Source organism: Hibiscus syriacus, unplaced genomic scaffold (genome assembly GCF_006381635.1).
Source record: "Hibiscus syriacus cultivar Baekdansim isolate YM2019G1 unplaced genomic scaffold, ASM638163v2 tig00110457_pilon, whole genome shotgun sequence".
Lineage (NCBI taxonomy): Eukaryota > Viridiplantae > Streptophyta > Magnoliopsida > Malvales > Malvaceae > Hibiscus > Hibiscus syriacus.
The window spans coordinates 1,535,122-1,607,210 of NW_024062744.1; the positions used below are offsets into that span (position 1 = coordinate 1,535,122).

Consider the following 72,089-nt stretch of genomic DNA (forward strand, 5'->3'; position numbering starts at 1 on the left):
TGAGAAAAGATGGAAAACAAATTCAAACAAAATGCCTCAAATGATGAAATGATCTGCCTCACTTGGATGCCCCTGAGTTGTTGAAGTCGATTCAATTCTTGTTATGTATTTTCTGTACAATTCTCTTGAATGTGGAGTAGTTCTTGATAGTGCACCCTAGGACACCGCTATGATATTCGCAATGAGCGCTCTCATCATACTACCTGGGGTACGGGGCTTCATCGATTTCTCTGGATATGGTGACACCACATGCGCGTCAAACAATTGTTGGTAAAGCTCCTTATATGTCATAGGATCAAAATGTTCTCATTTTTATTAGACATGTGAATGTAATAAAAAAGAGAAAAGTAATGCGAAATATGCAGGAATGCATGATGCATGTAATGCTCGAGGCATTGATCCAAAAATTATGTCTGTTATTAGAAATAATCCTTATTGGGGACAAAAATGTTTTATCTTTTAAGAGACAAAAATATCCTGACAGCTTCTGACATGTTTGACTAGTCTTCTGCCTTCGTCTGTCACCGGTTGAATAACTTGTCGAACCGCTCTGACTTCTCTGGATGAACCGTGCAAATGTTGAGTTGTTTTTTGTACTGGCCCAAGAAGTCTCGAATGACTGCATCTCTTGCATTTATCTTTTGTTGAACCTGTTTTCAACGAATACGTCATTGGAGCCCTCAATTGATAGGAACTATGTAAAGTTCATTTGTCTGTTTCTTGAATTCTTCAGCAATGATCTCCAATTTCAGCTATCGTTCTGCCTTTGAAGGGACTCCCAAGATCAGTAACCTTTATCTTGCCCCTACAACCTCTGCCAGTCAGTTCTTCAGAGATAGACTTTCATTGTGCTTGATGTTGACCTAGTTCATTATGAGTCCTTTATAATGCAGCAGAGTAATATACTCTTCAATTGTGGGCACCACGACTTCTGGATTAAATGTGACACATAGTCGCCTTGTAGACTGTCCTCTGTATTTTTATCTCTTGTATTACAACCCCTTTGTCCATTAATGCAAATTGTTTATGTCTAACAAACACGTTTTTGGTGGATCAACACCTATTTTGAATGATGCAAATGATGAAAATAAAAAAAAATAACAAAAATGAAAAGAGTTAGTGAGGCAAAAAATAATTAAATCAGTCATGAAAATAAAAGTTCTACCCCACACGATATATACCCAACATGCTTATGATTCCTACCCAGACATGATCTTTATCCCGCAAGTTGATTTTGAGCAAGTCCTAACCGCATAAATTTCTAGTTCACATGTTTTGAATAAAAAACAAAGCAACCTAGGGTTTGGAATGAGGTCTTGGGGTGGGCTCTAATTCCCTGTACTCTCCCGGTTTAGGTTCTAAAATGGTACTCGAGTTCTCCTTGCTGGTGCCCCCTTGGACTTGCCAGACCCTTAGTCCTAAACCCATCACAGGCTTGTGTGGACTAAGTTAAACTTGAGAGGACACATTCCCTTATGTCTATGCGCTGAATAAATTCATACGAAGACATAAGGTATATGAATCTCGAAGGCTACTTGCTAGGCCTGTGCGGTGAATAAATTCACACGAAGGTGTCGCTTTCACCCCCACTTAAATATGGTTCGGAGCTCGGGTATAGAGCCTTAGATGGAAACTTTGAAAAATCTGAAATCATTGAAGAAAAAGTCAGTACAACTATTTATTTGAAAAATAATCAAAGATAAATAATTGAAATCGAACAAATAAATTTAAATTTAAATTTACCATTTTCGCATAAGAAGACAACCGAAAATTAATTTCGGCCTGACTCACTTACATGTCCCCAGCGGAGTCGCCAAGCTATCAAAACCATCTTTCGGTTGGGCCCGGAATTGAGATTCGACTTAGGAAAATTAGGTTAGAGTCGCCACCGATCAATTAAAAACATTTAGGTGGATCAGACACCATCTTACCTGATCTGTACTTTACCAGAAAAATGTCGGGTTCGGGAGTCGGTTATAGTCAAGGAAGGATTAGCACCATTGAACTGCCCTTTCGGTATCAATTAATTTGTCGGTTGTCTTAATTGTAAAAATTTAAATTTAAAGTTTCGATTCAAATTAATCACCTTTAATTAGTTAAAGTTGTCCTTAAAAAGTCAAGATAAATATTAAATGGTGCAATATGTAAATATAAAAAAGAATAAAATAAAAAAAAAATTAAGAATATTAAAAAACCTTAAGGTCTTAGGCACTCAATTGTCGCTTCTTGGATTACACTTTTATATCAACTTGAATGTGATGTGGTCCCATGGAAATCAGGCCTTGAAAATCAACCTTTCCTGCGTAGCTATAGTGTGAACATGACCCATTGTTGTTTATTTATTCCAACTTTTGGAAAGTGAACATTAACCCTACTTTCACTATCATCACTGGCTGGCTCTGGCTCTGGCTCATCACACAAGTTTACGTGTGCTATTGAGGCCTTTATCAACGCCTTGCTCTTCTTCATGGCTTTCATCCCGAAATCTTCTTACCGAAACCACGCTAGCCAATTGCCAGACCAAGGAAACATAGACCAGTCCCGCCAAGTAGGGGATGAAGAGAAGAACGAAAGCAGACATCCCCAACCCGCCGAATCCCAGAACAGCAAGAGGCATCAACAACACCACGCCGGAAGCGATGCCGTAGACAAAAACGATGGCGAAACTCCACAGGAACGTCATGAAAAGCCGCTTCCAAACCTTGGGTACGACGCTGATGACTTTCTTGAATGAGGTTTCCTTGCCTGTGTAAATGCATGCGATCATGTAAACCACGACCGACGTCGAGAGGAGTGAAAGGATGAGAAGGAAAGTGAAATAGGCAGTTTTGAAGAGCCAAAACGAAACCCATTCGAATGATATTACATCAGACAATTTATCGTACCCAGGCGTCCCTGCTTGTGTATAATTCAAGGCATCTTGGTTGTTCAAAATATTAGCAAAAATGAGCTGTGAGATTTGGATGTGAGCTAGGAAGATGAAGGAGAGAGGCAAAATGAATGAAAGAGTAATCTGGGTGAAGATTTTAAGATTTTTTCCATGAACATACGATCTTCAATGATTCTTTCAATATGCCAAAGAAACCCAGGAATTGAAGCTCTTCCTGCTCTCTATCCATGATAATTACACGACTTTGTGTGTGTGCCTTTCTTTCCCCTCTTTCATTCTTAAATAGATTGAGTGGTGAGGGTGGGAAGCTTCGATTCATCACCTGCGGCTACGACCTCCCCTCTTCACTCCTCCATCTTTTTGTCCTGTTTATTGGCAGCAAACGTTTTCTTTGACTCCCCCTGGTGTCTATCAAAAAATAAATAAATAAATAAATAGAAAGGAAAGCCCCCACGTAGTGTCCCCCGGTGAACGTATTCCTCGTCCCCATTTTAAATGAAAAAAATATGGGAAGTGCTCCCTGCGTTTTCGGCGTTTGTTGTACGTGGAAGAGAGCGTTTGGAATGTGGGAAGCTAACCATCAGGTGATGTGGTGTTGTTGGGGTAGTTGGGGTTAAACATGGTTCCTGAAAAAAGAAGAAATAATAATAATAATAATAATAATAATAATAAATAAATAATATTTTAAAAAACCCGAACAAAAACGAGTGTGTACAACTGGCAAACAAGACAATCGCCTTATTACTAGAGTAACTCGGGTGTCCTGACTGTTTCTCGAGTATCACACAAAAGTTAATTTTATAACATTCATAACTGTTACTATTTTAGTTGTTACTATTATTGATTCTGTTTTTGTTACTGAGTTATTACTGATTATCTATATTGATCTGGTTATACACTAATATAAGATATTTTAGTTATTCTTTGACTCTAGGGAAATCTCTACACGATTCGAGACTTCAAGACAATTACTGTTTTTACTACTTACTGTCTGGGTTTTGATTGGCTCGGTATATGACTCGGGTTTATTTTTGGGTAGCGATGCTCTAATTGTTAATCCTATGTTTCCCCTTAATTCGCCGTCGAGGCTCGTCGGGGAAGCCTCATCGGTCGTGTGACCCATCATTAGGGTTGCTTGGGTACTGCTACCATCATTTGGCAGCATTGGTTTTTGTGACCGACCTTTTTTATCGAGGTTGACTGTGCCCTTTTCGGCCTCGAGAGCTGCTTCTGGTGCATTCTCATCGCTGATAGACTCGTTTAACTGTTCTGGCAACCCTTATTCGATCTGAACCTACTATTGGTCCCCCAAACCGAATATGGAATTATTTTGTTTAGTCGTCGATAATTATTGCTTTAATTCAAACATTGGTTTATTGGGGTTTGATTTGTGCGTCGTAATTATTGTAGGAAATTTCAAACCGGAAATCGAGTTATCGTCTCCTCCACTGTCACTCAAGAACTTCAACTCGAGTTGCAACTCGAGTTGCTTGTGTTGATCGTAAGCGTATATTTATAAATTTTAGTAGGTATATTTTTATCGTTAATTTTAGAATAATATAATAATTATATTATTATTCTGTAGGAACTAATTCGGGTGGAATCCCTACTCGAGTTGATCGTAATAGGCGTTACGATCGACATTAGCTATTTTGTTGAGAAGTGTCTCTATCCGGTGTTAAATATTATCTGTGATAATTGTTTGGTTGTCTGAATTTGAGTGGAAGCATGAATTTTTATGGTAATGTTGAATTAATTATATTTATGATAATATGTTAATTGAAAGTTGATTTCGAGCATGATGGTTATGTGACTTTGATGTATCATTTGAAACTCAAAAGTATGATATGTGATATGTGTTATTTATCGGACTCAGATTATTTGTATATGTAATTATTATATTCGGATCAGATCAGAATTCAGATATATGATATTCAAGTATTTGTTATTTAGATATGTGTTATTCCGATCAAATCAGATATTGGATATGTGTGCCATTTGTATGTCATGATGGGATGAATATGATAGGGGAAGTTCAGTGCGTTCACTCGACAGGGTAAATGTCACTTTTCGGATTTAGTGGCCTCTGCCTTTATGGTGGACCCCACTCTTCGAATATGGTGTGTTTGTAGTTTTAGTGGTTCTGGGGAACCCACTCATTGATGATATGTTTGGGGTATGGGTGGGTGCACAATCATCTGCATAACATTTAATGTGATTGTTTTAGTTAGCTTATACCATGAATATTATTGATTGAATTGGACTATCATTATTATTGATTGAATTTAACTATGATTATTATTGATTGAAATGAGTTATGTTATGACTTGTGTGTCATGTTATGACTTGTGTTATTTGTTGAAAGTCAAATTAAGTGGCAGTCGACAAATAATGGGGCGGTTGATTTTGGTTCAAAGTTTGCAGCAATTGTTGAAAATTATCAAGGGATAATTACCCAATTTAGTCCTTATACTTTAGAGTATTTACAATATTAGCCTTTAAGCTTAAACTATAAATACCCTAATCTATTTAGCTTCAAAACCATCCCAAATCATTCTAGCTTTCTCCCAATACTAGAGAATTTAGAGAATTTTCTTAAGAGTTGTTTTCTCATTTTTATCAAGAGAGAATTGTTATTGTTTTCTCCTTGTAGATCGAGAGAAGTTGTAATTCCTATTTTCTCATAGTGAATTTCTTCTGCCGTTACTCGTGGTTTTTACCTTATATTATTTAAGATTTTTCACGTAAAATTTATGTCTTCTTTATCTTCATTTTTATTTTATCAAATTATCAATTGCGATTTTGCTCAATTCGATAGCTGTATTCCGCAACAATTGGTATCAGAGCCAGATTTGAGTGTGTAATATCTACTTATTGTCTTTGTGGTTGCCACTAAAATGTGGATTCTCCAACATAAGAAAGTAAGAAGGTATTACCCATTCTTTGAAGGTTCTAGAGAACTATTCACGATAGTGAAATAGTGGGAGCTATCCGTAATAGAAGCTATAGCAACGAAATTTGATATTGAAAAGTTCAATGGGAGAAATTTCTCATTGTGAAAATTGAAGATGAAGGTCATCCTGAGGAAAGACAGTTGTCTAGCAGCTATCAGTGAAAGACTAGTAGATTTCACAGATAACAACAAATGGATCGAAATGGACAAGAATGCTATGGAAAACTTTCATCTAGCATTAGCAGATGAAGTATTGTCAAGCATCGAGGAGAATAAGACAACTAAGAAGATATAGGATAATCTCACCAAACTGTACGAGGCCACATAGTTGCACAATAAAATTTTCCTTAAGAGGAAATTGTACACTCTCCGGATGCCAAAATCTACTTCAGTGACGGAGTACTTAAATACATTGAACACTTTATTTTCTCAGCTTACATCCTTAAGTTGTACAATAGGAGAACAAGAACGTGATGAAATTCTACTTCAAAGTCGACCTAATTCGTATGATCAACTCATCGTCAACTTGACAAACAATAATGTCACCAGTCTAGCCTTCGATGATGTTGCAGCTGCTGTTCTAAAAGAAGAAAATCGGCTCAAGAACAAGGAAGACAGACAAGTAAGTCTGCAACAAGTATAAGCGTTGACAACGATGAGAGGGAGATCAATAGAACGTAGCCAAAGAAGAAGTCACAAATATGGTAGATCAAAGTCAAGAAGCAAAAAATAATTTAAAGTGCTACAACTGTGGAAAGAAGGGTCACTTGAAGAAAGATTGTTGGAGTCTAGGTAAAAACTTCAATCCACAAGGCAATATCGCAAACATTTCAGATGATGAAGATGCTCTATGTTATGAAGCATCAACCACCGTGGAAGGCAGAAAGAGATTTGTAGATATATGGCTCATTGATTCGGGAGCAACATATCACATTACCTCAAGAAGAGAATGGTTCCATCATTATGAACCTGTCTCAAGATGATCTATGTATAGATGCAATGATCATGCCTTAGAGATCCTTGGCGTATGAACCATCAAATTAAAAATGTATGATGGAACAATTGAAGTTATTAAAGATCTATGGCACATGAAAGGCCTGAAGAAAAATTTATTATCCTATAGATTGTTGGATAATAATGCAAGCAAGATTGAAACACGGAAATGAATCATTAAGGTGTTTCGTGGTGAACTTGTGGTGATGAAAGGTGAAAAGATAGCAACAAACTTGTACATGCTGAATGGAGAAACTTTTCTAGAAGCAGAATTGTAACACCCCCAACCCGTACCCGACCCCGATACGAGTCTGAGGTGTCACATTGACTTTTCAAAACGTTTACTTGTATAAAATAGTGAGTAATTTAAAACTTTTATACATGTAACTTATTCAAAAGATTTCCAGAACTATTCAGAGCTTAAATGTTTTTGCAAAACCAATCAGAGTATATACAATTCAAAACATTAATTACATGCCAACTATTTTCAATATACAAAATACATCTAATTCAAGACATCTTTTCTGATCTGAACTTCGGTAAGAAGTAACTGGCCGGTCTTGCTCCTCTTCACTTTTCTTTTAGCTTTCCGGAACCTACGTGTGAAACACTCACACGCTAAGTCGATGACTTAGTGAGGCATAAAGAAAACACATCTAATGGAATTCATACCCACTAATCATGCATGACTGTTTTATGGTATCAAATTATACAACTCATTTACATATACATCAACATATATTCATGTGTATTATGTAACAGATACCATAACCCCTATCACACATATATCATATCATGCAATTCATATCACACATCATATACATATATCACATACATTGTTCTCATATCACCAACCTATTTATCCTTACTAATTCCCTTGTCATTACTTCAATTCTGTCATATGAGCATATAATGAATATAAACATATTATATATATATTTTAATATGCCACAATACGTTACTAATTTATATAATCGTATAATATATAAATGCATAACATCTCATATCACCATGACATATATGCTCTTCTACCATGTCAAGAGAAATACACATATCATTATATCAAATTATGTTCTCTTTTCAAAGCTCATGTACACATATGAGAACTATAGATATGTGAGTCTATAGAGGTTGTGCACTATGCTGTCACCACAGCTCGTATAATTGCACCGAAGTGCCACGTAGAATTGCACCGGAGTGCCGTGTAGAATTGCACCGTGGTGCCATATAATAATGTCCATAAGGACCACATATCATTCCTTAAGAATCATATACATATACTAGAGATCAAGTATGTGTCTCACTAGACTTCATACATGTTCCAAAGAATACATATATGTCCCGAATGACCACATATCATACCTTAAGAATCATATACATATGCCAAGGATCAAGTATGTGTCTCACCAGACTTCACACATATTCCAAAGAATACATATATGTCCCGAAGGACCGCGTAGACCCTCGACTCTTGGCATGCCAACTATACCCCTAGCTCTCATGACACATAACATGGGCATTAATATTTATGTTAACATACATTCACATATACACATAGTCATGTAGTTCTTTCACATATCTCATCGTCATATAAATCACATGGTTCACTTACGCGTAGAACATTTCCATATAATCGCATAGTCATATACTATTTCATATAACATATATTTTCTCTTTCATATATCTCATATCATGTATCATATCTTGTGATCATATAATCATGTTACTTATAATCACATAACTTCTACTCATAGAGTTCAACATCATTAAACTTAGTTCCCTTTTTCATATCATCATACATTTATATATATTTTTATATGTCCTATCAATAACCTATAAACTTACTCATATTCTCATATATCATATTTTAATATAATTTGTATAGTAATATTCTATAATTGTATCATATAATGATTTTTCCCAAGTACTCCTTTATAAAGTTTATATTACAGGATCAATTAGTCTCATTCTATCTTATAAATAATTTCCACTTATTTTATATCATTTTCCTTTTCCACTCACATAAACCATCTATTTATTTAGTTCAATTTCTCATGACTTCCACAATACTCTTTAATAAAACTTTGTAGCTCTTCACTATAATACATAAACCATAGTTTTCTTTAATTTATCAATCTTCCCTATATAACTTATGTATCCTTATTTATGCCCTCGAATTAATACTATTCTCTTAGAGTCTCCTAACATTTCTCGTATAATCACTTATACCATATCATATGATTTATACTTGATTATCTTATTCTCTCGTGTTCATTTCATTTCTTATGACTCTATCATATAACTTATTCCATGTTTTTCCATTATTACATAATAAAGTTTTACATAAATCATATAGCATATACAAAGCATATCATTATCTTTAGTCATGCATACATACAATCAATGTAATACAGATAATCACATATAATTATAACAACACGTAATCATGTCCATGACTTCATGCATATTACTCTAGGAAATAGACTCATCGCAAGTCTTATTTCCATTAAACACTACATATCACTAGTATGCACTCCCTTGGCCTCACTAGTCAATTCCAATCTCTTATCTTTCCCTTGATCGATCTTACTTGCCAAATGTTCCAGAATTTCTTTACGTGCAGAATCTACATAAATGTACATTTTGAGGCAATCATTAGATACCTACACCTTGTAATTGGATACTAGCAACTTAAACGAACTTATTAAACCAATATTCACATTTTTCCTTTAGGGGGAACCGATTCCCTAGGAGGGAATCGGTTCCCCTATGAGATTCTGGAATTTCTGGTTCGCTTGAGGGGTATCGATTCCCCATGAATGGGTACCGATTCCCTTGAATGGGTACCGATTCCCCTTGCCCATAAATCATATTTTCAGCATGAAATTTACTTCATTTCATCTTAAACACTTCATATTTCAACCTCTTCTATATACTAAACTCAAACACACATACTTAAACCCATTTGTACTCATTTAATCCATCTTAATTCTCAAAATCCTCTCCTCTTAATGAAATTCAAGAATTATACTCAATTTTCAACATGTTCTAAATTCCTTTCTATCACTCCAAATCTCTTAATTCAACTATTGACAAGTCAAATTCAACTTATCAACTTTATTTCAAGATTTCATTCAAAAACTCAAAATCTTTAATCTCTCCTATACCTTTCATCTTGTTGTTTTAGAACCAATTAAGCTTTCCTTAAGCTTAATTACCATCCAATGATCAAAACCCAACCTTTAGTTGAACAAATAATCAACTAATGAAGAAACTTACCTTTGCCCTTGAGCTCTTACGGGAGGAGAAAGAAGAAAGGAAGAAGAGATGAAATGTTTTCATCTTCCACGTTTCAATCTCCTATTAAAGGGGATAAAAAAATATCTTTATTGTCAAATGACCATTTTTCCCTTTACTACCTTGGATAATTACTAAAAACTTCCTCGGATTATCTCCACATAAATCATTGAACTTTTCAACTTTTCCATTTTAATCACCAAATTCTGAAATTTTACAATTTAGTCACTAACCCATAATTTGGGATATTACAAATCTCCCCTCCTTTAAAGAAAATTCGTCCTCGAATTTTCACTGCACACCTTGATAAGAACATGTCTGTTAATGTTCTCATGTTGTTTCCTTTACTTAATCTTTCTTTCCCTTAGTTCTTCAACTACCCATTTTTTTTTACATCCTTATCATGTCACTTATCATATAACCAATAGCATCAGTTCTTATCACTCAAAATCATTAATCAATCAAATTCCTTATCAATCTTTAATTACCTTGCAATAATAACCAACCTTTATTCCATCATCACTTAATTACCTCTTAAACTTCCTGAATTCTTTATTCCTCTGACTAAATCTGCTTGACCAAGAAACATAACCTTTATTTATTCAAAATCAAAATTTCCTTATACATAAATCATATATTTTCTTTCATGCTCACATACTCTTTTCCTCTCAGTTGTGCTCATCTCTGATTACTACTCTTTATCATCTCTTCATCACTTTGATAATCAACACTCCTTGCACATACCTTATTCTTCGTAAAGTCCTTATTCAAATCATAATACACATATACTTAACTTCCTTCAAACATATTAATCCTTTACTCTTTCCGATCAAAACTAACTTAGCATTAATTTATTTGACTCATTCAACTCACATTCTTACTCATTCACAATGCAATTTTACTGGGTTCAAACTCAGGCATTACAATTTCCTTTATCTTATAAATCAATCATCAATGCACCTATTGTTAAACCCTTGCAAAACAGTACCTATATCACTTGATCCTTTTAAAATAATTTTACTTTACCTATTTTCTAGTATAACTTTTAATCCAATCCATTACTTTCCCTTCTAACTTAAATTCATATTCATTCTTAACTCCTTATTTAATCTTCCAGTACCAGACTCTACTATTCAAGCGTATCTGTCTTTCATCATGTTTTGATCCTTTGCTATGGAATACAACTAATTCAAATCGAGTCTGTAATTGACAATCATAATCTATGTCTCTCTTCGATAATGTCAATTTTAATGAGATACGAATTCTCTTAATTCTTCTGAGATCTCTCTAGATCTTTAATACAATTTATCACTTCTTGAAAAGAACAAATTTATTTTATTCTTTTTTTAGCATCAATAATATTCTTTTCATCTAGGAACAAACCCTCCATACCTCACTTACATACATCATTTTTCCTTCAAATAACTTAACAACAATTTCTTCAACTTATCAAACTATATTCATATCCCTACACGTTACGATTCCTCTGTTTTCAAAATCAAGCATTCTAACTTTCTCTGTCTTATAAACTGATAGTTGATATATTGATGCTTAAACTTTTCTATTACTTTATAACTTTCCTTAACCATATGAATCCTTATCTCCTTCACTACATCACATTTACATGGTCGAGATACACAACTATATCCATATCCGTTTCATATTCGGTTAACTTATCCTAATAATATCTTCAAATCCTTTAATTTCAATACACTTTTCGTCACATAAACTGGTTAGCCAACGCTAACTCTTTTCATCTAGAAAGCAAACCCTTATAATATCCACATTTTGCTTATACCCAGTACTATCTTTTTGTTTCAAAATCATCACACTAATTGCATTTATCTTATAAACCGGTCACTGATTCACTTATTCTTGAACTCTTCTACAATTCTAGCCACATCCTTAGATCTTTTAACTTTCTTATGGTGACACTTGTTCACCATACTCGATCATATCCATGAAATAATAAGAATACTTCATATCACTTTTCCGATTCAGACCTGTGAAAACTTTCTAACACTATTCTAATATGATTTCAACTTTCTGAAATCAGTATTTGATCTTATGAGGCACTTTCTGAAGTGTCCGCTCTTCCCCCTGCCTGGCCAGGGCAGGTGAATTGCTATCACAATCAGAAATATCGCCTCTTACTTCACTTCGAAATTACTATAATCATACTTCTATTATAACTTAGCAATCTAATTCTATTAGCAAGACAACACACTCCTTACACTATCACATCAGAATTTTTCACCTTATGTTGGCATGTACACATTTTATGACACTTTGGACTTCGGTTTATGCCGAGAATCGGCTAAACCTTAGCTTTGATACCATTAAATATAACACCCCCAACCCGTACCTAACCCGGATACGAGTCTGAGGTGTCACATTGACTTTTCAAAATGTTTACTTGTATAAAATAGTGAGTAATTTAAAACTTTTATACATGTAACTTATTCAAAAGATTTCCAGAACTATTCAGAGCTTAAATGTTTTGGCAAAACCAATCATAGTATATACAATTCAAAATATTAATTACATGCCAACTATTTTCAATATACAAAATACATCTAATTCAAGACATCTTTTCTAATCTGATCTTCGGTAAGAAGTAACTGACCGGTCTTGCTCCTCTTTACTTTTCTTCTAGCTTTCTGTAACCTACTTGTGAAACACTAACACACTAAGTCGATGACTTAGTGAGGCATAAAGAAAACACATCTAATGGAATTCATACCCACTAATCATGCATGACTGTTTTATGCTATCAAATTATACAACTCATTTACATATACATCAACATATATTCATGTGTATTATGTAACAGATAGCATAACCCCTATCACACATATATCAAATCATGCAATTCATATCACACATCATATACATATATCACATACATTGTTCTCATATCACCAACCTATTTATCCTTACTAATTCCCTTGTCATTACTTCAATTCCGTCATATGAGTATATAATGAATTGAACATATTATATATATATATATTTTAATATGCCACAATACGTTACTAATTTCTATAATCGTATAATACATAAACGCATAACATCTCATATCACCATGACATATATGCACTTCTACCATGTCAAGAGAAATACACATATCATTATATCAAATTATGTTCTCTTTTCAAAGCCTATGTACACATGTGAGAACTATAGATATGTGAGTCTATAGAGGTTGTGCACTATGCTGTCACCACAGCTCGTATAATTGCACCGAAGTGCCACGTAGAATTGCACCGGAGTACCGCGTAGAATTGCACCGTGGTGCCATATAATAATGTCCATAAGGACCACATATCATTCCTTAAGAATCATATAAATATACTAGGGATCAAGTATGTGTCTCACCAGACTTCATACATGTTCCAAAGAATACATATATGTCCCGAAAGACTACATATCATTCCTTAAGAATCATATACATATGCCAAGGATCAAGTATGTGTCTCACCAGACTTCACACATGTTCCAAAGAATACATATATGTCCCGAAGGACCGCGTAGACCCTCGACTCTTGGCATGCCAACTATACCCCTAGCTCTCATGACACATAACATGGGCATTAATATTTATGTTAACATACATTCACATATACCCATAGTCATGTAGTTCTTTCACATATCTCATCGTCATATAAATCACATGGTTCACTTACGCGTAGAACATTTCCATATAATCGCATAGTCATATACTATTTCATATAACATATATTTTCTCTTTCATATATCTCATATCATGTATCATATCTTGTGATCATATAATCATGTTACTTATAATCACATAACTTCTACTCATAGAGTTCAACATCATTAAACTTAGTTCCCTTTTTCATATCATCATACATTTATATATATTCTTATATGTCCTATCAATAACCTATAAACTTACTCATATTCTCATATATCATATTTTAATATAATTTGTATAGTAATATTCTATAATTGTATCATATAATGATTTTACCCAAGTACTTCTTTATAAAGTTTATATTACAAGTTCAATTAGTCTCATTCTATCTTATAAATAATTTCCACTTATTTTATATCATTTTCCTTTTCCACTCACATAAACCATCTATTTATTTAGTTCAATTTCTCATGACTTCCACAATACTCTTTAATAAAACTTTGTAGCTCTTCACTATAATACATAAACCATAGTTTCCTTTAATTTATCAATCTTCCCTATATAACTTATATATCCTTATTTATGCCCTCGAATTTATACTATTCTCTTAGAGTCTCCTAACATTTCTCGTATAATCACTTATACCATATCATATGACTTATACTTGATTATCTTATTCTCTCGTGTTCATTTCATTTCTTATGACTCTATCATATAACTTATTCCATTTTTTTCTATTATTACATAATAAAGTTTTACATAAATCATATAGCATATGCAAAGCATATCATTATCTTTAGTCATGTATACATACAATCAATGTAATACAGATAATCACATATAATTATAACAACATGTAATCATGTCCATGACTTCATGCATATTACTCTAGGAAATAAACTCATCGCAAGTCTTATTTCCATTAAACACTACATATCACTAGTATGCACTCACCTTGGCCTCACTAGTCAATTCTAATCTCTTATCTTTCCCTTGATCGATCTTACTTGCCAAATGTTCCGGAATTGCTTTACGCTCAGAATCTACATAAATGTACATTTTGAGGCAATCATTAGATACCTACACCTTGTAATTGGATACTAGCAACTTAAACGAATTTATTAAACCAATATTCATATTTTTCCTTTAGGGGGAATCGATTCCCTCCAGTGGGGGAATCGGTTCCCCTATGAGATTTTGGAATTTCTGGTTCGCTTGAGGGGTATCGATTCCCTTGAATGGGTATCGATTACCCTTGCCTAGAAATCATATTTTCAGCACGAAATTTACTTCATTTCATCTTAAACACTTCATATTTCAACCTCTTCTATATACTAAACTCAAACACACATACTTAAGCCCATTTGTACTCATTTAATCCATCTTAATTCTCAAAATCCTCTCATCTTAATGAAATTCAAGAATTATACTCAATTTTCAACATGTTCTAAATTCCTTTCTATCACTCCAAATCTCTTAATTCAACTATTGACAAGTCAAATTCAACTTAAAATTCAACTTAAAATTCAACTTATCAACTTTATTTCAAGATTTCATTCAAAAACTCAAAATCTTTAATCTCTCATATACCTTTCATCTTGTTGTTTTAGAACCAATTAAGCTTTCCTTAAGCTTAATTACCATCCAATGATCAAAACCCAACCTTTAGTTGAACAAATAATCAACTAATGAAGAAACTTACCTTTTCCCTTGAGCTCTTACAGGAGGAGAAAGAAGAAAGGAAGAAGAGATGAAATGTTTTCATCTTCCACGTTTCAATCTCCTATTAAATGGGATAAAAAATATCTTTATTGTCAAATGACCATTTTGCCCTTTACTACCTTGGATAATTACTAAAAACTTCCTCGGATTATCTCCACATAAATCCTTGAACTTTTCAACTTTTCCATTTTAATCACCAAATTCTAAAATTTTACAATTTAGTCACTAACCCATAATTTGGGATGTTACAAATCTCCCCTTCTTTAAAGAAAATTCGTCCTCGAATTTTCACTGCACACCTTGATAAGAACATGTCTGTTAATGTTCTCATGTTGTTTCCTTTACTTAATCTTTCTTTCCCTTAGTTCTTCAACTACCCCTTTTTTTTACATCCTTATCATGTCACTTATCATATAACCAATAGCATCAATTCTTATCACTTAAAATCATTAATCAATCAAATTCCTTATCAATCTTTAATTACCTTGCAGTAATAACCAACCTTTATTCCATCATCGCTTAATTACTTCTTAAACTTCCTTAATACATATAAATTATTCCTTATTCCTCTGACTAAATCTGCTTGACCAAGAAACATAACCTTTATTTATTCAAAATCAAAATCTCCTTATACATAAATCATATATTTTCTTTTATGCTCACATACTCTTTTCCTCTCACTTGTGCTCATCTCTGATTACTACTCTTTATCATCTCTTCATCACTTTGATAATCAACACTCCTTGTATATACCTTATTCTTCGTAAAGTCCTTATTCAAATCATAATACACATATACTTAACTTCCTTCAAACATATTAATCCTTTACTCTTTCCGGTCGAAACTAACTCAGCATTAATTTATTTGACTCATTCAACTCACATTCTTACTCATTCTCAATGCAATTTTCCTGGGTTCAAACTCAGGCATTACAATTTCCTTTATCTTATAAATCAATCATCAATGCACCTATTGTTAAACCCTTGCAAAACAATACCTATATCACTTGATCCTTTTAAAATAATTTTGCTTTACCTATTTTCTAGCATAACTTTTAATCCAATCCATTACTTTCCCTTCTAACTTAACTTCATATTCATTCTTAACTCCTTATTTAATCTTTCAGTACCAGACTCTACTATTCAAGCGTATTTGTCTTTCATCATGTTTTGATCCTTTGCTATGGAATACAACTAATTCAAATCGAGTCTGTAATTGACAATCATAATCTATGTCTCTCTTCGATAATGTCAATTTTAATGAGATAAGAATTCTCTTAATTCTTCTGAGATCTCTCTAGATCTTTAATACAATTCATCACTTCTTGAAAAGAACAAATTTATTTTATTCTTTTTTTTATCATCAATAGTATTCTTTTCGTCTAGGCACAAACCCTCCATACCTCACTTACATACATCATTTTTCCTTCATATAACTTAAAAACAATTTCTTCAACTTATCAAACTATATTCATATCCCTACACGTTACGATTCCTCTGTTTTCAAAATCAAGCATTCTAACTTTCTCTGTCTTATAAACTGATAGTTGATATATTGATGCTTAAACTTTTCTATTACTTTATAACTTTCCTTAACCATATGAATCCTTATCTCCTTCACTACATCACATTTACATGGTCGAGATACACAACTATATCCATATCCGTTTCATATTCGGTTAACTTATCCTAATAATATCTTCAAATCCTTTAATTTCAATACAGTTTTTGTCACATAAACTGGTTAGCCAACGCTAACTCTTTTCATCTAGAATGCAAACCCTTATAATATCCACATTTTGCTTATATCCAATATTATCTCTTTGTTTCAAATTCATCACACTAATTGCATTTATCTTATAAACTGGTCACTGAATCACTTATTCTTGAACTCTTCTACAATTCAATCATATCATGGAATTCATATTACACATCATATACATATATCACATACATTGTTCTCATATCACCAACCTATTTATCCTTACTAATTCCCTTGTCATTACTTCAATTCCGTCATATGAGCATATAATGAATATAAACATATTATATATATATATATATATATATATATATATATATATATATATATATATATATATATATAATATGCCACAATACGTTACTAATTTCTATAATTGTATAATACATAAACGCATAGCATCTCATATCACCATGACATATATGCACTTCTACCATGTCAAGAGAAATACACATATCATTATATCAAATTATGTTCTCTTTTCAAAGCCCATGTACACATGTGAGAACTATAGATATGTGAGTCTATAGAGGTTGTGCATTATGCTGTTACCACAGCTCGTATAATTGCACCGAAGTGCCACGTAGAATTGCACCGGAGTACCGCGTAGAATTACACCGTGGTGCCATATAATAATGTCCATAAGGACCACATATCATTCCTTAAGAATCATATACATATACTAGGGATCAACTATGTGTTCACCAGACTTCATACATGTTCCAAAGAATACATATATGTCCCGAAGGACCGCGTAGACCCTTGACTCTTGGCATGCCAACTATACCCCTAGCTCTCATGATACATAACATGGGCATTAATATTTATGTTAACATACATTCACATATACACATAGTCATGTAGTTCTTTCACATATCTCATCGTCATATAAATCACATGGTTCACTTACGCGTAGAACATTTCCATATAATCGCATAGTCATATACTATTTCATATAACATATATTTTCTCTTTCATATATCTCATATCATGTATCATATCTTGTGATCATATAATCATGTTACTTATAATCACATAACTTCTACTCATAGATTCAACATCATTAAACTTAGTTCCCTTTTTCATATCATCATACATTTATATATATTCTTATATGTCCTATCAATAACCTATAAACTTACTCATATTCTCATATATCATATTTTAATATAATTTGTATAGTAATATTCTATAATTGTATCATATAATGATTTTACCCAAGTACTCCTTTATAAAGTTTATATTACAGGTTCAATTAGTCTTATTCTATCTTATAAATAATTTCCACTTATTTTATATCATTTTCCTTTTCCACTCACATAAACCATCTATTTATTTAGTTCAATTTCTCATAACTTCCACAATACTCTTTAATAAAACTTTGTAGCTCTTCACTATAATACATAAACCATAGTTTCCTTTAATTTATCAATCTTCCCTATATAACTTATGTATCCTTATTTATGCCCTCGAATTTATACTATTCTCTTAGAGTCTCCTAACATTTCTCGTATAATCACTTATACCATATCATATGACTTATACTTGATTATCTTATTCTCTCGTGTTCATTTCATTTCTTATGACTCTATCATATAACTTATTCCATGTTTTTCCATTATTACATAATAAAGTTTTACATAAATCATATAACATATACAAAGCATATCATTATCTTTAGTCATGCATACATACAATCAATGTAATACAGATAATCACATATAATTATAACAACACGTAATCATGTCCATGACTTCATGCATATTACTCTAGGAAATAGACTCATCGCAAGTCTTATTTCCATTAAACACTACATATCACTAGTATGTACTCACCTTGGCCTCACTAGTCAATTCCAATCTCTTATCTTTCCCTTGATCAATCTTACTTGCCAAATGTTCCGGAATTGCTTTACGCGCAGAATCTACATAAATGTACATTTTGAGGCAATCATTAGATACCTACACCTTGTAATTGGATACTAGCAACTTAAACGAACTTATTAAATCAATATTCACATTTTTCCTTTAGAGGGAATCGATTCCCTCCTGTGGGGGAATCGGTTCCCCTATGAGATTCTGGAATTTCTGGTTCGCTTGAGGGGTATCGATTCCCCATTAAATGGGTATCAATTCCCTTGAATGGGTATCGATTCCCCTTGCACAGAAATCATATTTTCAGCACGAAATTTACTTTATTTCATCTTAAACACCTCATATTTCAACCTCTTCTATATACTAAACTCAAACACACATACTTAAGCCCAGTTGTACTCATTTAATCCATCTTAATTCTCAAAATCCTCTACTCTTAATGAAATTCAAGAATTATACTCAATTTTCAACATGTTCTAAATTCCTTTCTATCACTCCAAATCTCTTAATTCAACTATTGACAAGTCAAATTCAACTTATCAACTTTATTTCAAGATTTCATTCAAAAACTCAAAATCTTTAATCTCTCCTATACCTTTCATCTTGTTGTTTTAGAACCAATTAAGCTTTCCTTAAGTTTAATTACCATCCAATGATCAAAACCCAACCTTTAGTTGAAAAAATAATCAACTAATGAAGAAACTTACCTTTGCCCTTGAGCTCTTACGGGAGGAGAAAGAAGAAATGAGGAAGAGATGAAATATTTTCATCTTCCACGTTTCAATCTCCTATTAAAGGGGATAAAAAATATCTTTATTGTCAAATGACCATTTTGCCCTTTACTACCTTGGATAATTACTAAAAACTTCCTGGGATTATCTCCATATAAATCATTGAACTTTTCAACTTCCTGGGATAAAAAATATCTTTATTGTCAAATGACCATTCTGCAATGCTATGACATAAGAAACTTGGACATATGTCAGAACAAGGAATGAAAGTCCTTGTGGTGAAAAAGTTACTTTCAGGCTTAACAAATGTATCACTTACTTTGTGTGAGCATTGCATAACAAGTAAATAGCACCGGTTGAAATTCAACACGTCAAATTCTAGAGGTAAAAGTGTTCTAGAATTGGTTCATTCTAACGTATGGCAAGCACCAGTTACATCCCTAGGTGGAGTAAAATACTTTGTCTCATTTATTGATGACTACTCCAAGAGATGTTGGGTGTACCCTATTAAGGAGAAGTCATATGTGTTTTCAACTTTCAAAAACTTCAAAGCGCGGTTGGAACTTTGATTCTGGAAATAAGATCAAGTGTTTCAGAACAGATAATGGAGGAGAATACACAAGAAAAGAATTTGATGACTTTTACAGGAAAGAATGCATCAAAAGACAATTCACAGTGGTGAACACTCCTCAACAAAATGGAGTGGCATAGCGGATATAAAGAACCTTGTTAGAAAAAAACAAGAGCAATGTTGAGGGCTGCAGACCTAGAAAAATCATTTTGGGCAGAAGCAGTCAATACCGCCTGTTATTTGGTGAATAGAGCTCCATCAACTGCAATAGAGTTGAAGACACCAATGGAGATGTGAACTGGTAAACCAGTTGATTATTCAAACCTCCATGTATTTGGAAGTATAGTGTGTGTAATGTACAACTCACAAGAAATTTCAAAGTTGGATCCAAAATCCTGCAAATGCAAATTCTTGGGGTATGTTGATGGTGTAAAGGGGTATCTCTTGTGGGATCTCACTGCCCGTAAAGTGATCTTCAACAAGGATGTTATCTTTGTAGAGGATAAATTACAAAGAAAAGAAGAAGATGTTAGCGCTGAAAAGTTAGAGACTACACAAATACATATGGAAAATGAGGTTGAACAAGGAGATTCTTTTAAAGCAGAACCAACACATGATGAACAAGAACCAGAGAGTTCTGAAGCTCCAACAACTCGTTAATCAGATCGTGTGAGAAGACGTCCCAATTGGCACTCAGATTATGTTGTAGAAGGAAATATTGTATATTGCCTTTTAACAGAAGACTGTGAGCCATCAACATACCAATAGGCAATAAACAACTCAGATGCTTCACTGTGGATGATGACGATGCAAGAAGAAATTGAAGCCCTTCATAAAAATCATACATGCGACATTGTACCACTACCACAAAGAAGGAAGTCAATTGGTAACAAATGAGTCTTCAAAATCAAGCAAAATGGTGATGATCAAGTTGAGAGGTATCGTGCAAGACTGGTGGTCAAATGATATGCTCAAAAAGAAGGTATTGATTTCAATGAAATCTTTTCTCTTGTGGTTCAACTAACAACAGTTCGAGTAGTTTTGACAATGTGCACTACATTGAACTTACATTTAGAGCAGCTAGATGTTAAAACAGCTTTTCTTCATGAAAATCTTGAAGAAGAGATTTATATGCTCCAGCATGAATGTTTTGAAGAAAAATAAAAGAAGAACTTGATTTGCAGGTTGAATTAATCTCTGTACGGTCTAAAACAGGCGCCAAGGTGTTGGTATAAGAGATTTGATTCCTTCATTATGTTCCTTGGATACGACATACTTAATGCAGACCATTGTGTTTATTTCAAGAGGTTTGGTGATAATGAATTTGTTATATTACTGTTGTATATGGATGACATGTTGGTTGCAGGACCCAATAATGATCATATTGAAGAATTGAAGGCACAACTGGCTAGGGAATTTGAAATGAATAACTTGGGATCAACAAACAAGATTCTAGGGATGCAAATTCACTGAGACAGAAGTAATAGGAAGATTTGTCTTTCACAAAAGAATTACTTGAATAAGATCTTGTCACGATTCAACATGCAAGATTGTAAGCAAATTTCTATCATTCTTCCTATTAAATTCAAATTATCCTCTAGTATGAGTCCTAGCAGTGAACAAGAGATTATGAAGATGTCTCGAGCACCGTATGCATCGACAGTGGAAAGTTTAATGTTCGCTATGATATGCACAAGACCAGACATTGCACAAGCAGTGGGAGTGGTTAGTAGGTACATGGCGAATCCAGGTAAAGAGCATTGGAATACAACAATGAGGTACAAGGTAGAAAGAATGGTGTGAAGATATGATTGTTCCAATCAAATCTTCAAGTAGGAGATTGTTAAAAGTCAAATTAAGTGGCAGCCGACTAATAATGGGGCGGCTGATTTTGGTTCAAAGTTGGCAATAATTGTTGAAAATTATCAAGGGATAATTACCAAATTTAGTCCCTATACTTTAGGATATTTACAAGATTAGTCCTTAAGCTTCAACTATAAATACCCTAACACATTTAGCTTCAAAACCATCCCAAATCATTCTAGCTTTCTCCCAATACTAGAGAATTTAGAGAGTTTTCTTGATAGTTGTTTTCTCCTTTTTATTAAGAGAGAATTGTTATTGTTTTCTCCTTGTTAGATCGAGAGAAGTTGTAATTCCTATTTTCTTATATTGAAATTCTTTTATCGTTGCCCGTGGTTTTTACCCTATATTATTTAGGGGTTTTCCACGTAAAATTTATGTCTTCTTTATCTTCATTTTTATTTTCTGAAATTATCAGTTGCGATTTTGCTCTATCTGATAACCGTATTCCACAACATTATTTGCACTTTAGAGGCACACTAAATTTTATAGCTTACATGCCTTTAGTTTTCACTATCAAATAATTGAACTTAGGAGATTCGATACGTGGAGGATCATACTTATTTTTAGAGAAATATTATTTTAGTATGAATTTCAATTGACTTTTATTTATCAAATTTCTGCATATATATTACTTCTGGATTATTTTTATTGTAATATGATAATTTGTAAATTACAGTCTTTCAGATTATTTTTGCATGATTTGAAAATATTTATTATTTATAATGTATTATTTTTTTCGGATATTTTATTTTAGTAAGTTGTGAATTATTGAACATGAGAATAGTTATTTTATTTTAAATATTAATTTAAAATTTAAAATCAAACATGTTTTATTTGAGGGAAATGACTAGATTCGACCTATTTAGGGGTTACAGAAGTGCTTAGCCCTTAGCTCGGTCGAAAACTGTTAATAGCTGCTACGCCTAAATATTTGAATAGGGGAAGAAGGAAGATATTCAATTCATTCGCTTAATCAAATGAAGGTGAAAGTAGTGTGCAGGAAACTGTATGACTACATCCGATACGATCTCAAAGAAATAGCGTTTCCTTCTTCATTGCCTGATCCTCCCCACATCAAAAAGCGCGGCAAATTGACTTGGTACGAGCGTTTCCTAGTAAGTTTTCCTACCTCTGTTGTAGTTTAGATTACGGATTGATTTCTGGGTTTAAACGATGAATGCTGTTAGGTTCTCTATTTTTTTTGTTCCCTTCCATTCTTTTCCCGTTTAAATAATTGTATTTGTTGATGTTTTGTGTAATAGAAAAGCTATTTTACTATCGGCTTTTGGTTTAGATATTACTGCCAGTTTAAAAAGCATGACTCTCACTCTCCATTATAGTGAAAATAGTGAGCTTGGTTTGTAAACGAACCTTTTTTTCATTTTTCTTTTTGCTGTAAGTAAAATATTTTCTAACTCTATTTTTTATGGAAAATAAAATGCATGGTTTTACCTTAAATCTAGGCGTGTGTTTGAAAGTGCTTTACAAATGAACGAATGTTGGTGATTCTGTAATTTTTTTTGTTTATTATATATATATATATATACACACACATGCATTTTTGCTTTTGTTGTTTATAACAAGTTAAGGATAAATAAGATAGAAATCTCACGGGTGCCATAGCCGGTACTCCAGGAGCAAACTGGATCCATGAAATTTGAATTGATTAAATGACTTTTTGAGTACCATTCTGCTTGCTTGACGGTGACCTTAAGGACTTGAATCTCAAATTATGATCAAGAACGTATGGTTTGCCTATTCTATAGTGAATAAGAGGCATTTTTCTTCAAGTATACCAGTAGTAAATATCTTTCATCGATATTTAGGTCTTGAAGGAGGCCTCTAGGCTTTATGCTGCAAGCTGGGTGAGGGATATTGGTCCTGATCTTCGACCCAATGATTATAAGAAGGATGATGAGACTGAAGGTAAACCCAATGGTGATAAGAGTAGGGCTAAAGTGACAGAACCTTCAACATTGGAAGACATTGGTAAGGAAATTTACTCTGTGATTTCATATCATGAAACTTATCTGATGTATAAGTTGTTCTATAATGAATCATGCAGTAAATAACATAGCTTGTGTAGTACGTGAACGTGACAAATTCTGTATACAATAAACCTTTTGTTCCTTAAAATATTTAAATACGGGATGCAGTTTTCTGTTATGAATAGCCCATTTTCTCTTCTAATGCATCCATTAGACTTGAGCTTGCAACTTCGTGTGGAGGTAAAGGAACAATGTGCCGTAATGTTTGAGCTCTGAAGAAATGTATGATATTGAATGTGCAAGCTCCTTCTATTTAATGGTTGGTGCTAATAAGGGACAAATTAGTTTTAGAATACCAAGAACTTGGGTTAAACCATATTTTTGGTCTTAGTTCTGAAAACTTCCCTATTTTCCAGGTCAGGCTCTTTCCCCCTCTCTCTATTCACTGAAATTCCATTTTCTTCCAACTCTCTCATTTTTTATTACGTACTCCCTATCACTCCTGATGTAAGTAGATTCTTTTTTCTCAAGATCCTGATCCTCGAGCTTCTCTTGCCATTACTTGGTAGAAGGCAATCAGACTAAGGTTTTCATTTCGGTTTCCTTATTTAGTAGAACTCTTCTGGAGGTAGCATGATTCTTTGATTTTTATCCCCTTGGTGCTCTGTTCGTAGGATTTGTTAGCTACCTAAAGTTCAAAAGTCTATGTACATTCTGAAGGGTTTATCTTTGATCATATTTTCTTTAATTATATTGTTAGCACATGTGTTAAAGTTCTAGATTTTATGCTGCAGTTGGCATATTTTTGGTAAACACTTCCTTCTTCACCAGGCCAAGGCTCTATTGTTAATAAAGGAAGATATTAAAATATTGCTAATCTCCTAGGTGGCTTCGGTTATCGGGGTTTCAATTCCTAGAGCCATCACTATAACAAGTCCTAGATTTTATGCTGCAGTTGGTTTTTGTTAAACAATTCCTTCTTCACCGGGCCATGGCTCTATTGTAAATTAAGGAAGATATTAAACTACTGTTTATCTCCCAAGTGGTTTTTGTTATCTCGGTTTCAATGCTTAGAGCCATCAATGTGACTGTCATTCAAATATCTCACATTACCTAGATACTTATATTGTAAATAAAGTTCACGCTCTGAAAAATGATAGCATGAGGTGGCAGGTGCCAACATTTTACTTTCTGAACTTCGTAATAAAATTTAGTCACCCTGAAGAATGATAGCATGATGTGCCATCTGCAAAAATTTTATTTTCTGGACATCTTAATATATATTTATTGCGTTGTTTTTGTTTTTTAAATGAAAAGTTTTAGCTGTTGATATTTTTTTACTTATTTTTTGCATTATTTACCTTTTGGTACATCTCTCTTTCTACCAAAATATTTTGAGGCTAAATTTCTCTCCTTTCTGCCTTGTTTTCTATTTTCCTGGTATTTTATTTATCATGCTGAATTATTACACTGTTTTGATGTTTACGGAAATGATTTAATAGCGGTTGCTGCAAGAGGAGGGATGGAGACTTTGAGGCCAGCTTTACAGAGGTTATACATGACAAGGGCTTCTGCATATAGAGATGCTCTTAAGAGTTTTATAGAAGGGTATCAAGAAGGTATTCAGCAGGTCATGGAGAAAAAGGAAGATTCTTCTAAACCACAGGAGCAAGACAGCAGTGCCAAGAAAAATTCAACTTGATGGCTGTTACGTGCATAAAAGGAGATGCATGTGAGTACTTCTCCAGCATACCTATTGTAGATACAAGTTTCGAGCTTTGGTGGAGCTGGGTTGGCTTTAAATCACAAGCATGATCCATATATTGAGAATTCTCCATTCATAGTGGTGAAACCTTTTCCTTCTTGACGTTTCATGTTTATCAGTTTTTGTTTTTAGTTTAGTATTCAGCATCCTTATGCTTGGAGAAATGTAAAAGAACCATGATACTTTATGTCTATGGTAAGTGCAACCGAAAAAATTACTTATATATCTGCTGCCAGTTGGTAAATGGAGTCAGTTTGCATACAGTACTTGATCTTAACTTTTCCGTAAGACCAGTTCTGAATGAACTGCTCGTACACCAAAGTGTTAAAAGTTTCAAAGTTTGGCAACCAACTTTGACCAACTTTGGAAAATGTTTTTTCAAAGTTTGGTAAATGTTTCTTTGAAAAATGTTTTTCAAAGTTTGGTAAAATTTTGGTAGATGTTTGTTGAAAATAGGAATGGGTAAATTCACTTTAGTCATTGCACTTTAGGGTATTTTCAAAGATTAGTCCCTAAGTTTCTACTATAAATACCCTTACCCATTTAGCTTCAAAATAATCCCAAAACATTTCTTTCTTTCTATACTAGAGAGCTTTCTTGTGAGTAGTGAGTGTTTTGTAAACACCTGTAAATTTTCTCTCTTAGTAAAAGATCTGCAGCAGCCTGGAGACGTAAGCACAATTGGCTGAACTACGTTATCAATTTTCGGGTATTATTTTTTCGCTTTTATTTCGCATTCTCACTAATCTGGTTATAGGGAAATTACTTGTATTAGGTTTATTTTCCTAACAACTGGTAATCAGAGCTTTTGGTTGTGAATTTTGTCAAATTTTCTGCGAGGTTACTATTCATTACTATTCACGTGAATAGTAAATTTCGTGAATAGTGAAATTCGGTCGGCGATACGAGTTTGTCGACGGTGGTGTTCTAATACACGGTGATTCGCAAGAATTGTCAGAAACGATCCAAACGAAGCCAGATTCGAGTGGGAGCGATGGCTGCAGACGAAGGGAAGGTGAAAATTGAAAAGTTCGATGGTGCGGACTTTGGTTTTTGGAAGATGCAGATTGAAGATTTTTTGTACCAGAAAAATCTATATCAACCTCTCTCAGGAAAGCAACCAGAGGGCATGAAGGATGAAGATTGGGCTCTTCTCGACAGACAAGCCCTCGGAGTTATCCGACTGACGTTATCCTGGAATGTTGCTTTTAACATAGCAAAGGAAAAGACTACGGCGGGTCTTAGGCGGCTCTCTCCAGTATGTACGAGAAGCCATCGGCCTCAAACAAAGTTCATTTGATGAGGCGATTATTCAATTTGCGGATGGCGGAAGGGGCATCGGTGGCACAACACCTAAATGAACTCAACACAATCACAACCCAGTTGAGTTCAGTGGAAATTGAGTTCGATGATGAAGTTCGAGCTTTAATTCTCTTATCATCTCTACCAGACAGTTGGAATGCTACTGTTACAGCAGTCAACAGTTCGTCGGGAAACAGCAAATTAAAATTCGACGATGTTCGGGATCTGGTATTGAGTGAAGAAATTCGACGAAGAGAATCGGGTGAAGCATCAACCTACTCAGCCTTGCACACCGAGTCTAGAGGGAGAACTTCAGAAAGAAATTCAAATCGTGGCAGATCAAAATCCAGAAGGGGCAAATCAAGAACAGGAAATAAAGATTTTACCTGTTATAATTGCGGCAAGAAGGGTCACTTCAAAAGAGATTGCCGAGCACTGAAGAAAGATACCGGTGCACAGGAATCTGCCAACGTGACAGAGGAGACAGGTGATGCCATGATTCTAAGCGTCAACAGTCCGATTGAATCATGGATCTTGGATTTAGGGGCATCTTTCCACTCCACCCCATACCAAGAAATCATGGAGAACTATGTCAGTGGTGATTTTGGGAAGGTTCATCTTGCTGATGATGAAACCTTAAAGATCGTCGGAAAAGGAGACATCCGACTAAAGTTGCCAAACCAGACCACCTGGAAGCTGACAGGAGAGACATATTCCTGGCCTCAAAAGAAATATGATTTCTGTTGGACAGCTTGATGGAGAAGGATATAGCACAACCTTTTCAGGCTGTGAATGGAAGATTACCAAAGAAGCACTCGTCATTGCTCGTGGTAAGAAGACTGGTACTCTCTATGTAACCTCAAATTTAGAGAATATCATTGCAGTAGCAGATGCTGATGGAAAATCAAACCTATGGCACCAAAGGCTTGGCCATATGAGCGAGAAAGGAATGAAGATACTTCTGTCAAAAGGGAAGCTGTCGGATCTAAAGAATGTAGATGTCGGACTATGCGAGGATTGCATCTTTGGCAAACAAAAGAAAGTCAGTTTTGCAAAGATTGGCAAGACACCCAAGGCAGAAAGGTTAGAGTTAGTTCATACTGATGTATGGGGACCATCCCCAGTTCCATCTCTTGCAGGCTCACTATATTATGTCACCTTCATCGATGATTCAACAAGGAAGGTGTGGGTTTATTTTCTGAAGAAGAAATCAGAAGTCTTTGATACCTTCAGAAAATGGAAGGCCATGGTGGAAAATGAGACTGATTTGAAAGTCAAGCAGTTGAGGTCTGACAATGGAGGAGAATACAGAGACAGTAGATTCAGAGATTTCTGCGCAAACAATGGGATCAAGATGGAGACAACAGTTCCCATAACACCGCAGCAGAATGGCGTAGCAGAGCGCATGAACAGAACTCTGAATGAACGTGCCAGAAGCATGAGGATACATGCCGGATTGCCCAAATTTCTATGGGCTGAAGCTATCAACACTGCAGCTTACTTGATCAACCGTGGGCCCTCAGTTCCTTTGGATGGCGGAATACCAGAGGAAGCTTGGAGCAAGAAAGAAATAAACCTTTCACACTTAAGAGTGTTTGGTTGTATTTCTTATGTACACATAAACTCTGCTGAAAGAAGTAAACTTGATGCCAAGTCCAACAAATGCGTCTTTGTTGGTTACGGTGGTGATGAGTTCGGTTACCGGTTTTGGGACTACAAAAATCGAAAGATCATCAGAAGCAGAGACGTCATTTTCAATGAAAATGTGATGTACAAAGATAGGTCAACTGCAGAATCAAGTAATACCGAAGCTGAAACAAAGGAATTTGCTGAGTTCGAGGAGATTTCTGGAAATGATGTTCAGATCAATCCTGAAGCAGTTCAAGAAGAACCAGGCACACCAGAACTGAGACGCTCCTCCAGAATTCCTAAACCAACCCAACGGTATTCTCCTTCTTTACACTACTTGTTGCTGACTGACAATGGTGAACCAGAGTGCTATGATGAAGCAATGCAAGTGGAGGATTCAGTCAAGTGGGAGTCTTCCATGAAAGATGAGATGGACTCGCTTATGTCAAATCAGACATGGGAATTAGCTGAATTACCACCAGGCAAGAAAGCGCTCCACAACAAGTGGATTTACAGGATCAAAGAAGAGCACGATGGGAGCAAACGCTACAAAGCAAGATTGGTTGTCAAAGGCTTTCAGCAAAAAGAAGGTATTGACTACAATGAAATTTTCTCTCCAGTCGTAAAATTGTCTACAATCAGACTGGTGTTGAAAATTGTAGCTGCAGAGAATTTACATCTTGAGCAGTTAGATGTAAAGACAGCTTTCTTTCATGGTGATTTGGAGGAAGAAATATATATGAGGCAGCCAGAAGGCTTCATAGAGGCAGACAAGAAAAACCTGGTATGCAGGTTGAAGAAGAGCTTGTATGGTTTAAAACAAGCTCCTAGACAGTGGTACAAGAAGTTCGATAGCTTCATGAGTAGCAGTGGTTTTATCAGATGCCAAGCAGATCATTGTTGCTACATCAAGAGGTTCGACAACAGCTTCATTATTTTATTATTGTACGTTGATGACATGCTCGTTGCAGGCTCAGACATGCAAGAGATTATACACTTGAAGCAAAAATTGTCGAAGCAGTTTGCTATGAAGGATTTGGGCGCTGCAAAGCAGATTCTTGGGATGAGGATCAAGAGAGACACAAAGTCGGGGACTTTGATGTTATCACAGGCTGAGTACATCAACAAAGTACTCTCCAAGTTCAACATGCAAGATGCTAAACCAGTAAGTACACCTTTAGGTGTTCATTTCAGACTCTCCAAAGACCAGTCACCAAAGACGGAGGAAGAACGTGCACACATGGTGAAGGTGCCGTATGCCTCAGCAATTGGAAGTCTGATGTATGCCATGGTTTGTACCAGACCAGATATTGCTCATGCAGTGGGAGCTGTTAGCAGGTACATGAATAATCCGGGCAAGGTACACTGGGAAGCAGTCAAATGGATCCTCAGATATCTTCGGGGTACCACAAACAAAGCACTTTATTTCAAAGGTGGAGATATGATACTGACAGGCTATGTAGATGCTGACTTAGCCGGAAATGTCGACATCAGAAGGAGCACTACAGGGTATGTCTATACTCTAGGAGGAACTGCAGTGAGTTGGGTTTCTCAACTACAGAAGATAGTTGCTCTCTCCACAACTGAAGCAGAATATGTCGCTGTTACGGAAGCCAGCAAGGAGATGGTTTGGCTCCAAAGTTTCTTAGAAGAGTTAGGCAAGAAACAAGAAAACAATATCTTTTATTGCGACAGTCAAAGTGCTATCCATCTAGAAAAGAATCCGTCTTTTCATTCCAGGACAAAGCACATACAATTGAGATATCATTTTATCCAGTCTCTTCTGGAAGATGGGATTTTGAAACTTGAAAAGATTAGTGGAGCTCAAAATCCGGCAGACATGTTGACAAAGACGGTGACTACGGACAAACTGAAGTTGTGTTCAGCTTCAGTTGGCATGCTAGAATAACAAGACCATATATGCTGCTGCATTGATCGAGGTGTGAAGACATATTAAAATCAGTCTTCAAGTGGGAGATCGTTAAAAGTTTCAAAGTTTGACAACCAACTTTGGAAAATGTTTTTTCAAAGTTTGACAACCAACTTTGGAAAATGTTTTTTCAAAGTTTGGTAAATGTTTCTTTGAAAAATGTTTTTCAAAGTTTGGTAAAATTTTGGTAGATGTTTGTTGAAAATAGGAATGGGTAAATTTACTTTAGTCATTGCACTTTAGGGTATTTTCAAAGATTAGTCCCTAAGTTTCTACTATAAATACCCTTACCCATTTAGCTTCAAAATGATCCCAAAACATTTCTTTCTTCCTATACTAGAGAGCTTTCTTGTGAGTAGTGAGTGTTTTGTAAATACCTGTAAATTTTCTCTCTTAGTAAAAGATCTGCAGCAGCCCGGAGACGTAAGCACAATTGGCTGAACTCCGTTATCAATTTTCGGGTATTATTTTTCCGCTTTTATTTCGCATTCTCACTAATCTGGTTATAGGGAAATTACTTGTATTAGGTTTATTTTCCTAACACAAAGAAACCAGAAATGAGCTTGAATATGAAAGAAAAGTATTGTTCCAGTCTTATTGCAAACAATATTAATTGAAGTTCTATTTGGATGCCGCTTTTGCTATTTTTCTTTTCATTTTATTTTTTGCCTTGGAATTTTTAGCATTTATTCGAAATAGCTAAAGCATTAAACAAATGAAGCTTGAGAAAATGAAGAATTAGGCATGTATCCCTCAGGAAAAAGTTTGTATTTTACTAAAATGAAAAGCATCATGTAGCAAAAAATGTCTTTCTGTTGGAATGCAAGTGGGACATTGTTTTTTCATATGGAATGGAAGCAGGGTACTTCGGGTTTTCCTTCTCTGAAGTGAGGATCTTTTCTGGCCTCTCGAGGATTATTAGGAATCTATTGTGTGAAATATTCAGCCTACAATCAATTTATGATTTGAACTGATACCGCTGGATTCTGCTTTTAGCTTTTTGGTAAAGACTTGTAGATAACAATTTTTGTCAAATTTGCAATAGCAAATCTTTGAAGGACATTGCATATTGTATTGATTGGGGGGTTGAAAATGACTTGCACAACACAAATGGTTGAATGGACGTGGGGGCTCCAGAATTAGAGTTTGGTGCAGAGTTGAAATTCCAGTTAAGCTTGCACTAACAATAGGATGTAACATTATTGTAAGATACCAGTTTTTCTTAATACTTTGTGCAAGAAATCTGGTACTCTGTATTATACTGTTAGTGGGGCTATTGTACACCGGTCATCACTTAGTGAAATGTTTTGCTTCGTGACCTGGGCATTTTTTTTTCTTTTAAACCTTCAGCTGCAAACTTCTATGAGATTCTTCTAGGATGTTATTTGTTTCCTCGGCGACTTGGGGACAGCACCTTTTGGCTTCAAGATTAACTTTGCTTGCAGAGCTTGCAGATCATGGACATTCTGGTGCTAGACAAACCTTTGTTTTTGTATGCTTTTTGATGGTTCTACTAACTTTTAAGGTGTGCAATTCCCAACTTAGATTTATTTTTCCTTTGAAGTTAGATTTTCAAGGTTACAATTATTACAATATCTAGTCACCTCTTGATATCTTGATGCTGGTCAATGTTGCTTTCAATACTAGTGATTTGACTTTGTTCCTCAGGCTTCAAGCATGGATAAATTAACCTGTTTTTCTGTTGCAGATATTCGGATAGTTGAAGATGAGGTTGACTTGGCTCCAAAAGCAAAAGGTATGATAAGAGGAAAAGCCAAGTGGGACACAGAAATATTCTCATGCTCTTACTATATATATACAGTACATATGCATGATGGAATTATTCTTCCTGGACAAACCCATCAAACCGCAGGAGACCCTTCAATCTCTTGATTAGCCACCACCCTGAGGCCAGTGATAAGAAATACCTGGTGACCTCCCACTTGCAGAGCCACTAAAACATTGGAGGCAATTTCCAGTGGAGATCAGTGGGCAACTCTCTTGTCCAAATCCTTATGGGCCCTGATGATTAGTAGACACTTCATCTGAGTAGTCACTCTCTTGTCACGATCCATCTGCCTGTGTTAACATCCCTTGGCTAAGCTGGAATGTCTTTGAAACATGTGCATTCTAGCTAGAATCCTGTAGCCATTATTCCATGAACATTGATGTGTGGTCCAAGCTTCATTTAAGCACTTCGGACATGAAAATCTCTGTCTAAGCCATTCATTCAAGGGTTGCTTATTGAATTTTATCACTAGACTGCTCCCATATCAAACTCAGTTTACAATTAGTGAGTTTACTGAACTGTCGAGACTAAATGGTTTTAATCGTAACTTGGAAATATACTTTTCTATCAGCTTCCTCTGAGCTATCTGTATGATTGCTTGATTAATAACATCCATTAGATGTTTAGATTCGATGGTTAAGCATGAGTTGCCTAATGCATAGGTGCTAGGCCTTTTGAATGTTACTGATCAAATAAAATTCTGTTCATAAGAGCCATATATTTTGTCTAGCTGGTGGATTCAGGATCTCTTGAAAATGAGCCGTGGCTGTAAATTTTAGTGTCGAAAAAAGGTAGAGGTGAACTTAGTAGACTGGTTGCATGGAGTTCAAGGTCAATAAAGTGCATTCCCTGTCAGACATGGTATTTAATTGCATGGTACTGGCAACAGTTATGAGAAAGTGGCTTATTTTGGTGTTCTTCTTCAAGAGAAATTACACATTCCGATTAGAATTTTCTTAAACATTTCCATTATTTCATTATATGCATGGTAGTTGAAAGATTTCAAATATTTAAAATAGCAGGAACAATGTACCAAATCATGCATGAGAAGAAGATGAAAATGGTTTGTATTTGTAAAGCTTTTCAGATTCTGAAATCTGCAACATACATGCTTAGATTATACTATTTCTACCATTAAAGTCAAAAGAGTGAGCCATCCACTGAACTAAACATCCCCTGCCCACCACTACCATCACCCCCCCCTAAATTGAACAACTGAATCCCAACAGTGCCCTAAATAGATTCCAGAACCACTTACTTTTCCCCCATTTGGCCATTTCCCTTGCATCACCTGCCCATCCCCCCTGTTCCTGCATTGATTTTTATCCCCTACTTTAACAAAAATTAAATTTTGATTTTTAATAATAATATTTTTGACATTTCCAAGTGGGGGAGGAGGTCAACAAAAATAATATCTTGGATGTCACGTCTTCAGATCTTATCCTTGTTGATTTCTCATCTGGAAGTTCATATCCTGTTACATTCACAGCACCAAATTAAATGTGTATTAAATTTTCCATTTTTATTTTCTCTAGAATATGTACCCAACTATTATGACCAAGTTAGAATGATCCAAAATCTTTTGGATTCTATCAAATCTTTACAGGAATGGAAAAAGAAGCGACATTTTCACCTGTTTTTTTATTATTTATATTTTTAAGATTTGGAAATATATATTTTGAAATTACGAATAAAAATAAGTGGCCGTGACTACGTTTGTGGAATTGATTTGATTCAACTTTTTAAAAATCAAATCCATGGAATAGACGCTTTGACCAATCATCTATTGGTGTTATTATATAAAAAAACTCCAAAAATTATTTTTCTGAGAAATACCCTCAAACTATATTTATTAGTAAAATACATTAAACTGCCTAAGATGATGAACTAACATTCTGGTTGAATCTCGTGTTCTAAAAAAAACGAGTTTTATACATTTATTATTATATTTATATAAAATTAAATGATTTTATTTGTAAAAATTGACGAGTTTTTTCGTCGTTTTATATGACACGAGGCAATTTTACATGGTTAGAGATATTTTTTAACAAATATTGGAGGTATACTATAAAACAAAATTGGGATTTTTTTATATAATAATGCCTCATCTATTTGGGGAGCATTCTTAATTATTGAAATTCACCATCAATTTGAACACGCAAAACAGTGTTTGACTTGGAATTTAATTTAAGTAACAACCTGGACTCATCATTCCTACTAGGAATTGAATTCTACAGCTCAATTATTCTATTTCTTGCTATCCAGACAATTTTTATAAGCTACATTTTTAATGGCTTTAATACAAAAAAAAAAGGGGGCTTAAAATACTTTGGTCATGCTTTAATTCAAGTAGTAGATTAAATGCTAATCTTTTTTTTTATAAGAAAAGGAAAGCACATGAATACTTGGTCATACATAAATGCAATTAGGCCACGTGCCAAATGGCAAACTCAACTTCCGAATTAATTATGAATCGCAAACAAACAAACAACAGGCAGAATCCCAATACTTTCTATTTTAATTAGTTTTTTTATCATTGGATTAGGATGATGAAACATCAGGATGCATGAATCTTACCATGTGGTTTGAAGGGTACGACTGAGAGTTATAAAACTGGTGGGTGGATGGACCCTGCTGGCTCGACACCGACGAGCTGTTTCCCGGCGTCGATGGCTCCAACTCATCGAGCTGGCACTCTAGGTCTACCCCGAACAGCCGCACCAGCCTCCTCGGGTTCCCAGCTGCTACACCTTCGTTTTCAGCAAAGTTTTCTGAAAATACGCAAAGGAAGGGCTATTCACATTGCTAAATTTCACATATTCTGCCCTACATAAGTGTGCATGTACCTGCATGAAGGCAGTCTGGTCGGTATGGCAGATCAGCATCATGGCCTTGAATGTGGCTAAGATAAGGATGTCCTTGATACGATCCCCTACTGCTACACCACCCTTCATCGCCACCGCCTCCAGAGCCAGTCACAGTGTTTCCGCCATCAGTCGAGGCTGCACTGCGCCTCCTACAACCTATAAAGAACCTATCGCCATCCGATCGGTGTCTTTGGAACAAAATAATGTCACCGGCGTCAAGCTGCTTCTCTTTAACGTATCGGCTCCACCCTTTGGTCAACACGTAGCTTTGGCTGCTGTTCCAATACGAGTAACGGAAACGCCAACACTTTCCCAACTCGTCCTCGAAGCTCAGCTGCAACCCTTTGTCGCTGGACTCACCGCCGAGAGGGAAGTACTTCTCCGCATGCTGTTTGGGTATGACGAGCCTGTTGAGCTTTCCCACATCGCTCGGGGTCAAGGGCTTCTCGAACATGGTTTCCGTTTCATGGCTTTGGTCCTCGAGCCCTTGTTCTTCATGCTGGTTAAAGTTGGAGGAGGAGTGAGCGTGGTTCGAAGAGAAGAACATGGATTGTTTCAAGAGTTTTTTAGCCAAAGATCTGTGAGGCGGGAGAACAAGAAGCGCAAGGCGAGGGCTTTTGAAGAGGAAATAGTGTTGAGGGAGGAGGGGGAGATTGTAGGGCCTAATGAAAAGACATATATGATATATTTTCTTGTTGTTTGAGAGGGAAGAAGATAGAGGAGTGGGCACAAATGAGTATGGGGTTTGATGTAGAAACTATTTGATGCAGACCATCGGAGAATATAACAAACAAATACCACTTTTTTTTAATAAATTATTACTTTTTTAAGGGGAAAAGTTGGGGTAAGGGGGAGTTGTAACTTTACGAGAGTACATTTTAAGGTTTTCGCCGGGGGGGGGGGGGAGCTTTTTAAAAAAGATTAGTATGTTTTTTATATAACAAAGATATAAAGCGAGGAATTCGAACTTATTTACTGATTTGAGTAATAAAATAAAATGATATTTTTCTTACAAAATTTTAAATTTGAATAATTATATTTAGAAAATTCGTATTATCAATAATTAAAAAAATTTCTAAATAACTAATCTGAACTTGAAAAATATTGATTCTTAATGGTAAACATTGTTGTTGGGAGTAGAGCAGTTTGAGTTTGAGTTTCCTTGCACGTAGCTTACCTGCAGCAAAACTTAACGTTTCTAATCCCATGACAGAGACATAAAACATTGTATATTACTGGTAAGCAGCGCTGAATTCGACAAAACATGTATGGTATGGGGAAGAAATCTTGAGTAAATAAAACAGAGTGAATACTACTACTGCTACCAGTACTACTAATGAATTGTGTGCCTCATGTTGGTGTTGCATTGGCAAGCAAATCAGAATGGTAGGGCCATTAATGCTGACGCAGTATGGAGGGCATCCCACGGCAGCAGACCAGCTATTTAGTAAACCAGGCCAGGGTTGATCTTTTACCCCCCATCTCGCTCTCTCCTGCAGAAAAAGAAAGGGATTTTGTATCATTTCAAACAGTGAAAAATCTCATACTTCATTGTAAAAGTGTAAAACCTGACACAGATGGCCATGCTTGTTAGGTTTGTGTTCAGTAGGGTAAAAGTCAGTGAAAGGAAGTTTTTTTTTTTTAAATACTAAAGTAGTGGTGGTAAAGGATTAAGGAGAATCTGCGTGTCGTGTTTTCACGCCTATCCTCCCGTTTCATTTCCTCCCATCATGGGTTCCTTTTTTCTCACTCAAATTTCCAGGTAGATTCAGACACCCTCTCTTCCCCATCCCCAAAAAGGGCTGGACTGCTTGTTTTAACTTAAATACATGTTGTTTTCTTGTACTACGTTACAGAAAGTGTTTGATTTATTTGAATCAATCCGATCAAGTTTATGAAAATCAACTCTAATTTTTAACATCAAATTAAATAAAAGACTTTAACTTTCTTTTTTTCAGTCGAGTCCTATATAATATATTTTCTAATACTACATGTATCGTCCAAACATATCTTTATAAAGGAAAGCTTTTGTCTAAATTTCAATGTTGTTTTGTAATTGAAAAGCCCCCAGAATCTGTACAAAAAACCTTTTTGTACAAAAAAACCTTGTCAAAGAAGTTGGTTTGGCAACAACAGGATATTCATTGATTTATAAAGGAGCTTAAACCAGGTTTTTGAAGGAATCTGCATCCTAATTCATTAACTCTCACATGCCATGGAACCAAGACTTTTGGACTAGAGTAAAGGGTCAATCAATATTTGTAATAAAAACAAGGGTAGACTACTCAGTTGATCACATAACTCTTAAATTGTTTCAATCAATCTACTAGCAGTTAACAGTGACAGAAATGATGATGTGGCCATTAAAACCCACTACTCATTTGACCACTTAACTATTTAATTGTTTCAATCAAACCACATAACTATAATTATGCCAATTCCTTTTAACTACCACATCATCATTTCCGTCAACAGATAACGACTAGTGACTTGATTGAAACAATTAAATGGTTAAGTGGTGGCACGAACCAACTTACCAAGCTGATTAGTATTATTTTTATTTCATCGCAAATGATGATGACTCAATGAAAGATGTGTCGACAAATATACAATGTCTGTGTGATTCATAAATAATTTCTTGATTCAAATAATCAAGATTTAATATATTGATTCTTATGGATTGAATTTGACTTAAGTTAACATCAATATTGACATAATGCATAAAAAAATATGATTGAAATTAAGTAAATATTTATATATCTAATTTTTGATATATTTTTACTAACTATTTTTAGGTAAATTATGTACAAGTACTACTATTAGTCAGATAATTTAATTATTTTAACGAGGAAAAACATATGTTCCCTCTATCCCATTAAATTTGTCCTTTCCATGTTTTAAAATTATCTCATTGAAAAAATCAACAGCTTATTGTTAATAGGGGATGATATTTTGTGGAAAGAGATGGAAAGACTTAATGGATTAGTTTACTTCTTTTAATTTGAATGAAGGGTCACCGATTGATATAGATCATATACAAAAACTTTCGACGCAAGCTTGAATGAGGGAAAGAGAATGAACTTTGAAGAAAAGGAAAAGGAGAACTCTCGTTTAATTAGAAGAGGTGAATATTTATTTTCTCTTATATATGTTGTTGTATGCGATATGATAATGTTAAAGAAAAATAATCTTCTTTTGTCGCACTTCGTATAAATTATGATGACCTAACATTTTAATCATCTTTATTGCCTCGTAGAAGAGGAGCCTCTCTCGAAGAGGAGAAGAGATACAATAATTGTCCCCCTTAATATATGAGCATGCCAATGTATCTAGAACATAAATGACATTTTTTACAGTGAATTCTCGACCCGCTTTAAATAGGGTGAACTGTCAACTCTCAATCCAACAACAGCCATGAACCATCACCTCTTATGTTGACCACCAACAGAAGGTTTTTACGACCACAATTTGATAAGCATCACTTGACAGATACAATACAGCGTGATTAAAAGGTCTATGCCGCGGCCTGAACATTGTTGAAGTATTTTTTTTTTCAAACTTGAATGGGGACCATACTTTCAAATATGTTGGTTGACACGGACCGACCAGAAGGGGTAGATCTAGCGGCATTAAAAATATAGTTGAAATGAAGACTAATCTACAAAGCCGATAACTTGGACTATGTAGGAGGTCTACATTGGCAGCACCTCAACTTTATTCATTTATTTTGTTTTGTTTACACTTTAAACCATCATGGATTATATGCCACACATCGAGTTCCGAGGAGGTTTGAGGTTAAAAACAAAACCATTAACGTGTTGGGTTTTCAATGAGAATAGCAGGCCAGGCAGTTCATGCCTGAGAAATCGGATAGGGAAGCTTACTACTGAGTCTGTCGATCACGCTCTGCTGCAGCGCTAGATCTTACCAATTGAAAAAATTCATATTGGAATTCTAATATAAATAATCTTAATCTTTATTTAAATAATTTACGGAAATCTACGGGTAATTCTCGTAGTACGTGGTTCAGACTAATCTGACGAACGGACAACTCCGGACCTAACTAATCCTCGCTCAGGTGAAACATGAGTACTTTCATAAAATATCTTATTGGATTAATTTCCTAACCATATCTCAAATAAATAATCAAAAATGCTAAAAAACTAAGCATTTTTGGGTTAACAAGCTCGATTCGGGGATTTCGGATCAGAATTTGACAAAACAGACTTCGGAATCAGATTCAGAACGTCAAAAAACATAAAATATTACCTTTAAAAAATTAACTTTTTGGTCAAAGTCAAAGTCAATGGGTTGGACAGATGATTTGGAGGCTTTCGGGTTCGAACTTGGCGAAACGGACCCTAAAAACGAATTCGGTACGTTGTCAGAATAAATATACCCAAAAAAAGTCAACGACCGTTTAATGGCCGGTCAACGCCAGTCAAAGTTTCAGTCAACGGTTGTCAACGACGGTCAGCGGTCAACGGGTCGAGTCAACAGGTCGGGTCAACGGGTCAAACCGGTTTTAATGCTTCAAATCGATTTTGAACCTCCCCCACGCGCAGTGGTGGTGCGTGGGACCTCTTCTGGCATCGGAAAAATTACAGAAAAATTTCCAAAAATTATTTTAAGAGATTTTGAGGCACTTACAAAGCTCGATTCACAATTTTGAACAGTGGAGAGCTTGATTTTAACACGTCCGAAAATTTGACTGCTTCACCTCCCTCATTCGCCGGCGATGACGAAAACAAGGACATCGGCGGACTCGGAACGACACAAGGAACACGATGGTGCGGAAGGTGTCGAAAACGGAGCAACAATCGGAGATGAATTGGAGGTTTTCTCTGCGGTGGTGCTAAAAAAGTCGAAACTTTGAATCAAAATTCACGGTGTTTGACAGCGTTTCACTTCAATTATTTTACAAGGTTTGTTCATCGGTCGATGACGAACACGATGGTGGTTTCAAATCGATGATCGGTGGTCGGACGGCGTCGAAATCGGATTTGGAAGTTAGGCGTTGGAGGAGGAAATTTGGTTATTTTGCTTGATAAAATACCCCCGAAATCCAATTCATAACCATTTAATAGATAGTCTGCCAACACATTTTGGGTAAATTCATGGCTTAGTCTATGAATTTTTCTCACTTCTAAAATGCCCTACAAGTTTTGAAAACTTTTAATTTAATCCCCAAATTTCACCAATTTACACAATTATAAAAATGTTTTTTTCATTTTTCCGGGTTGTTACAATTCTCCCCCTCTACAAGAAATTTCGTCCTCGAACGAAATTTACCTTATGAAAATAAATGAGGAAACTGAGCCTTTATTGATTCTAATGTCTCCCAAGTAGCTTCTGAGGGGCCACAGTTACTCCATTGAACTTTGACCATTGGAATACGCCTATTCCAAAGAACTCGCTCACCCCTTTCTAAAATCTGAACGGGATCATCCTCATATGACAAATCAGGTCTCAACTCTACCTCATCAACCTGAATGATGTGATCTGGATGGTATCGCCTCAACATAGATACATGAAAAACATTATGAATACGATTGAGCTGGGGAGGCAACTCAAGTTGATAAGCAACGGCTTCGACTTTCTTCAGAATATGATACGACCCAATAAATCTCGAACTCAATTTACCCTTACGTCCAAATCTCAATACTTTCTTCCATGGTGATACCTTGAGAAAAACCTGATCCCCAACCTCAAACTTGATATCCTTACTTCGCTTATCTGCTTATGATTTCTGCCTATCAAATGCCTCTTTTAAGCGATCACGGATCAGTCTGACAGTATCTTCAGTCTCTCGAAGTAAGTCTAGACCCAAAGTTTTTCTATCATGCAACTCTGTCCAACATATAGGAGTACGACATCTACGTCTATACAGAGCCTCATACGGTGCCATGCGAATACTTGCCTGGTAACTATTATTGTAAGTGAACTCGACTAATGGCAAGAAATCTTCCCAACTACCATGGAAATCAATCACACAACCCCGTAACATATCTTTCAACACCTGAATAACTCGCTCAGACTGTCCATCAGTCTAAGGATGAAAAATTGTACTGAAATTCAAACGAGTACCCAGAGCCTCGTGCAAAACCTTCCAGAACCTGTAAGTGAATCTCGGATCTCGGTCAGAAATGATAGACAACGGAACACCATGAAGTCTAACGATCTAAAAAATGTACAATCTAGCCAGTTTTTCCAGAGAATAATTATAACACCCCAACCCGTACCTGACCTGAATACGAGTTCGAGATGTCACATTGACTTTTAAAATAGTATTCTTCCAAAATAACCAAATATTTGAATTCATTTTAAGAAAATACGATGATATATTATTGAATTATGCTTCATTATAAAAATTTAAGATAAAAACATATTTATGAACAGTAAAATACAGTATGAACAATAATGAACAGTACCGTGAACAGTATTGTGAACAGTGCTGTAGTGCACCGATGCACTAAAATTTCGAAGCAAAATTGTGCATCGATGCACTGCTACAGTGACTTTCGTAAAACGTTCATAAAACTCGTAAAAATTTAACATTTCATTACTATACATTTACATTTGCGTAAATACGTTTAAAATATTACAAAACTCTATCATATGATTTTACAAACCGATTATAACATATCGGATTTAAACCTTTATTTACATGCCAACCACTATCCTTATTACAAAATATATACTATACATTTCTTTTCTGATATGATCTTTGGAAAGGATGAACTGACCTGTCTTGCATAACTTTTATCAATCTTCCTCTTCTCGGAACCTACGTGTGAAATAATCACACGCTAAGTCGTTGACTTAGTGAGGCATATAAAACATATAATAAAAATCATCTATAACTCTCTCTGTATCCTCCAGCCAATACTCAGCATCAGTCGGAGGTCCACCAGTAATACCCTCGAATGGAACTATACCAGCAGCGACCAAAGAATTCGAAATCTCGACTGCAATCATATTACTAGGGACTCTAGCAGCTCTCTAAAATATGCGAAAGACAACTTTACTAATAGCAACTTCATTCATGTCAGTATCCTCATCTTCAGTGACGAGAGGATCTTTCACGGGAGTAACCGAAACATCATGAGAAAGGGTAGAATCTACTTGTGGAATAGGAGGATCATGTGGTGACATCAGATCATCTATCATAACAGAAGGTCAAGCGACTCACCCTCGACCACGACCACGTCCTCTTCTACGACCTTTAGCACTACTCATTGTCGGATCTATAAGGTTCTATAGAAAGAATTTGAAACATAATTCAGATTATCATCAGGGATCTCAGATAAAAATAATTCATAAAATAAGGTGACACATTTTTGAAAATATCAAAATTCTTAAAAATACAGAGTTTAGGACTCATCCATAGTCAGAGTGTTTAAAACCGAAAGCTCTAATACCTCTAAATATAACCTCCTAGACTCGGTCTGAACACTAGACCCAAACCTAAGCAGTCACATATCCCATTTAGAGATTTCTTTTTATATTTTAAACAATGTTGAAATTCATGTCTTAGTAATATGTGAAATTTATCCATAATAAGGATTTATACGATAAACATATATTAATACATATTTTAGAAAATCATGTAAAACACATACATATCAAAATATCACATAAACCTTACAAAACATTTACAGAACAAAATATCATAATAAGATTATATCAAATACGATAGCAAAATACATGTCACCAAAAAAACTGAAAGCATATAAAAGTATATGTTCGTACAAAATAAAAGTAGTTGATCTCCCCTGATGGCAAATCTGCTAGTTTACGGTCTACTGTTATATGAAAAGGGTAAAATTTACAAAATGAGCTAAACAACCCAGTGTGCTCCATACAGTGTATAAAAACATACTAATAAAATATTCCAGTAAAATCAGTTTATCAAACATGTTTTGTTTTAAAAAAATATGAACAATACCCCCATCCGTCACGAACAAAATGTGTAGGTTCCCCAGAACCATACACCCCGTTACATCCAGTAAGGCCCTGAGCACAAAGCAGAGGAGCCTGCAAGTATTATTCCTCCAACAATATTTTCCCCCCTAATGACAGTAATAAACAAGTATGTATTCGAGTGAAAATGGTGATTAATCCATTAAAACATTAAAATGTTTCATGCTCGAAAATCATATATAGAAATATTGTAATCAGATGTCGTGTAACTAGTATTCAGAAATCATGTATCATGTATCATGTCATAACAATATTATGAATTATCACCAATATGAAACAATTCAAATAATATTTTAAAACAGTAAAATAACACTGTCATGAAACACACCTGTAACAGTCTGAAAAATAGGATAGGGAAGCCTACTACTGGGTCTGTCAATCACGCTCTGCTGCAGCACTAGATCCTACGAATTGGAAAAATCCATATTGGAATCCTAATATAAATAATCTTAATCTTTATTTAAATAATTTACGAAAACTTATGGGTTATTCTCGTAGTATGTGGTTCAGACTGATATGATGAACGGATAACTCTGGACCTAACTGATCCTTGCTTAGGTGAAACATGAGTACCTTCATAAAATATCTTATTGAATTAATTCCCTAACCATATCTCAAATAAATAATAAAAAATGCTAAAATACTAAGCATATTTGGGTTAATAAGCTCGATTTGGGGATTTCGGGTCAGAATTTTGAAAAGCGGACTCCAAAAATGGATTCAGGACGTCGAAAAACGTCAAAATAGGTATACCTGAAAAACGTCAACGACCGTTTAATGGCCGGTCAAAGTTCTGGTTAACGGTGGTCAATGACGGTCAACGGTTAAAGGGTCGGGTCGGACCGGTCAAACCGGTTTTAATGCTTCAAACCAATTTTGAACCTCCCACATGCGTAGTGGCGGCGCGTGGGACCTCTTCCAGCGTCGGAAAAATTATAGAAAAATTTCCAAAAATTATTTTAAGCGATTTTTAGGCACTTACAAAGCTCGGTTCACAATTTTGAACGGTGGAGAGCTCGATTTCAACACGTCTGAAACTTTGACCGCTTCACCTATCTCACGCGCCGGCAACGACAGAAACAAGGACACCGACGGACTCGAAACGACACAAGGAACACGATGGTGCGGGAGGTATAGAAAACGAAGCAACGATCGGAGATGAATTGAAGATTTTCTCGGTGGTGGTGCTAAAAAAACTTCAAAACTTCGAATCAAAATTCACGGCGTTTGATAGCGTTTTACTTCAATTATTTTACAGGGTTTATTCATTGGTCGATGACGAACATGATGGTGGTTTCAAATCGACGATCGATGGTCGGACGACGTCGAAATCGGATTTGAAAGTTGGGCGTTAGATGAGGAAATTTGGCTATTTTGCTTGATAAAATACCCCCGAAATCCAATTCATAACCATTTAATAGAGTGTTTGCCGATACTTTTTGGGTAAATTCAGGGCTTAGTCCCTGAATTTTTCTCACTTCTAAAATGACCTACAAGTTTTGAAAACTTTTAATTTAATCCCTAAATTCCACCAATTTACACAATTATAAAATGTTTTTTTTTAATTTTTTCGAGTTGTTACAAAATTCATCAGGAAAAGATAGAAAAATTCAACAGGAAAAGATAGAAAAATTCAATGTATAAAGTTGAGTTATTAGATTGAAAAATTTTAAATTTGAGTGACTAGATAGGAGTGCGAATAAAGTTGATGACGCTTTTTGTAGTTTACCCTACTTTTTAAAAAAATATTAACTTAATCTAAGTTTTAATTTGATTAGAAATATAAAAATTAATGTTTCTTTTAAAACTTCGCACTTTCAAACCTTTATAATATATCGTTTTTACATTTTAAAATTGCATTCAATTTAATTCATTCTTGATAATTCTGAGAGTGAATACAAAATAATATCTGTTGGAAGACTCTTAACTAATTGAATATAAACATTCATATTTCTATTGGTGCTCGAACTCGTGATCGTTAGAATGAAAAACAAGTCTTTTGACCGCTATTACTAAAAAAAAAGTTTCTTGACCACTAAAATCACATGATTTGTGTAAACAATTGAATTTAAATATATATTTTGGTAGAACTAAGGTTAAAACTTGGATCCTTTATTCAAGTAGTCTTAGGTTCATGCCTCTCTAATATCAAAATTTGGTTTTAATTTTGATTTAATACAAAAATAAGTGTCTAAATTTTATTGTTTACCTTATTTAAGTGTCTAAATTTTTCGGTTAATCCAGGTGCTTAATGTTTCCAACATTACACTTTTAGATACCTCGGTCGTAACGGACGTTAAATTCAGCTGTTAAGTGACACATATCACGTTCATGTAGTTTTTTTATTTTATTTTTTAAAAATATAAATTTTAAATTTTTTTATAAAGGTGACACCTGTCATTTAATGACATAATTTAACGATGGAACAGTCCAGACACCTAAACATGTAACGTTAGAAACGTTTGTTAGCTCTTACAAATAACTGAAAAACGTCAAGTTGGGGTGAATTTGACTTTTAACAATTTGATAGAAGCAACCGAAAAATAGAAAGATTTGCAAAACGATTTTATAGTGGTTCGACTTCTAAACCAAGTTTACATCAACTACCTTAACGTCCACACTAAAGATTTCTCAAATCCACTCGATTTGCTAACCTGTGAGGGCAAGGTGTAACCTTACAACAACACACAAGATTTATACCCAAAACTTTGCTTACACTCTCTCCATAAGAGAAATTACAAATAAATTAAACAATTTTGAAAACCTCACAAAGCAAATATATTTGAACAAATTGAGCAATCACCCAAATCACACTTTAAAGCATGAAAATGATCGAGTATGTTTTTGAAAATGTTCAACTAAGTTGGAAAATATTTAAAACATATTTTCAAGTTAATTTGTACTTTGAATTATTTTTGATAAAGTTTTAAGAAATTCAATTAAGTCAAAAATCAATTTTACAAATTATTGTTATATCAAATCTCAATTCGACAACATCACCCTTTTTATATAACAAAACTATTTGAAAAATTGTTTTTGAAAAATGCTCCCCTTTAAAAAATAATAAAATATTTTTTTGAATTAAAAAAAATTAAGCTCCAATTTTTAATTTTGAAAAATCTTTTTTCATTTTATACTTACTTCTATGTAATACCCCAAATTTTTTATTAGGAAAGTTTCGTGGTTAAAGTATAAACTTTGTAAAAGGACTAAAATTATAATTTTAAAAAGTTATATATTTTAGCCCGTAAATGAACATTTTAACCCAAAACACGAATTTTTGTGGTAATTAGATTTTCGGTACGGGATTTATGTTAAAAACTATAACGCAATAAAGTTCAATATTTAAATCGAATAATCTGATCGAACCAGAATTTTACGAAAATTTGAAGGATGTTAGAAAATGATTGAAAATATTATTCTCATATTTTAGATCAGAGAAATTTAGATAAAAAATATTAAAATATTATGTTCAAAATAAAAAAAATAATATCTCATGGTGATGAGTCTGCACTATGAAAAATGTCGTAGATCCCAAAATAATTTCTTAACATCTTTTTTTTTCCTAAATAATTTTGGGGCCCACAGTAATGAAGAAAAAAAACATACTTTGGGACACTCCCCAAAGTCTAGGGGTAGTTCTGCGGTGCGGCGCTTAGAAAACGGCTAATATACGGCGTGACCGGTTAAATAAGTGATCGGTTAAAATTTAGACCGGTTATGTTATATTATTTAACCAGAAATATTATAAAGTATAATAACATATTAGGTAGCGCTTATATAATGTAATAGGTAGCGCTCATATTGACCTATTTTATAAGTAAACCGATATATTTATACCGATAACATTGCAAATTTACCTATTACATTATAATATGTTGAAAGTGTCTATATTTTTTATAAAAATGATCGATATTTTTTTAAAAGTTATGTAATTTATGTTTTAATTTTTTAATAGTGTTTCATGTTTTCCACCTACAATATTAATTTAATAATTTCATTTGCACAAAAAATTATTTGATTGTTTTGATATTTTATAAAATAATATTTAGAATTTAAATTTAACAATATTAACCAAATATAATAATAAATATGTAATATATATGTTTATTGTTTTTAATTTAATGATAATATATACTGTAACATAAAAAATAAATCATTAGATACATATAATTACTAAATTGATATCTTAAAACTCACTCAAAAGATAACCTTAAATTAATGTTTTCCATAGTGAAATAAGTATGGACACTTCTATAAAAAGGATAGATAATTTACAATATAAGCGCTACCTATTACATTATATAAGTGCTACCTATTACATTATATAAGCGCTACCTATTACATCATATTTTTACCTGATATATTGTAAAGCATCGATCCTTTTTATAAAAAAGATCGATATTTTTTTTAAAGTTATGTAATTTATGTTCAATTTTTTTTAATAGTGTTTCATGTTTTTCACCTACAATATTAATTTAATAATTTCATTTACACAAAAAATTATTTGATTGTTTTGATATTTTATAAAATATTATTTAGAATTTAAACTTAACAATATTAACCAAAGATAATGATAAATATGTAATATATATGTTTATTGTTTTTAATTTAATAATAATATATACCGTAACGTAAAAAATTAATCATTAGACACCTATAATTACTAAATTAATATCTTAAAACTCACTCAAAATATAACCTTAAATTAATATTTTCTACAGTGAAAAAAGTATGGACACTTTTATAAAAAGGATAGATACTTTACAATATAAGCACTACCTATTACATTATATAAACGCTACCTATTACATTATATAAGTGCTACCTATTACATCATATTTTTACCTATTATATTGAAAGTGTCCATACATTTTATAAAAAAGATCGATACTTTTTTTAAAGTTATGTAATTTATGTTTCAATTTTTTTTAATATTGTTTCATGTTTTCCACCTACAATATTAATTTAATAATTTCATTTGCACAAAAAATTATTTGATTGTTTTGATATTTTATAAAATAATATTTAGAATTTAAATTTAACAATATTAACCAAAGATAATAATAAATATGTAATATATATGTTTATTGTTTTTAATTTAATAATAATAATAATATATCATAACGTAAAAAATAAATCATTAGACGCCTATAATTACTAAATTAATATCTTAAAACTCACTCAAAAGATAACCTTAAATTAATGTTTTTCAGAGTGAAAAAAGTATGGACACTTTTATAAAAAGGATAGATACTTTACAATATAAGCACTACCTATTACATTATATAAACGCTACATATTACATTATATAAGCGCTATCTATTACATAATATTTTTACCTATTATATTGAAAGTGTCCATACTTTTTATAAAAAGGATCGATACTTTTTTTTTTAAAGTTATGTAATTTATGTTTCAATTTTTTTTAATAGTGCTTCATTTTTTCCACCTACAATATTATTTTAATAATTTCATTTACATAAAAAATTATTTGATTGTTTTGATATTTTATAAAATATTATTTAGAATTTAAATTTAACAATATTAACCAAAGATAATGATAAATATGTAATATATATGTTTATTGTTTTTAATTTAATAATAATATATACCGTAACGTAAAAAATTAATCATTAGACACCTATAATTACTAAATTAATATCTTAAAACTCACTCAAAAGATAACCTTAAATTAATGTTTTCTACAGTGAAAAAAGTATGGACACTTTTAAAAAAATGATAGATACTTTACAATATAAGCACTACTTATTACATTATATAAACGCTACCTATTACATTATATAAGTGCTACCTATTACATCATATTTTTACCTATTATATTGAAAGTGTCAATACTTTTTATAAAAAGGATCGATACTTTTTTTAATGTTATGTAATTTATGTTTCAATTTTTTTAATAGTGTTTCATGTTTTCTACCTACAATATTAATTTAATAATTTCATTTGCACAAAAAATTATTTGATTGTTTTGATATTTTATAAAATAATATTTAGAATTTAAATTTAACAATATTAACCAAAGATAATAATAAATATGTAATATATATGTTTATTGTTTTTAATTTAATAATAATAATATATCGTAACGTAAAAAATAAATCATTAGACGCCTATAATTACTAAATTAATATCTTAAAACTCACTCAAAAGATAACTTTAAATTAATGTTTTCCAGAGTGAAAAAAGTATGGACACTTTTATAAAAAGGATAGATACTTTACAATATAAGCACTACCTATTACATTATATAAACGCTACCTATTATTTTATATAAGCGCTACCTATTACATCATATTTTTACGTATTATATTGAAAGTGTCCATACTTTTTATAAAAATGATCGATACTTTTTTTTAAAGTCATGTAATTTATGTTTCAATTTTTTTAAACAGTGTTTCATGTTTTCCACCTACAATATTAATTTAATAATTTCATTTACACAAAAAATTATTTAATTATTTTGATATTTTATAAAATATTATTTAGCATTTAAATTTAACAATATTAATCAAAGATAATAATAAATATGTAATATATATGTTTATTATTTTTAATTTAATAATAATATATACCGTAACGTAAAAAATAAATCATTAGACGCCTATAATTACTAAATTAATATCTTAAAACTCACTCAAAAGATAACCTTAAATTAATGTTTTCCACAGTGAAAAAGTGTGGACACTTTTATAAAAAGGATAGATACTTTACAATATAAGCACTACCTATTACATTATATAAACGCTACCTATTACATTATATAAGCGCTACCTATTACATCATATTTTTACCTATTATATTGAAAGTGTCCATATTTTTTATAAAAATGATCGATATTTTTTTTAAAGTTATGTAATTTATGTTTCAATTTTTTTTAACAGTGTTTCATGTTTTCCACCTACAATATTAATTTAATAATTTCATTTACACAAAAAATTATTTGATTGTTTTGATATTTTATAAAATATTATTTAGTATTTAAATTTAACAATTTTAACCAAAGATAATAATAAATATGTAATATATATGTTTATTGTTTTTAATTTAATAATAATATATACCGTAACGTAAAAAATAAATCATTAGACGTCTATAATTACTAAATTAATATCTTAAAACTCACTCAAAAGATAACTTTAAATTAATGTTTTCACGTTGAAAAAAGTATGGACACTTTTATAAAAATGATAGATACTTTACAATATAACAGGTAAAAATATGACAAAACCAATTTCATTATGACAAAACCGATAAAATTTACATGATATGTTGAAAGTACGAACACTTTTATAAAAAAGATAGATACTTACCGATAATTAAAGTTTACCGGTTACCGATTTTTTTAATAGTTTTTCATGTTTTCTACCTAAAACATTATTAGTCTGTCAACATAATAGGTAGCGTTAAACCGAATTTATTAAATATTTTTTAATATATCTGGTAATACCATATATTAACCGTATATTAACCCACCTTTTTTGAGACAATCCCCAAAGTCTAAAGATGATTATATGGCAAAAGGGTGGGAATTTGAGTTGAGGATATTTACATACAACGAACTTGAATATCTGAGGGGTAGTACTATTTATTTCGAATTTAGATAATTATATTCGAATAATTTGTGGACAAAAAACAGATTTATAATTTTCTATTTGAATAATTTAGAAATTATAAATATTCATCCCATTGTGGCTCCTCGTGACAATCTATCTACTAAACTAATCAATTGTGATTACATCTGTCTATTACGATATTATATTTTTTGGATATATTATTCGTATGATCGATAAATATTAGGTGTTAAGAGTTTTTTTTGGGCTTATCCAATTTTTAATATTCGTTTCATGGTCAATGTTTAATATTTATGATTTACTCTAACTGATATCGATTTTGGAATTTAAAAAAAAATGAAATAGATAGGTAGGTAAGTTGCATTAGTCATAAAAAGTATCTTTTGGAACTAAATCCGAGATACATTTAAGATAATTATAAATAAAATATAACGATTAATGACTAATGACAACCTAATGAGAAAAAGTAAATATAGAGAATCTAGAGTGTATCTAAAGCAAATAAATGAAAAATCAATCCTTCTTTAATCACAATATCATGTGTCGTCACAAGCAAACAATTAAGGATTATCGTAAAAATAGAGACCAAGAAGAAGACCAATAAAAGAAACATTTATTGGGAGTTTAAAGACACCTATAACCATAATCAGTGGCAGATCCAGAAATATTTTTCAGGGTGAACACTTATGTATTAATAATAAAAAAGTTTTGTATGAGGCAGACATAAATAAAATTTCAAGGTGAGAGTACCTTTAGTAAAATGAACAACTAATATAAAGAAATCCGAATTTCAGTATAGACACAATAGAATTTTAGGATAAACACCTTCGATAAAAATGAATAACTAGTAAAAAAATTGAATTACAGGGTGGGCACGTACCCACCCTAGGATGTACATGCATCTGTCGGTGATCATAATACTCTTTATAAAAAAAAGGATCGAGAAAAAATATTATTATAAATGCTTACAACTGAAAATAATAAAATCGAACAACAATCTTCTAACACAAAATCATATGTTAGTCCTTGTAGTAATGTTGATTTGGGAATAACAGAAACTATTGTTGGCTTCTTGAGAGAGCCATTAATATAGCAAAGGTCCAAAACTTTTGGACCCAAAATACGTATATACTCGTGAACGATTTTATGTTAGAAGATAAATTTTTAAGATTTTAAAAATTGACGAACTTAGAAAACTTTAAAAAGTACGAAAATAAATTTTCAACAGAGAATACATAGATTTTTTTAATTATATGATAATTTTAAATTTTTAGTATGAACGATTACTTTCACTCGCTGCTCGATAGATGACTGTATATAGGTTGCCATTTGATGAAATATTTCCACAATCCCAAAGTCAAGATTAGAATAGATTTATAGTCCTCAACTCCACAAAGAGAAATTTCCACTGTCTGCCATAAAAAGCTAACCAACGTTACAAGTGGTGTTAGACTAACCATCCATACCAACTAAAATATTTGCATTTCCTCCTCTCTAATAACTTGTTCCACTTTGACTAACTTTTCATACTCGACTATCATTACGTTTTCTATAAGAGTAAATCAAATCCGATCGGATAATAGCCTTTAAACTTAAAATTTTGATGCATTTAATATTAAAAATGTATAATTGAGCGTAAACATGTAAACTGACACTCGGCTAATAATAATGATTTGCCCAAATGGATCCCTCATTGCGCCAAATTTGATTCTTCCAGCGAAAGCATAATTAAGGAGTGACGCAACAACCCACCTTAGTGTGAGTGGAGGCGTAGGAATAGGATACAGTATCTATTGCGGGCGTTCATCCCTACGACTGCACAATTTGTAGATGGAATCAAATCATTTTTATAATCCAAATAGGAAAAAAAACAAAATTTATCGGAAAAGTCTTACGTGTGGCAGCATAATATAAGGTTAAGAAAATGTGTTACCAGAAATATTATTATTTTTTTAACATTTTTGTTTTAGATCTTCGAATTTAATTTAGATACGCGATTTGTATTTGGAGATAGCTTGTTCATGACGATTGATCATATTTTATGATTATAAGTGATTTTTCAATAATTTTTTTCTTTATTAATATGGGTTAAGTACAATGTAGTATTTGTTCAAAGATATATTCTTTCTGCAGCAAGAAGAACCTCCGGGAACTACGGAGGATCCAGAAAGCGGCAATCCTCAGATCCTTAACCTAGTGGATCATCATGAAATTAAGGTATTGTGGAGTGAATTTCTTTCGGCCGCAGCTGTAAGTATATAATATGGTATTGAAATGGAGAACGTGACTACAATCGTCCAAAATTTCTTACATAAACATGTTAAAGTACCTATTTGTAACTAAAAAAAAGAGAAAATAACTTCAGTGACCAAAAATGCCTTATAATATACGAATTTAACCAACTTTTTTTGGATTTGCCAAAATGACCAACAAATTCGCAACGCGAATTCCAATTTCGCAACCTAGTTTCCAATTCGCAACGCGAATATGTAAATCGCATTGTGATTTTCCAAATTCGCAACGCGATAGTCAAATTCGCAACGCGAAAGTCAAATTCTCAACTGAATTTCAAATTCGCAACTGAATTTCAAATTCGTAACACAAATGTTTTGGGTATATAACAACGCAGCAGCAACAACTCATAACCTAAATCCCTAAATCGTAACTCATTCAATCTCCATCTATCACTCTCTCCGGCGACATCCGTTCCTATATCCAACGAAATCCTTCTACATCTCTATTTTTTTACATAATTTTATTTCTATATAATTTTTTAATGATTTCTCTCCTAAATTATCAACTATCAACTTAATAAAGGTATGTTTTTCTCTAAGTTAGTGATGATATCTAGTTTATAGCTCGTTTGTTTAGTAAATTAATTTACAATTTTTAGAATGAAATCATCTAATGTTGATCATGTTTGGATAGATTTGTGTTTTGGAGGGTCATAGGAGAATGTTCATGGTGTTTTACAATATGTGCATTTACCCATGAATCTTTAACTAAAACTATCATTAAAAAAGTTAACTTATGAAACTTTAATGTTACGTGTTGCAAAGAAATTGAATTTAGAGCCTCTAAGTGGATTTAGGCTATCTTATCTGAGAAAAAGTAAAGTTTATTTGTTAACCGACAATGAAGATATTGAACGATTCATTGCTTACATTAGTGTTTCGCAAGAAGATGATGTTACATTATATGTTGTTGAACCTAGAAGTAGTGAAGTTGGGTCAGTAGCGGGTAGTAATCAACTAAGTTCTTCAACCCAAAATTTAATGGTTCCACCACAATTTTATCACCAAGCAAATTTTGTTTCACCACATTTCCAATACCAAACACAATATCAAACACAATCTCAAAACCCACAACCTTTTCCTAATCCAAATCCCAATCAACTTTCATCACCAAATTCTGGTTTTCGTATTGACCAGTTAGACGATTATGAGCCAACAGAAAAAATTGTGAGTACTAGTCAGTATTCGAAATTTGATCTTGGTTAATACCCGGACTTTGATCTTGGTCAATACTCGGATTTTGATGATGTGATGGAATAAGAAACAGACCCTGCATGTAATGATTTTGATATTGGTCAATACCTGAATTTTGATGATGAAACAACCACTGCCGAGGAAGATGTTGTTGATGATAATGAGGAGGAAGTTACGAATGTGAATGAACATGTTGAACATCCATTCTGTAATTCGTATAACCCTGAAGAAGAAAAAGAAGAAGAAAAAGTCCCCGAAGAAAGGAAAAAGAAGAAAATGCCACGGGAGTATAACTGGAATATGCCAGAATTACTTCAGATACCAGAAGAATAGTTGGTAAAGATATCAGTTGATTGTTACACAAAATTTATTCGTATCAAGAAAGATGATTGTTTTGATACAAAGGAAGACTTGAAGATAGCTTTGTATACAAAATGTGTGGAAGATGGCTATCAACTAAGAGTTAACAAATCAAGCAAAGATCGTTTCGAAACAAGGTGTATGATTGACAAAAACTGTACGTGGCATATGATTGCAAAGAGGATAAAAGATTGCAAAATGTTTCAAGTTAGGACTTTTATTGATAAACATACATGTTCAAGAACCCAAGTTTTTCCTCACCATAGACAGACAAACAAAAAGGTGTTGGGTGGTTTTCTGGCTGAGTTAATGTTTTTGAATGGAAGGGTATATCGGGGACATGAAATTATGACTGACATGAATGCTCGTTTCAAGATTAGTATCTCATATTCTCAAGCTTGGAGAGCCAAATGTTATACCTTGGAATTGTTAAGGGGGTCGCCAGAAGCATCGTTTCCCCAACTGCCAGCTTATTGTCACAATTTAAAGCTGAAAAATCCTGGGTCGGTAACTTATATCAAAACAGATAGAGATGGACGCTTTGAGTTGCTGTTTATCACCATTGGTCGGTTAATAAATAATTATAATTTTGTTGACTCATTTTTATTAGTTGCTTGCATTTCACATTTAAATGATTATATTTCTTGTGTATATGATTTTGTAGATTCCTTCGTTTATTACTTGCATGCGCCCAGTTATTATAGTTGATGGAGCATATTTGAAAGGTCAATACCTTGGACTAAACTTATTAGCAGTAGTCATGGATGCTAATAATGGGATACTACCAATAGCTTACGGGGTTGGCAAATCTGAAACCTCTGATTCATGGACATAGTTTATGGGGCATCTTAGGGATTGCATAGGTCCTATTAGCAATCTGACAATCGTATCCGATAGGGAAAACTCAATTGACAACGATGTTAGAAGGTGTTTCCCAAATGCTTTTCATGGACTTTGTGGTGTTCATTTGTATAGAAATCTAAAATCAAGGTCTGCTGATATAAAAAATCACAAATGAACATACTGGAAGGCTGTAAAAGCTTATCGGGAAGTGGATTTTAATAAGCATTTAAATTGTTTAAGACGTGTTTTGCCTCAATGTGCTCAAACACTAGAATATGTCGGGTTTGAAAGATGGTCAAGAGTACATCAACTTGGAGCAAGATATGGTTTCATGACGTCTAATAGTGCAGAATCAATCAACGCTCTAAGTCATCATTCCCGGAAATTACCCATTACTATGTTAATGGAGTTTTTTCGAGCTTCTATTCAACAGTGGTACTACAAGAAAAGAAACCATGCATGTATTATTTATTTAAATTCGTAACTTATCATATATTTGACTAAGTATTATTTATTTAAATTTACAGGAACATTGGAACGTCGTGTTACACCATGGACTAAAAAAATATAATGAAATGTGTTGTGAAGTCAACGTCTTGGAGTTGAACCATGTTCAAACACTTTGTTTGAAGTATTGCATAATAACTTAAATGGGCTTGTCGATCTAAATGCAAAGGCGTGTAGTTGTAAAAAATGGCAAACATCTGGTTATCCGTATGACCATGTTATAAAAGTTGCTCTTCATCTAAACCAAGATGATTCAAGCACATAAGCTATGGATTGCTACACTACAGAAGTATATCGACAGACTTATGCCGAGATTGTCTACCCATGTCCACATCCTTCTGAGTGAGACATACCAGATGACTTACAAACAGTTTTGCCACCAGTCATGGACAGCAGGCTACCTGGCCGGCCAAAAAATCACGATCGTATACCGTCTAAGGGTGATGAGAAGAGGATATTGACATGTAGTCGGTGTAAGGAAAGTGGTCATACAAGGTTGACCTGTGGATCACCAGTGCCATCACAATCATCTTTTCCTCTACCAAAAAATGGATCCTCATCAAAATCCAAAGATCATATGGTGCCAAGCAAAAGGAAATCAAAATCCCAATCATAACCGGTTTCACCTTTTGGGACTTATTAAATTAGGTGATTTTTAAATGCAAAAGTTGTATTATGTGTATTTTATGTGTGAATGTATACATTTTCAGTTAGACATTCATTAGTAACTTGAGTTTGAACATTGCTATGATCTGTTCAGTTGTTATCATGTTGGGATTTTATCTTGTGTTTGATTGCTTGGATAGTTGTTCTCTTGCTTCTTCAAGTGTCTTTTCACGATGAACGCGAAAGTCAAAATTTGCAACGCGAAATAAGCATTTTAAATTTGACTACCGCATAGCGAATTTGACTATCGCAACGCTTATTTCGCGTTGCGAATTTACCTTCAACATGTCTTTTTTACCTTCAACATAATGCAGATTGAAAATTAAACAACAAATCAATTAAACATTGTTGTGGGTACATTATTTGAACATTGTTATAAGTACATTATTTGGAAAAATAATATTTCGGACTTCGTTAGAAATAACCCTTTTTCATCAGATTAATTTCATTTTTGTGGGTACATTATTTGAACATTGTTATGTATAAATTTGTTGTGTATGTATGTTTTGGTTTGATTATATTGTATGTATATTTTCATTCAGATGAGATGGGCTATGTATAACAAAACAATCTATCTCTTCCATGTGAGTACTTTATTCCAACCATGTGACAAGTGTGACAACCCCATCAACTCACAACTCAGCTTTAAACTCAATCAATATTGTCTTTTAGCTTGATGGTTCATAAAGCATGTTACTTGAACAGTATGAATCAATTATGCAATTTCCATGTTCAATTTAACACTGTATTTCAAATTCATTTCATATGTAATTGGAGTTTGAATTTAAATTTCAATATAAATTTTGGCCCCACTATAAATATTAGGCCAAGTATGAATGTTATCATTGATTATTCCTAATTTCCATTGTTTTTTTCAACTTTAAATGCGAGGAAAATCCTGACCATCGTATTTTTTGGTCAACTTTAAAGTGTCAGAAACGTTTCGGACGTATGATCTGGGTGGTATACGAGAAATGCAACAAATGGCAACTAAAAATCTCGATAATTGAGGGCTACAACTTGTAATAATAACAAAAATAATAAGTCCGAAATGCTTTTGAGTACCACCCAAATCATAAGTCCGAAATGCTTCTGATGCTCATCAAAATCCAAAGCTCATATGGTGTCAAGCAAAAGGAAATCAAAATCTAAATCTCATATGGTGCCAAGCAAAATGAAATCAAAATCTACAACTTGAGTTTGAACATTGATATGATCTGTTCAGTTGTTATCATGTTGGGATTTTCTCTTGTGTTTGATTTTTTGGATAGTTGTTCTCTTGCTTCTTCAAGTGTCCTTAGCTTGTATTTATAGTTTGGAATGTGTTTGATGTTGTATATACCTTGATGTTGTATGTTGTGATCAACGCGAAAGTCAAATTCGCAACGCGAAATAAGCGTTGCAATAGTCAAATTCGCAACGCGAAAGTTAAATTCGCAAACCGAAAATCGCGTTGCGAATTTGACTATCGCAACGCTTATTTCGCGTTGCGAATTTGTACCTTCAACAGGTCTTTTTTGCCTTCAAACATAATGCAGATTGAATTTTTTAGAAACAACAAATCAACTTTTACAAATCAATTAAACAAGCAAAAAAATAATTCTTATTTACAAATCAAATTAAACAAATCAATTAATCAAAAAATAAATCTTATTTCCTCATCAATTAATCAAATCAACTTTCAATATAAAATTCAATTAAACAAAGAAAAAAAAGTGTACCCAGACTGTTGTTTATGCACAAATACATTTCACGCAGCTCACTTCAGGATTAACCTGTAGAAACCAAACATTTGCTCAAACTTACCAATTGTTTATGTACAACTTTCAGCACGCGGATGCAGGTAGGCAGCGTCTCGTATATATCGATCTGGCCATATAATACCGAAACCACAAGCCTACTGCAGCTCTATCTCTATCTGTGGGATGTAGATATTGTATACTTCCTGTCGTCAAACGTTCCAAGCAAAAGCATACGAGAGGACCACAATCTCCTCTGGATCCCTGCGTTTGTTGTGGCGCAGTCTCGTCTCTGATCATTGTAATTTTGAACTTCTTTGGCTTCTTGTTTCCAGATTTTGTCCAATAATCAATCGCATTAAAGTATTTAGCCAAATGATCGCTCCATCTCTTTGTAATAATATCTCTCAAATCAGACAATTGTATGTAATTCAACATGCTGTCATATACCATTGTCTTCAGGGATGGGAGCTGAAGCTCGACGAGAAGCCAATGACGATGTTCCAAAACAGGGATAAACACCTACAATCATAAATAATTATGCACATCAAATAAAATTTATGAAAACCTTTAAAATATTCAAAAAAATAAATACTAACCTTATCGACCTCCCACCACGCATGATAAAGTTTAGCTTTTCCATTAGCCAACTTATATGAAGCATTTCTCTGATCCTTCAAGTGAGCTGCGTGAAAAGGCGTTGGCATAATAGTCCATCGAGTACCTCTTTTCTTCAATTTCCTTATTATTAGAAGATGTTACACCCATGCATCAATATGTTGTTTTATAAAAAAATAAATATATTAGTGAATTTATTAATAATTTAAAAAAAATTAATCAAAATGCAATATAAGAAGAATATAATACTTACCCCCCTTCGAGGAAGCCATTATCTTCAACCCCTAATAAAATACCCCACCAAGACCGATCAAGAAACAAATGAATAGCATCGTCGATTTGGCATAGGTCAGAATAACACCCCTTGCTCCGCTCATGTAGATAAAAATCAACTGTGGTCTTAGCCCAAAGGGTATTATCCGTAATTGTGTCCGGTAGTGTTTCCATCTCTTGCTGAGGAATGGTACTGGCCGGTAACTCATACGAAAGCCAACACACATCTATCATATCGGGCACAGGAGGGGGTTTATCAATATGTCGACATATGACGCCAAATGAATCGGGCTCTTGAACGGCGGGCAGGACCACTTGAACGATGACAGAGGCCTTTTCAATGGTGGGAGGGGCTTATTCGATGATGAGAAGGGTCTCTTGAACGATAAGAGGCGCCTCTTGAATGATGATAAGTGCATCGGGCTTATTCTTACGGAGTCTTGGCACTAGTGGGGTGAACGGAGACGTAATGGCACGTGCACGACATCTGATGCGTGAACCCCATCATATAAGAAAACCCCGACGTAAAGTATCTACCTTATCGGGCCGCAGAAAATAAATTAATATATATATAAATAAATAAATAAATAAATAAATAATGCTGAAAAAAAGTTATTTGCATTTTTAATATAGTATTAAACAAATTTACCTCATTGCGTAGAGTATTAACCTCATTCTGTAACAATGAAATAATCTCGCGTAGAGCGGCAACCTCATCACTTAAGGTAGATACCTCACCGCGTAGTGCACCATTGTCATCGCGTAAAAAATCCACCTCACCATGTAAAGATCGAACCTCATCACGCCATGCACCATTATCTTCACGTAAAGTATCGACCTCATGACGCAAAGCACCGACCTCATCACGTAATTCCCCTAACTCATCCCGTGGAGGTGGAGAACAGAGAGATAAATGTCGTGACCTCTTTGTCGGTCGCCTATCATGAGGTGATGGTGGAGAAGAGGCTCGATGATGTGATGGAATAGGTGATGGTAGAGGTGGAGAAGAGGCTCGATCAGGTGATGGCCCCGGGTGTCGAGCTGTAAAATCGGCCCGATCAGGTGATGGATCTCGAGGTGGGGGTGCTCATCATCCGTCCCATCAAAAAACCGCTTACTAGCTTGCCACCAATCAGTGGCAAGCTCAGCCTCTGTGGGTGTCAGCCTCTGTAATGGATAGTTGGCCACCTAACAATATAAAAGCTCAAACAAAGTTAAACTTGTACTAGTAATAACTTGTTTATATGGTAGTATTTGTGTGTTAACTTACATCATTCATCGTCGTATATGGGATTAACTCTTCCAAATCCAACATGCGGATCCTCTTCCAGGTAATAGCCCTAGGAATATCATTTGATCTTTTTATCGCATATGTCCGCATGCTGGAGAAAGCCTCAAATATCCAAATCTACAAACAATATAATACACAAACATTAGTAATTGTTAAATAATTAATTATAATTTTAGAAACATTATAATATATAAATTCTTACCTTAAAGGCCCAAGTAAAGCCTGTCAAAGTGTATTTAGAACCATCGCCCCGCAAACTTTTTCGGTTCTCAAAGTCAAACGACAACTTCTTCCAGGTAGCTTTCCATAGATATGAACCCCACGGAAACAGGTTCCATTCATTTAGGTCCTCTACCAATAATATTAGGTCCTCAGAGATTGGTTGTCTGCCCTCTTTGCCTAAAAAGCCGGCATGAAAAAGTAATAAATGGCATACTCGGACAACATCAAAGTCATCCATCCGAGTAAAACCATATTTATCAAATAATCTCTTCAAGTCGTCGACGTGTATACTCGACTTCGACTTTTCCAGCTCAGGAAAAACCCGATATAACCATGATGGGCAAGCGATATGACTAGTGTACCGACCTACATCATCCTGTCCGAAGCGTAGACCGGTGATTAAGAAAAACTCCTCCCGCCCAAAACAAGTATACGCCGGTGCCGGAGGAAAATGAAACCATATCTCCTCATCACCACGTTGTACCCCCTCGGGTATATCGTTAGTCATGGTCTGAAGAAACAAATGTGTCAACATAGCATCTCTACCCGTATGTTGCACTTTCAGCCATGGCTCGAAGCAAGTATCCTCAAACAATTTTCTTTGTAGAGGTGTAAGCGCTGACGCAATTTTAGTGGCTAGGCTTAATTTATTCCTTAAGATCAATGCAGCCGAAAAAAATTTCTACAAAAACAATAAACATACCAAGTTAGATATACCAAAAACTACAAATTATACACTATAAACAGACATGATATTAAACAGTGAAAACAAAGCCAAATATATTTCAAACTAGCACGATATTCACCCAAGTCATTATTCCATCATAGTTCACAAAATGCATCAGATAACATTCCAGAAGTAAGCACTTATATAAACATTTAAAAGGACAACATATAAGTTTAGTGCAGGTTCAAGGACAACATAAAGAGTAGTAGTTTATTCTTGAAACTTAAATTAGCAGCACTGTGAAGTTAGTATTTGTCTTTGTTTTTTGGTTAAAGTAATACAATTCATTCAAGTTTCAAATTGGTGAATAAAAGAAGTTTCTGAAACTTAAATTCGCAACGCGATTTTAGTTTCGCATTGCGATTTTCATTTTCGCGTTACGAATTTGGTGTTGCGATTTAGGGTTTCTTCAACAAAAAGACAAAACAAAGACAAATACTAACTTCACAGGGTTAAAGACTAAACAGTTTAGCAGTATTGACAGCAACTGAATGAATTTAGCAATCTCAGTGAAATGGTTAATCTAATAATAATACAAAAATTTCAAAATAAAAATAAGAGATTAAAAAAACTAACATTCGATGGTTGATCTGAGAGATGGAGATAGACAGATTTCGTTGGAAATGGGGACGGATTTCGTCGGAAATGGGGACGGATGTCGCCATAGAGAGTGAGAGATAGATATGGGGCTGAGTTGTGCTTTAGGGTTTTAGGTTAGAGATGATTTGCGATAATACTGTTTACATTTGTGTTGCGAAATTAATATTGTGTTTCGCGTTGCGAATTTGACTATCGCGTTGCGAATTTGACTTCTGCGTTGCGAATTTGACTTTCGCGTTACGAATTTGGAAAATCGCAATGCGATTTACATATTCGCGTTGCGAAATTAAAAACTGAGTTACGAATTTATTGATCATTTTGACAAAAAAATGGTTAAATTCGTATATTATAATACTTCAAGATAAACGTCGATAAAAAGTGACCTTTTGCTTTCCCAGGAAATAACGGTGACGGCCGATAACGATTTGTCGGCCATACCTAATCAAATTAATACCGACTATCGACCATGACGTGGCATTCTTTATTATATAAACAGCTATCTTAATTAATTCACATGAGTAAATCACGAAAATAGTAATTAGAAGATTTAATGAAGCATTTGTTTCCCAAACTGTGCATATTTTATTATTTTTAATCTTTAATCCTTAACATTTAATTTTATTATTGAATTATCTCAAAATCATTAATTTTGTTTGAAAAATCAACAACCAATAAACACATGACTGGTTGCATTTTGGCCGACGTACGTCTGACTTTTGTTTTTACTTGAATATAAAATATAAAAATACATCTTATAATATATAAAAATATATTTAGACGCCAAATAAAACTTTTATCTGTAGATGTTACTTTCCGTTGGTCGCAGGCAGTGGTAGTACCTATTCACGGTCATCTCCATGTCATTTTTCCTCTTTTCAGCTAATTATTATCTAATTTTATTAGTTTCAATTATATTTTAATATAATTATAACAGTGTTTTTTATCCTTTGTTTAGTAAAGTATCATAGTTATAGGTGATTTTAGAATTTGGTGCAAGTTTCTTTATTGGTTTTTTTAGGTATGTGATTATATATGATTTCGTGGTTGATTTTTTCCTGATGTATGATTTATTTGTTCTTTGTATATGATGTTTCGTTGGTTATCAGATATCTGTGTCGGATGAGATTGTCATTAAGGGGAGATCAATTTTTCATTATTATGTTTTTGGATATTCTTCAAATTTTTCTCCTCCATGTTTGGTGTTCGAAGATGTTGGAATGATCCATTTTTGTATATCGTTGCTTCAACTGTTCACTCTTTCACTTATCAAATTATCATTAGGTCATTGTTATATTTTACTTATGATAGTCATGAACATATTTATTTGGTATGTAATTAATAAATCATTATTGATGATGCTTTCGACAAATGAATATATATTTAAAAAAGAATTAGATATTTAAAATATGATTAGAACACGATAAATTCAGAAATTATTGGGTCCAAACACAATGTGGTTTTCATTGGTTAGAGAAGAGATGAAGTGACAAATTTTGTTGATTAATTTGCGACCTCTAGTTCCTCCACTAAAACATCCTCTTCGGCAGAATCTTTGATTTGGATTTGTTCAATGTCACAAGGGATTCTCATTCTTCCACTGAAACAACAAACTTTTCGTTTTTATTGCAGAAGATATGGCCTCACCTCTCAGAAAAAAGGAACACCGATCGGATTTCACAATTTTTAAAGCTGCAAAAACAAATTCCAATAATTAAAAATTTTAGAGCAAATCCAATTTGCAGATGAAAGAGGGAAATGAGTCTGACCGGGGGAGAGGATCACTGTGTAAAGGGTAACACAAATTATTTTTAACAAGTTCGATCATTGCCTGCTGCAAATACACTCCATGGCTCACCACTGCTATCTCCTTTTCTTCCCTCTCCCACAACCTACAACACCATGCATTTATTTCATTACACGCACAAACACGAATGGATCGATAAGAGCAGTCGTCTCTTTCAAAAAATTTAAATTATCATATATATATATATATATATTGTATAATCTATTCTCATCTCTAAAATCTTATAAATTCACCGTGTCCGTGGTATTAATTAACCAAATTAATCTTCATTGAATTAGAGGGAGGAAAACAGACTCACCATTGGGTAAACTTCATAGCCCTAGCTCTCACTGCTTCGTGTGTTTCTATTTGATCACCGCCTTTCCACAAAACGTCATCTTCATTTTCGATCTGAACATTAAAGCACTGTTAAATTACTTATTAGATGGAAATAAAATCAATGAAACAGCCCAACAATTCTAAGGCGTAAGAGATGAATGCAGCAACCGAAGGCCACCGAGGAAACCAAGAGAACAAAAAGTATCACTTGCCAATGAAAAATCAACAGCGGGGAAACAGGACCGGTAATGGCTGATGCTCCTTCTTTTGTCGCATTCAAATTTTCCCTGCACCTCACAACAATATCATGATTAGGCTTTCAATATAATAATTTTTTTATATCTGAGAGAAAGCAGTTTGAAATTAAGATAGAATTGTTTTAAGGGATAAAATAATTTTTACTTTTGGAATTTGGTAATTCTTTTAACTTGGTTGTTGACTTTTTCATTTGTCTATATTATCTTCAAATTTGAATTTTTGATGCACTTTAGTCCTTTCCATGATGTGGCACGTTATCAAAATGTCAAATTATCAAACTAAATTTGGAAAAGTTGCTAGGTCTAGAGACTAATGTAGATTAAAATGAAATATAAAGACTAAATTAAAAAATTATCAAGTTTAAATACTAATATGGATCAAAATAAAGTTTATGGGTTAAATTGAGAAAATTTGTCAAGTTCAATGGCTACAAATTGTTTTGTCCCTTGCTTTGATTATGGTAAACACCAACTCATATATAGGGACATAATTTTTATAAAACATTAAAATATTATGTTATTTAATTTTTAAAATTAATAAAATATAATAATGTTTAAATCTAAAGTAAAAAATTCAAGAATTAATTTAATAAATATTTAAATTAACATAAATTTAAAATATTATTAAAAAGTGTCCCATCCCAAGCGTAATTCAATCATCGTTATTAGGTGATTGTGTGAATATATAATATATTATATATAATGAAAAGATTTGAATTTGAATTTGAAATACTTGAATTTATAAAAAAAATTATAGTTAATATATTGTTTGTGTAATATTTTATATTAATGAATACATATGGCTATTTTTTTAAAAATAACTTCGTTTAATTTTATTTTTATTTATGTGTATAATATAATAAGAAAAATTATACACTTTTATAAAAATATATATATATAAAATTATATATAATCATCAAATATTTTCTCTTAAAAATAATATATACATATATATATATATATATATATAATTTTATATAATAATGTTTTTTCCCCCTTTCATGCCTCATCTTTTGTTTTTCCTTCCGGTTTCTTTGGTCCTGACCAAAGAGTGGCCCTCCATGTGAAGAGAACACCGCGTGACCAAACTTGCTTGATTAACGGGTGGATACATGGATTATTTAATGGGGAATATGAAAATAAAAAGAAAAAGAAAAAGAAAGGACTAATTTCAAAATCCAAAAACTGTTTGGTTAAGGTATGGATTGAGAGGATGCTGAGGATTAAAGTCCCATCCCTGAAAATTTTAATTATTCATATATATAAATATTTTTATTAATTATTTAATTTCACCATCTTAAAATTTTATAGTTTTATATTCTTAAATTTTTAATATATTTTTTTAAATTTGTATTCTGTGTCATAAAATTTTATGTCAGTTTGTGATTTTATTCCTGACCCGAGGGTACCTTTCCATAATAAAGGCATATGTCTTTTTGGCTGCCATGTGATCCTTGCCTGATCTATGGTAGCTCCTAGTTTAAGTTGGATGTCGATAACATACCAGTCGTTCTCGGCAAAGTTCATATGCTATAATCGGAGCCCGACAGACGATTGTCGAATCTTCACCGTCTTCACCGTGAAAAATTCCAACAGCTGTTTGCAGTGTCCTGAAAACATCAACCCAAAATTTCATACAAGACTGAAGGCATCTTTGATCAAAAGATGAGAAAATTTTGGGTACCTTGACATAGGCGAAGAAATCACCACTTCAATCCCCTTTAGCAATCCAGTTGAACAAACATCTTTTCGTTGATCACGAACCTATTAAAGAGAGACAAAAAAAATCACTACAAGTGTCATTTTAGGAAGGAAAATTGATTCAACTCTGATGAATGACCTGTTGCCAGCCTAGAGGAGAGAGTTCAGCATCCAAATAGTCAAACGATGTTAATGGATCTCGACTCTTCTCTGCTTCCAGATTGTGCTTGCCCTGCGCATGCCTCACCTGAAATGTTTTGCTTTGTTTTTTTTCACTTATGTATTTCATCGAACACCTTTCGATAATGAAAATAAAAAACTGTTGGACTGTTTTAAAACTTCACATGATTTGGTGGGATAGAAAATTCGGCTTTCCCTTCATTCTAAACCCCCATTTTCTTTATGGGGAAAATTAAAGAAAATCACAGTAATTAGAGAAGAAAAGGGCACAAACCAGATGAATAAGTTTACGACGGCCAAAATTAGCTGCTGCAATTCCTTCCATTTCTGGAAATGAGAAGAACAGAGGAAGTTAGAAAGGAAAATAATATATAGAAGGCAAGTTTTTGGCTTGTTATAGATACACGAGACTATCAATGAAATTTCAGGGAATTCCTAAGCTATTAATTTAAAATTTATAATTCAATTGGTTTTATCCCTATAATATATTAATTAATTAATTTTAATTGAACAGACCATACATAATTTTATGTAGGAAATTCAACTTCTAAATTTTTTGAAGAGAATGTACTTATAAAAATTTAGGAAATAAAAATAATTTATCAAGAGACAATATAAATAAAAGAATTTAAAATATATTATAATTTGAAATTTTTAAAGAGAACTAATTCAATTGTTTTTTACATATATCCGTGTTTAACGGTAATCAATATAAATTCATTTTATATTAGTTTTTGGTATAACCATTAATATTCAATTTATTAATCAACTAATCTATATCGGGTACATTAGAGTCAATGGTGATACTCCCAATACAGTTTACTCCATTCGCAATGGCCAAGATTCAAACCCTTATAATTACTTAAGAGATCTAATATTTCATTCCACTAGAGCAATTAGTTGTTTGGTTTATTTTATATTTTTCTGTAAAACATTATCATTTATAAAAGAAAATAATCCATAAAAAAAAGAAAAAAGAAAAAGAAAGTATTGTGCTCATAGCGCTGCAAGGTTGAACATCATATGTTAGACTTGATTGCTTCAGAAATTTGATCGGCCTTTCCATGGGAAAATAGCAAACATTACGGCTGATTTAAACAATTATTAAATAATATATTTAAAGTTAATAAAAAAATGTTTGCTACCCACTAATTTGAAAATGAGATATAAAATAAAATGAAAACGTGGAAATTCTGTGAGTAGAAGACTAAAAAGACCTTGACAAATGCAATCCTTGGAAGCAAAACGCACCGGATCAAGGAAACTTCCTGCCGCTGCGGCTGGACCGAACCACGATTTGGAAAAGTTTCCATGCCCATCCTGATCCTAATCAATCATGGAAATTGGAATGGAAACACATTCAATTGCGTTTCCAACGCATCGCAGACATTTTCATTAAAGGCCGATAAATTTTTAAAATTTTAGGCAAATAAGTTTATAATATTTTAAGGAACGAAAATAAATTATCAATAAAAATATATAAATTATTTAAATCGGACAAGAATTTAATAATTTTAAAGGATAAATTGTCGTCGCCAACCCTTTTGGACTTCGGTCCATCAATGTTTTCACATGAGTAGGGATGGCAACGGGCCGGGTTCGGGTCGGGTATTGGTCCCCCCGTCCCCGTCCCCGTTTAAAAAATCACGGGGATTTAAACGGGGATCCCCGTCGGGTAATCGGGAAAAACCGCGGGGAAACGGGTATCCCCGTTTAGCATAAACGATTATTTAAACCGGTATTGGGCCGGGTATTGGGTCGGGTATTAGGCCGAGAATCGGGCCGAGTATATATATATATATATATATATATATATATTAAATTAAATATATAATATATTTTTTTATTTAAATTAAATTTATTAATATTATATATATATATATATATATATATATATATATATATATATATAATAATTATTTTTAATATTTATCGGGTCGGGTATCGGGCGGGTAATCGGGGCGGGTAATCGGGGCGGGGATTACCAAACCCGTCCCCGTCCCCGTTTATCACCCCAAACCCGACCCGTTTAATTCGGTTTTCGGTTTTCCCCACATGAGGTGATTATGATATATAATATCTGTACGCATAAACATTTTAATATCGGTCCATCAATTTTTTTTAACTCGTTAATAAAAGCATAAACATTTTATTGATACAATTACTCGAATCAAGAACTATCACCCCTTTTATTACTAAAACCATTCGATAAGTAATTAAACTTATAAAATCCAAATGTTGACAAAAGGCGTGCAATTTCCACATGGGCTTGTTGTACAATTAATATAGCTAACCCTTATTCCCATATGTAATGGGGTAAGGGGAGGTAGGATAGTAGGCTGCCCCCAACACTAGGTTGAGAGGAGCTTCCGTGGTAGATCTCCGAATTATGAATTACCCTCCGTGGGACTCGATCCCACGACCACAAGGTTAAGAGTCTTGCACTCTACCAACTGAGCTGGACGGGCGACTCTTGTTGTACAATTAATGTAGTCTTTAAATCTTAAAAGTGAGTGTATTTAGCAGATTTCTCTTGATCTACCGTCTAAGTTCCCACCCTTAAACACCATATATTTGACTAATAAATAAAATATAACCTTCAAATTATAGGATTTCCAAAAGATATACCTATTTATAACTAAAAATTACCTTTGATTATGATGTTGGACTGCAAATCCTGATGAATTAAATTCAAGGTTAGGCTGATATTCATTAATTAATGTAGTGATTAGAAATGTTCATATTGTTTCACCTTATGCGAATGTGAAGAAATTATCCTATATAGATCATTCTCACCACGTCATTTATGATACTTACTAATTAAAAAAATCCACCTCGTTAATTTTTTTTCATGTCATTTAATATTATATTTTCTAAATCACCATCTTCTCTAATAATACACTAAAACCAAAAGTAACTAGAGTTTATTTTTTATTATTAATCGCATTCCATTCTCTTCTCTAATAATCTATATTAAATCTTTAATCAACGTCTTTTGCTATTATAAAAATTTATCGATTTTTAATTATCAGGGACTATAAATGACGTGGTGGAAAAGATTCATAGAATAATTTTGCATTAACAAATGACGTTAATCAAAGATTTAATATATATTATTAGAGAAGAGAATGGAATGCGATTAATAATAAAAAATAAACTCTTATTACTTTTGGTTTTAGTGTATTATTAGAGAAGACGATGATTTAGAAAATATGATATTAATGTATAAATGACATGGAAAAAAATTAACGAGGTGGATTTTTTTAATTAATAAGGATTATAAACAACGTGGCGGGAAGAGTCTATAAAATAATTTCTCATGAATGTAGGTTTGAGTTTGAATATTTATCTTAGAAATGTAATAGTATCTTACCTAATAAAAAAATCAAAGTTTGGCCACTTTTTATAGGGAAAAAAAGTTTCCTTCTTGATGGAGTCTTCCAAGTATCTTCCGTCGTCATATCTTGTTTGTAATTAACTCCCTAAAAGTGACGTTTGATTGAGAAGTATGCTTATTTGTTTGATTCCATCGCTATAAGTCGGCTCGATTCCAATCTTTATTTATAATAAATTATCTATTTAAACTTAAGATATACAATAAGGAAAGTTGTTGGTTCATAGTAGAATCTTTTTTACGCAACTGGGGTTTTACTGTTATTACGTCTCAGTTAAGATTTAAAATATTATATTTTAAAATTTAAGGTTTAGAGTTTATAGTTATTTGCAAGAAAAATTTATACCACTAGTACAAAAAATTTATAAAATTGACTAACTTGGCCCATGAAAGTCTTTGGCTTAGTTTTTTGTCTTTTATATCACCTCATCTTTAATGCATCATTTACAAAATTTATCTCACCATATCCTTCCATAGTATATCTTTTAAAAAGAATCTTAATTTATGTCATTGTATAAAGTTATTTCGACTAAGTAAACACAAGTGTTATATTCTTCATTATATATCCTTCAGAGGCATTGTCTGTAACCTCTAGACCCGAGCTTGGCGGTACGCCCAAATTTAAGCGGTCACATGTCATATATAGAAATTATTTCTAGATAAAAAACACACTTAAAATGCATTTCGATGAATAAAATATATAAAACGATAAAATACGGAGATAATAATGGGAGGGCATTGTAAACCTATACATATATTAAGTTTGTACAAAACATGTCCATAAACAAAATACGTAAACACTGTAGTACAAAACGAATTTGAGTGAAAACAACGATTTAATTCTTTAAAATATGAAAACATTCATTTTTTTTAGAATTAGATACAAAAATACGGTAATCAATGATCATGCCAGAAATATACGGTAAATCAGATATCATAAGTCAAAACATGCGGTAAAACAAATATCATGTAGTCAACATATTTAAATTCCAAAACTGTACAGACATATAGTTTAAAACAATTTTGTAACACCAAAAAGAACACACATGTACCGATCTAAGAAGTTTGGGACGGTAGCCAACTCTTGGGTCTGCCTATCATGATCGGCAGTAGCGTTAGACCTTACGAATCTGAAGAGCTATATCAAAATCCTAACATAAAATAATAAACTTTGATTCAACTATTTATAGAAACCTACAAGTAGATCTCGAATAATGTGCAACAAGTTGATTATCTGGACGAAAAGTATCGGATCTAATCATCCTCATATAAGGGGAATCATGAGTGCCTTCATAAAAATATAATCCCAGATCAATTGCATAGTAAAATCCCAAATAGATATACAAAAATGTTAAAAACACTAAGAATTTTTGGATTAACGAGCTTATTTCGGGTCCTTCAAGTCAAAATTTGGCAAAACAGACCACAAAATCGGACTTAGAAAGTCAGAAAACTCAAGAGGGAAGCTTTAAAAAAATCAACGTCGGTCAATGGTCAAAATCAATGCTAGTTAATGGTCAACGATCAATGGTCAATGGCTTGATCGATTTGGTTGGAACAATAAGGTTCGATTCAGTTGGATCAATTCAGTCTGGTTCTATTGGGCCTGTCTAACTGATCGATTTGGATTTTAGGCAAGAAGGGTCAACGGGGCGGATCAGATGATGGGTCAGGTCAGATTGAATGGGTTGGTTTGACCTGCTTCTAGAAGGTCCATCAGACATGGACAATCCCCACGCGTAGCAACGGCACGTAGGGGCTCGTGCAAGGTTAATTTGGCTCGAAAACATTACAAAATTTTTTTCTAAAATTATTTCTAAGAGTTTTAAGGAACTTACCTAGCTCGGTTCACCATGGTGAACGGCAGAGAGCTCAATTATGCTATGTCAAAATTTTGCTTATTGTTCACCACTCAACACGCCGATGACGGAGACAAC

General features: G+C 33.4%; 4 protein-coding genes across 5 annotated transcripts; 1 reads left to right on the forward strand and 3 right to left on the reverse strand.

Annotated features, from left to right (window-relative positions):
• Positions 1-2,413: 2,413 nt before the first annotated feature.
• LOC120126282 lies at positions 2,414-3,119 on the reverse strand. Its single transcript, XM_039144505.1, has 2 exons — positions 3,051-3,119; positions 2,414-2,950 (listed from the first exon to the last, which is right to left on the reverse strand). Exons 1-2 carry the CDS (start codon positions 3,117-3,119, stop codon positions 2,414-2,416), a joined length of 606 nt encoding a protein of 201 aa, XP_039000436.1.
• Positions 3,120-23,220: 20,101 nt separating this feature from the next.
• LOC120126300 lies at positions 23,221-26,231 on the forward strand. The gene is made up of 3 exons (XM_039144523.1): positions 23,221-23,431; positions 24,143-24,305; positions 25,807-26,231. Exons 1-3 carry the CDS (start codon positions 23,294-23,296, stop codon positions 26,004-26,006), a joined length of 501 nt encoding a protein of 166 aa, XP_039000454.1. The 5' UTR covers positions 23,221-23,293; the 3' UTR covers positions 26,007-26,231.
• An 8,969-nt stretch (positions 26,232-35,200) lies between these two features.
• On the reverse strand, positions 35,201-36,343 carry LOC120126258 (B3 domain-containing protein At2g36080-like). Its single transcript, XM_039144489.1, has 2 exons — positions 35,566-36,343; positions 35,201-35,490 (listed from the first exon to the last, which is right to left on the reverse strand). Exons 1-2 carry the CDS (start codon positions 36,131-36,133, stop codon positions 35,261-35,263), a joined length of 798 nt encoding a protein of 265 aa, XP_039000420.1. The 5' UTR covers positions 36,134-36,343; the 3' UTR covers positions 35,201-35,260.
• Positions 36,344-63,875: 27,532 nt separating this feature from the next.
• LOC120126289 (phosphoglycerate mutase-like protein 1) lies at positions 63,876-67,141 on the reverse strand. Of its 2 annotated transcripts, XM_039144511.1 has the most exons (8): positions 67,033-67,139; positions 66,718-66,825; positions 66,562-66,641; positions 66,382-66,487; positions 64,833-64,907; positions 64,601-64,692; positions 64,265-64,387; positions 63,876-64,187 (listed from the first exon to the last, which is right to left on the reverse strand). In XM_039144511.1, exons 1-8 carry the CDS (start codon positions 67,081-67,083, stop codon positions 64,139-64,141), a joined length of 684 nt encoding a protein of 227 aa, XP_039000442.1. In that variant the 5' UTR covers positions 67,084-67,139; the 3' UTR covers positions 63,876-64,138. The 2 variants fall into 2 exon arrangements, with proteins under 2 accessions (XP_039000442.1, XP_039000443.1); XM_039144512.1 differs by lacking the exon at positions 64,265-64,387 and having other exon boundaries at positions 67,033-67,141.
• Between the last annotated feature and the right edge of the window lie 4,948 nt (positions 67,142-72,089).

Excerpts from the sequence above, each read along its gene's own strand:
- LOC120126300 (XM_039144523.1), top strand. The coding sequence starts at position 23,294 with ATGAAGGTGAAAGTAGTGTGCAGGAAACTGTATGACTACATCCGATAC. Across the intron at positions 23,432-24,142 it reads CTTGGTACGAGCGTTTCCTA|GTCTTGAAGGAGGCCTCTAG; the intron begins GTAAGTTTTCCT and ends ATCGATATTTAG. Across the intron at positions 24,306-25,806 it reads TTCAACATTGGAAGACATTG|CGGTTGCTGCAAGAGGAGGG; the intron begins GTAAGGAAATTT and ends ATGATTTAATAG.
- LOC120126289 (XM_039144511.1), bottom strand. The coding sequence starts at position 67,083 with ATGGAAGGAATTGCAGCAGCTAATTTTGGCCGTCGTAAACTTATTCAT. Across the intron at positions 64,693-64,832 it reads CCGCTGTTGATTTTTCATTG|ATCGAAAATGAAGATGACGT; the intron begins GCAAGTGATACT and ends TTTAATGTTCAG. Across the intron at positions 64,388-64,600 it reads GCTATGAAGTTTACCCAATG|GTTGTGGGAGAGGGAAGAAA; the intron begins GTGAGTCTGTTT and ends ATGGTGTTGTAG.
- LOC120126282 (XM_039144505.1), bottom strand. The coding sequence starts at position 3,119 with ATGGATAGAGAGCAGGAAGAGCTTCAATTCCTGGGTTTCTTTGGCATA. Across the intron at positions 2,951-3,050 it reads TGAAAGAATCATTGAAGATC|CTCATTTTTGCTAATATTTT; the intron begins GTATGTTCATGG and ends CAAATCTCACAG.
- LOC120126258 (XM_039144489.1), bottom strand. The coding sequence starts at position 36,133 with ATGTTCTTCTCTTCGAACCACGCTCACTCCTCCTCCAACTTTAACCAG. Across the intron at positions 35,491-35,565 it reads ACCAGACTGCCTTCATGCAG|AAAACTTTGCTGAAAACGAA; the intron begins GTACATGCACAC and ends GCGTATTTTCAG.